Source organism: Camelus ferus, chromosome 31, assembly GCF_009834535.1.
Source record: "Camelus ferus isolate YT-003-E chromosome 31, BCGSAC_Cfer_1.0, whole genome shotgun sequence".
In the NCBI taxonomy this organism is placed as follows: domain Eukaryota; kingdom Metazoa; phylum Chordata; class Mammalia; order Artiodactyla; family Camelidae; genus Camelus; species Camelus ferus.
Genome location: NC_045726.1, coordinates 15,797,593 through 15,869,681, shown reverse-complemented (window position 1 = coordinate 15,869,681; position 72,089 = coordinate 15,797,593). Strand labels below are relative to the sequence as shown.

Genomic DNA, 72,089 nt, shown 5'->3' with positions numbered 1-72,089 from the left:
TCGCTACAAGACCCTCAGATCCTGGTGAGCATGTACATTTTTTAGACATAATGCTATTATTGAGCCTCAACAGACTACAGTGTCGTGTAAGCATAACTCACATGCAGCGGGAAAGGAAACACTTTCTGTGACTCACTTTATTGTGGTATCTGGAACCAAACCCACCAAATCTCCAGGGTACGCCTGTAATCCCACTCGTGAGGGCTCCGTCCTCAAGACCAAATCATCTCTGAAAGAGCTTACCTTCAAATACCTTCACGTGGGAGATTCGGTTTCAACATGTGGATGGGGGAAGGGAAGGGATACACACACTCAGACGACAGCTCTCACCAAGAAGAAAGGGGCACAGCAGGAGGAGACAGGTAACGTTCCTCACTCCCTCCGCACGCCTCGGGCCCACCCTAGTCTCTGTGACTGTCCTCTAGGTTCTTCATTTGTCTGAGCTTGACTTGCTTATATTCATAAACACATCAAATTATTTAGAAATACACAATGGATGAATTTCTTATTTAGAAAAAATCCTAAAATCAATTTGACTTTCCTTTTGCTTTTATGGGAGAAATTTAATTGTCTTTGTTGGATGTTCAAACATCAAACATAAAGCTTTCTGCACCACGGTTTTCTACCTTGAGAGCCAGAGTCCCTGAAGGCGATCCTAGTCCCCTAGGAACAGCTAATAATAACCAAACCCTCAGAAGCACAGCTCCATGCTCTACAGCCACATGCATACTTGAACTTCTCCTCTGTAATGGTTCAGAATTGCTGCTTTGAGGACAGTGAATGACTGTCATTGTGTGTTATGACATTTCCTCCCTTGATTTGCTCATTATGAATTTGGCTTTATTTTTGGTCTTTGCAGATGTCTTATTTCTCTCCATTTTCCCTCATCATTTGTCCTAAGCTTAAGCCATTCTATTTTTCTCTTGGTACATCTGTCACCTGTGATTCTTCTTTTTCTCATGTTCAAGTCTCAGCTCCCTAACTGGTGTCTTTCCTGCCTTGGTCATGAGCTTTGATACTCACAAGAAACTTTAGGCAGTTTCTCTTTCGTTGTCTGAAGGCAGTCAAATTCTTGTATTTTACCAAAATGCACAGTCATGGTTAAGAAAGTCTAGAAGGAAGTCTGTGAAACTCCGTGCCTGTTTCAACCTTTTAAGGATTATCCTGTCTGGTGTTTTTGGGAGGTTTCATCTTTTCCAGTTTGACAATATCCAGAGAAATGTCCCCATTCCCTAACATGCCTGCCAAGCCTGCAGGAGCTCAGGAAGTACCTGATGACTAGCCCACTGGTTCTTTAAAAGCACCCACAGTAAGAGAAAATTCACCTTGACGTCTGACGCAAAACCCTCTTTGCTTCAACACTCGACGACCTTCCGTGGTCTCCTTCACACTCACCTCGTACCTGGAGCTCTATCCCCACTGTCTCACTCTCCTTGGTTTTTGTTAAGTGTTTGTCTCATAACCTCATCATATAATTGACGTGCTTTTACTTTTGATTCTTACGCTGTTCTTTGTTCTGAAGATCTATCTTTGTATACTGTAATACCTCTGGTTCCCAGAAAATCAGCTTATATGCTAACATCGCATGGGGGGGGGGCAGTGCAGTCTTAAGGAAGAGACAGAGAAAGTAAAGCAGGGAAGGAGGGAGAGCAGACAGGAAGGGAAGTATTACTCATCAGACCGTCACTCGGCAGCGAGTTGAGGCATTTGCTCAGTCACACAGGATAACTGTAGAGATGCCAGTTACACGGCCACTTTTCAGGACAGTAGGGAGAATGGGGAAGAGAAGGAGAAGAGTTCACCTGCTGACTCCTGTTTTCTTTCTCCCATTGGTGTTGACTCACCCAAAATCCCAGGTTACATCATCCAGCTGCTTACGGCAGCCACAGGAGCCCACGGCCCCTGTAAGTATTGCATCAGTCCCGCTGGCATTCAGCAAAGTGGTCTTTCTTGCCCAGCTGGCACCACACTGCAGAGGCTCCCCATCGCTGGTGACTGATGATGGTGGCGGCAACAGCAACCTGGACCACCCCCTTGGGGGCTGAACAAGTGATTTGAAGCCAGTTTTCTCAGCAAGCAGGGCTAGTTCTCATTAACTGGGTTCTACATAATACCTTTTATAGAGAAAAATAACATAGTAGATCCTTGCACACTGCCTTCATCATTCTCCATGTGGAGCTCATTTGCTCTTCAGTATCAACTGTGTGCATTTTTCATCCCTCATCCACAGGGCTCTCTCCAGGGGAGGCCCCTCCTCCCTCTCGTGACTCTGATTCTGCCACTAACTCTCAAAGGCATCTCTTTTGAAGTCCACTGGCTTAACATACTTTCCTTTCTCCATTTAATTTGTTCTGACTCCCTTTGACAAAGCTCTGAAATACTTTCCCGCGTGTCTGTCTTTCAGCAGCCGATTCAGCTACTCTGTGACCTGTTAAGGCGCTGAGGGATCAGAATATTCACCTTGATTACCTGTCCAACGCTCCACAAATCAGCCTGCAATTGGTGCACACTGGGATCAATCACCATATTTCATTAATGAAAATACCAAGTATTTGCACGTATCTGTGGTTATTTTCTTTGGATATGTTCCTAAATGTGGAAGTGCTCTGCCACTGGAAAAGTTACCTGATACTGAACTTCCTCCCAAAGGCTTTAGTAAAGCACATGTTTATTCACACTCTAGACAATACGAAGCATTTAAAATAAAATAAAAGAATTTAATAAAACAAAATAAAATAGAAAGAAAATACATTATATATAATATATAATAAGGTAATCTATAATATGTATTAAACGCTATGCGGCACAGAAGTGTAAGAGCTTATTTATTCATTCATTTATTGGCTAGTCTTATTTTTTTTTCAGTTTTTTCTGTAATAAGCATAACTAAGACAGATCTATTTTGTACATGACTTTTAGATGCACTCACAGCAGGCAACCTACATGTCTAAAATTTCACGGCGTATTTACACTTCCCAGAAGCGCTGAATATTTGCTTCATAAACAAGTAAAACAGTACATTTCACATCATTGAATGGGATCCAGGGCATTATCGACTTTTTTTCTATTAGGAGAGAGGTTTTATGACCTGATTTTCTTTTTTTTTTGTGCTCAAAAAAGTTCATAAAGATTCTCTTTCATAAAAATTTACTCTTTGGGGGCCACGAAGCAACCCTCTGTGTAATTTCAGAGTTTTCTTCATATACTATGTTTACTGTATTTATCATCCAACAGATGTGCTAGTGCCTAAAAGCTGGCAGCGAATGTGTATCCTATGGTTTTAAATTCTTTAGTTTTTAATATAGGATTTTTAGTTTATGTTTACCTTCCAGCACTGAGGTACACACCAGATGTTTACCATAATTTCACTTCATTTTCCTTCCTTTTATCTCTATCAATATTTCAGCATTAAATTGCATCTAATTAATTTGGAAATATTTTAATCATATTAGACCTATTTGTTAAAAACTCTAAGTCATAAAAAAACAAAAGGTTTTTTCTAAGATATAGTAATGAATACACTGGTGTGTCTGTGTCAAATCCAAAGCCTTCTATACCAAATGGGTCATAATACAATCAGATAAGTTCTTGGACAATTACTGGAAGGCATTCCATCATGATTTTTTAAAATTACTAACAATTTCCCGTTTTACCCACAACTTTAATGTTTGTAAACTGTTCATCCTTTCTTCTTTTTCTTTTTGAGCTCATATTATCTCGGAACAGTCTTTGTTCCGTATTTTCTGAGTAAATGTAAAAGGTAAAAAGCTTTTACCCAAAGTGAAGCTTATTTTTCTTTTTATAATTTATTGAATAAAATAAAACAAAGAACATGCAGTAAATTATTCCAGCAGGAAACTGCTGAGCCTGATGACCCGCAGGCTCTTTCTCCTTCCTAATAAAAGGAATTATATTCATGTTTCCACACAATGGATTAAGTAAATATGAACCAAAAGAATGCTCAGACTAAGGTTTCAAAGTGGTAGAATAAGACGATTCTGCTCCTTCTCCCAAAAATACATCCCATATAAAAGGGAATAGGAAGCAGAAATAGAAACCTATCTTCGACAAAACTAGGAGACGTCCCCCAAGCTGAAGCACAGCCCTGAGGACTAGACCCTGCAGGCAGTGGAAGCCAAGCGAGAGAGGAGGACGAGCTCCCCTCCAGCGGCGCGCCTCGGCCAGGCCGGCGCACCCAGGTCTCCAGAGAGCGGGGACTCAGCATGAGGGGCAAACCCTTCAAGCTCTTATTTTGCACGGAAGGAACAGGGTAAACAGGCTGGAAGCACTGGTTTCCTCAGGACTGGTCTGATGCTGCAAAGCAGCAGGACAGAACAGGCTGAATGAGTACCCACAGACATGCCATATTTGCAGGAAGCAGGGTGAAGAGACCTTAAAATGTAAGCAGCCTGCTGCTGTCAACCTCTGCTGACTTGGGAGAGTGACAGCCTATGATGACTTATAAAGAAGTACAAGCCTGTGCCGTGGAACTCCCAAGAGGAAGGGAGAACGCCTGTGAAGGTGAAATAGTGCTTAGTGGAAACTGCCTAGTCCAGGAAGTGCTGATTTCCTTCACAAATAAATGAAATTCAACAGAGCAAGCATCGGGACAACTATAATTTTTAAGATGAAAATAGGAAAAACAAAGGACAATTGAATCACACTGACAAGAACTATAAAGTAGTAGATAAAAATCATGAGTTAAATAGAACCATGAAATCAAAGGAATGGGTGAAACCACGAATTTAAAGCAGAGATGCAAGAAAGAAACACCCAGCAAATAACTAAGATGGAAACATGAAGTGACCAGCTCAGGATAGCAGTAAAGGGAAAATTATCACAGATACAAAGGTCCCACTGAAAGCAGCAGGAAAAAAAAAGAGAGAGACTGCTGAAAACACAGTGAGAGACCTAATTTATCAGTAAAAAATGACAAACAGGGACAAAACAAAATTTAAAAAAATTGAAAGTTGAATATATTTGAGTATTTCAATTCCAGAAATGGAAGAAACAGCACAGCCCAAAAACATATGTGCTACGAAAGATCTAGAGACGGAATATATTGTCCTAGCTCAGAAGAGACATGAAAAGTACACATCCACACCAGTAAACTTGGAGCCGAAACTATAAAAATCTAAAATTAAATTATCCTGTACAGTTTTAACAAGCCCCCCAACGTTCCCTGTCTCCTGGTATTCAGTTCCCTGTGTACCCTCTCTCCTGTTACACCAGGGCTGGTCCACGTGAAAAATGGCACATGACACAGGTGACGGTATGTCACTTCTGGGATCAGGATACAAACCCTCCCCATTTCCATTTCCAGCATTCCTTCTCTCTCTCCCTCTCACCGTCCTCTCTTTCCCTCTCTCATCATTCTCTATGAGGAAAGCAAACTGATATATATTATAATCAGCCCTATGGAAGGAACCAAAACCACACACGTTAAGGAACCGCAACCTCCGGACACGGCCGGTGGGGAACTGAGGGCCGCTAACAGTCACGTGAGCAAAACTGCAGCGGCTTCGCCGGCCCCGGCGAGCCTGGGCGCGACCGCGTTCCCAGACGCAAGGCCGACTGCAGCCTCGGCAGAGACCGTGAGCCTGAGCCACGCGGTGGAGCCACAGGATACACGTTGCTGTTCCAGGCGGCGAGGTTTTGGAGTGATTTGTCATACAGCTGTCTGTAACTAGTGCAACTGCAAACGGAACACAGGAAAAGAAAAGGGCAATAAATGTAGCCAAATAAGTTACCCCAAATTAAGCACAGCGGGGAGAAAGACTGAAAAATACACCCCAAATCCTCCAACGAAGCATTAGCGACATGTGGAAAAACATCAAGTAATCTAACCTATGTATAATTCGGAGCCCCGGGGGAAAAAAATTGGGGCTGGGAAGTGACCCAGAAACTCAATAAATAATGGCTAAAATTTTTGAAAATTTCAGGAAAAAACATATCCTCAATTTCAAGAAGGTCAACAACTACCACATAGATTTTCAATCTGTAATTAATTCATTCATGGCCTAACTGATTAAAAAAAAAAAAAAGCAAGTATTAAGGAAAAAAAATTCCAAAAGCAAAAATAGAGGATGAAGACTTAAAATACAGGAAAACTATTATGAGGTGAACATCTCATCAGAAACAATGCAAGTCAGAAGGCAAAAGAATGACATTTCTAAAATACTAAAAGAAAGAAGTCAACTTGCAATTCAATATTCAGTGCAAACTGTTTTCAAAATTGAGTTGAAGTAAACATTTTCAAATAAATGAATGCTGAGAGAATTCCTTTGGGAAAGCTGCATTTTAAGAAATTATAAAGAAGCTCTTCAGGCTGATCATCTGGAAACAGATCTAGGGATGGTGAATAAGTAGAAAATTTTATAAATTGTTTCTGTTTTCATTAACTTTTCAAAAAAATTTGAATGATATTTTAATGCTTAAAGTAAAAACAAAAAGGGGGTAGGGTACAGCTTAATGGTAGAGTACATGCTTAGCATGCATGAGGTCCTAGGTTCAATCCCCAGTAGCTCCATTAAAAAAAATGAATAAATAAATAAATCCTATTACTCCTCCAAATAAAAAAATTTTTTAAATATTAAAAAAAAAGTAAAAACAATAAAATTGTATTTGGGGGTTTCTATCAAAGGTAGAAGTAAAATATACAGCCTAATGGCACACAGGACCGAATTATTTTGTTGTAAGTTTAATATCTTACCATAAAGGACATATAATTTTATTGAAAGACCAGCCATTGTGAGTTAGAGATATATATTGCACTCTTTGGAGCTACTACTATAAAAAAGTAAAGACAGAAGTATAGGTAAAATCCCGCAGTTTAGGTGAAACGTAATACTTAGATAATGTTCAAACAATTGGCAAGAATAGAAGTAACAATGAAATGGAGGAAGGAGTAAGCAATTAATGAGATGAGACAATACAATCATGAATAATTACACTAAACATAAATGGAGTCAACATTCAAAATACACCAAATTTTTTAAAAAGATGATATTGATAGACCGATAGATGAATAGATAATATGTAGATTAGATTCGATTTTTTAAAATCGTAACTATGTGTTGTTTACTAGAAATGTTCTTTGAATACAAAAACACAGTTTTTGTTAAGCGGATGGGAAGATATGTACCATGTAAACGCTAGCTGTAAGAGAGATACTGTGAAGAGCTGGAGGAACATGAAAATACGTCTTGTTCATGTAATAATGAGGAAAATGGCCTTGTTGGAATAGAGGATGCATGAGAAACCAGTGTGGTAGCTGAGATGAAGGATGGTTTGGAGGGCTAGGCTGAGAAGTGTGGCTGAGAGAATCAAACACCACACCCTGGTGGAGGCAGAAAGCAAGTCTGAGCCTAGACAGGGAGTGAGATCTCTCCAGGCACCATAAATCTCTCAAGAAAACCACGTCGTCTCCACTACTCAGCATGCTCATTCAAAGACAACTGTTCTCATATGGAGATTCCTCAAAAAACTAAAAACAGACTCACCATATGATCCAGCAGTCCCACTCCTGGGCATATAACCAGAGGGAACCTTAATTCAAAAAGACACATGCACCCCAATGTTCAGAGCAGCACGATTTACAACAGCCAAGATGTGGGAACAGCCTAAATGTCCATCCTCAGATGACTGGATAAAGAAGATGTGGTATATTTATACGATGGAATACTACTCAGCCATAAAAAAGATAAAATGCCATTTGCAGCAACATGGATGGACCTGGAGATTGTCTTTTTAAGTGAAGTAAGCCAGAAAGAGAAAGAAAAATACCATATCACTTATATGTGGAATCTAAAAAAAAAAAAAAAAAGACAAACGAACTTATTTACAAAACAGAAACAGACTCTCAAACATAGAAAACAAACTTACGGTTACCAGAGGGGTAAGGGGGTGAGAAGGGACAAATTAGGAGATCTAGATTTGCAGATATTAACTAATACATATAAAATAGATAAACAGCAAGTTTACACCATATAGCATAGGAAACTATATTCAGTATCTTATAACCTATGGTGAAGAAGAATGAGAACGAATGTATGTCCTGTGTAACTGAAGCACTGTGCTGTACACCAGAGACTGACACAACATTGTAAACTGACTGTACTTCAATAAAAATGTATTTAAAAAAAAAAAGAAATCAAAGACCAAAAAAAAAAAAATGACAACTGTTCTCTAAGGTGTGTCAGACCCTGGACCGGGCAGGAGGACAGGACAAAGCCTTGTCAGCAGGGGCCACACCACCTGGGGAGAGCCACAAGCCTCAGTCCAAGGGAGGGGGATGAGGGAATGTAGGCTAGTGTGGGAGCAGAGGGATGAGATGGAGTGGGCTGCTGGGCAGACAGGGAGGGCTTCCCAGAGGACGTGGCGCCTGTGCTGAGACAGGAAGGGTGAGCAGGAGTTGGCCAGGAGTACAAGGAGAGGGTTTCTGAGAAGGAAATCCTGTAATGTGCCAAGAACGGGGTTTGAGGCTGGCTTGAGGAACTACCAGCAATTTCCATAACAGACGACTCTATGATTCCATGACAGAAACTGACCCAGCCTTATTTTATAAAGTAAAATGATTCAAGAAGCATTGAATATTTTGTACAGGCTGAGAACAAAAGTTCACATTCACCACCCTGAAACAATGTGTTTTAATATTAAATAAGCATTGGAGAAATGATTTGAATTTTAGTGCCAAATCCCCCCCCAAAAAACCCCCAAATTCACACAATTTAAAAACATAAAAGATTTTAAAGCAAAACACTTTGCATGTGGAAAATGACCCCCACGGAGTAAGAGGAGAAGGGAAGGGAAGTAAACAGTACTCTAGGGAAGTTGTCAATGTTTCTTAAATACAAGCACCACACGGTGGGGTGTTTTTGGCTAAGTGACTTTTTTTTTAAATAGCTTTTATTCGTGTTTACCTTTGTTGTTGCTGGGGGTGTTTTGGCTAAGTGACTTCTATCCAAACGCAAACTGATAAAAGCTGGACAAGCTACCTAAAGTAAGAGTCCTCAAGCAGACTGGATTTAAAAAATAGTAGTAATAATAGATGCAAACAGCAAGGCTTGTTTTTAGGCAAAGACACCAGAAAAAAAAATAGCTAATTGCGATCCTTTATAATTACCGATCAGAAAACCACACCCATGTTACCTTGGGGCCCTCCCCCTGAAAGCCCCCGGCCTCCCCGGCTCTGCTGAGCCAGCCAGGCTCAAGCGCACAGCGGCCACAGCGAGCACCGCTCGGATTCATCACGCAGCTCGCATGCCTGCACGCGCCCCGGCGCGGACAAATCCAAAACGACCGAGTAATTACATCCCTAGAGTCAAGTGCCCGTCGTCTGGCAAGATCAACCCGTGACAGTGCATCCAACAGCCGCTGTCACCTGCTATAATTATTTTGGAATTATCTTTAAATCTCTAGGCACTAACACTGAGTGGCCGGCCAATGTAGTCTCCTTTGACAGAATGCAAGAGACAAGCTCGTGGTATTTTGATGACAAGAAATACCCTTGAATTAGAGCAGTGGCCGTGGGCAACCAGCAAATCCCCCTCATCCTTTAGCTTGAGGAAGAGATACTGGGCAAAGGAAAAGGCGGTCCCTGTGTCATGCTGCACCCATCACCAGCCCAGCCTTCAGCCCCTCTCAGTGGAATTAATCAGTTCATTCCATGCTCCGCAGTGACAAGACAGATGAGTTTCCAGAGCCACGTAACACGGGTGATGGCCACTCGCTAAAGCTCTCTCACCAGAGCTTTCTGCCCCGGGTCTGAGGCTGCGCTCGATGGTGCACACAACATACACCCAGCAAACCACTTTCCTCACCCAGGGATGTCGACTCGAGCGAGAGATGCTAACGGGCTCAGTCCCGTTGTTGGAGCACGGCTGTCTTAAGGATGCTGACGATGGCCATTACAAACTCTTCAGATCCTCTGGAATCACGCTCTGCCTCCAATCCTAGAGTCCTCCTGGTTCTAGTCCGAAACACGTTGCCCAGTCCTCCGAAGTACCAGTCCCTAAGTGCCTGTCGATCTTTATACACTATCAGAAGCCCCAATATGTCCTCTGTGGCACTTACACACTTCTGTTAGCCCTTACAAGTGCAAACAGTTCTTAAGAACACAAATGAATTGCAAAAAGAGAGGGTAGCATGGAGTAAACATCACTTTCAACATTAGATACAGCCATGGGGAGCTCAGGAGCAGGTAATAATTGTAACAAGCTGCATTTATATTCAGGTCAAGTCTGCAATGGATTGCACACTTGTTTTCATTGGCTGAGACTGTCAAACAGCAGTCAGAAAATGGGGACTTTTATATGTATTTATATATATTTCTTTACATAAAGAACCCATCCATGAGTGACCCCCTGGAAAAGTAGTACCAAGAATATCAAATCACTTGGTCACTTAAATGGTTACAGTCCACAATATGAGCAAGAAACATACTTTAATTCTGTTACCCCCAGACATTTGGGAGTTGCTTGTTGGAAAACAGCAATACCAGTGACCTTGTACGTAACATTCAGAGCCTTTTACGTCTGAGGGCACATGGCAGAGTCTCATGTCTTTACTTATTAAATCTAGAGGAAAACAGCTAACACAAGGTAAAGGTATCAGTTTATCCAATATAAATCTTCTGACAAGAACTATGGTTTCCTATGAAATGGGAATGTGCTATGGACGTACTCCTCTAGAATATCAAAACAACTGAAAGGCAAATCAATAGAAATTTCTTTTAATTTTGTTTATTATTTCTTGTAGGGGGGAAGAGGTAATTAATTTTTATTTATTTTTAATGGAGGTGCTGGGGAATGAACTCAGGACCTCGTGCTTGCTAGGCACGCAGTCTACCACTGAGCTATACCCTCCCCCAACAGCAATTTCTTTTAATTATGATGTTTCAAATTATCTGAAGATTTATAATCACAGCTTTATCAAATAACTTAAACCTTCACATGGTGGTTGCAGGCATGGGCTTTGGAGTTCAGCAGACTGAGTTCAGACTACATTATGTATCAGCCAAGTAAATGCGTAAAATGAGGTTAATAGGTTCATACGGTTGCCTTAGACTTGTTTTGAAGATTGGAGAACACAGATTAGCATCTGGAACACAGAAAGGACTAAATAAATATTGGCAATTCTTACCTGGAAAACATTTTCTTAATTAAAATGCATGGAACCTGTCTCTGGTCTAAAATGGGTGGATTAAAATAAAATTTTTAAAAACCTGAGGAATCTGCAAAAACAAGTTTCTCAAAGTTTGGTTTTACAAGGTAAAGAGGACCCAAGAACTGTTTTTTATTTTGCAGAGTAATCATTTGACACTTTCAAAAGAATGGCTATAACAAACATAGATTAAAAATCAATGAATTTATTTATAAGGAATTAATACGCTATAATTTGAAATACCAAAAAAGAATACACCAAAAATAAGTTAGTTAGATTATGAGAGTCTTACTTCCTCTAAAAATAGATTCCTTTTCTGACAATCTAGTCATCATAGGTGATCTTTTAAGTCATTGACGTCAGCACATCGTTACGTGGGCACAGACACAAGCGCCCTGCTTGAGACGGGAGCAGAAAAAAATGTGCCATTAAAACGTCAGAAGTGACTGTCAATCCAAATTCTAACCAGAATCAGTGTAAAACTTCTCTAAAGCTGTAATCTGTCAGCGAACGTAACCCTACCTCCACAAGTCCACTTACGCCTAAATTGTACGAAATTGCATCTGGTGTTGTTTTTAGTGTAGGGTTCACGGGCCACTGCACTTGTTCAGCTGCCAGCAGTCTCTTTCCAAAACAACTCTGCATTCTTTTTAGAAGCCAGCACCCCATGCATTTCTCACACCACAGGAGGCTGCACAGAAGAGCAGGTGAGAGAGCTCCGGGCTTCACCAGTGAGGGACCAGCTACTCTATTTAATAAAGTCTCATTGTTCAATGCATCTTTTGGCATCTTTTGAGTTTTTGGCTCCCTCTTCTGGACAGTCTGGTTCACAACAGTGATTTGCTTCCAAAAAGCTGAGTGCCTGGATGACTAAGCAAAAATGAAATCAAAAACATAATTTCTAACAGTTAAGGCTAATTCTGTGTCTAAGCGCTGTAGGAAAACTTGCTTGTTTTTCTAAGTAACAAACTCTGCAAAACAGGAAACTGTTTCACGGAGGTCTGGAAAGTTTGAGGTGTCCCCTCCCCCCACCCTCCGGTAATCAAAGGTCTCTCATACTTTAAAAACAAGGGCATCTGAAATTCCAGCATGCTAACTTCCAGACCAGAACTCTGAGCACCAACTATCTGCATGGGGCTCTGCGGATAAGCATTCCATTGTAGAGAACACGGCCAGCCAGCAAAGGGACTGCAAAATCAGTGCCAACACAGCCCAAAGTGCTGTTCCTTAGGGACATGAGGTCTGGTGATATACATCAGGCCATGGGGAACCCCAAGTTCATCAGAGCCCTTGGGCCTGTGCAGGGCTCATACATGCATCCTCCATCATTCTTACAGCCACACAGGAGCTTCCCAGCAGAGAGAGGCATCATGTGTGGAATGCTAGGGTAATGAGGCTTTGGGTAAACCGCTGAGGGTAGGGAACACCTGGTTCCCAGGTCAGGGGACCAGATGCTCCTTCAGGCTCTCCCACCACGTGGGTGCTAGACCTTGGGTGTATCCAAGCTCCCTCAAGCGTAAGGTAAGAGAACTGGGTCCTAAGTGGTCCCTTAGGTTGCTACTGGCTCCTGCTCTGTCTGCAGGGTGTTCACGCAGATGGCGGAGATAAAATGAGCCATGTGGAAAGCTGGGCTCTAACAAATGTGCGTCCGGTCTCCTGGCAGCTGGGCACATCTGTGAGAAAATCAGAGGCAACACAGGCCAACACAGGGCCTCTCACTGCCTGACGAAATGTGCTCAACACCAAACTCTTGGAAATGATTCTACCGGTTTGACCTCAGTATTATGGGGGAAACGGCCAGCCAGCCTGACAGGCTAAGAGCCCAGCGCTGTACTTTGACTCTTCAGATTTGGGCAGACGTTCTTAGACATCAGAAGCCCAATTTCAGGGGGCGGGCATTAGTGTCAACCCCACATCTTCATTAACAGCCTCATTTAAGCAGGATCATTGCTCTCGTCAGTGCTGTTCGCTAACAAGTTATTTTATTTTGAGCGTTATGCTGAATTTTGATAAAATGTAGCCTTTCACATTCAGGATCTTTAATCCTTGAGAAACAAAGTAGAATGGCAGTTTGCTATTGAATTGAGTAAGTTTCTTTCTACTGTTAGTTTTTTTTTAAACATCACAAAAACTCTCACTTAAAGCGATCCAAATATTTTTCTTCTAAGTTTCTTCTGTATTCACCTCATTCTGCTTAAGGGAAAGAGATTAAGCATTGGCGGTGCTTCTCAACCTGAGGGTATTTACCTCTTCACGGTGCCCTTTCAACTGACCTTGAGCTTGAAACCAAGATCTTCAAAAAAAACTACAAGAAAGTATTTTTACAAAAGCTTTCCATAATGCAGACTTCACACAGGTAACTCTCGCACAAGAAAGCTACATGAATTTCAGGTGGTGGAAATGAAACATCACATATCTATTACCAACTCATTCTACCTATGTTAATTATTTTAAATATCACTCCTGTAATTTTGACAGTTATTCATTTCAGTATGATAAGGGGTATCCGGTAAGTAATTGTTTCCGTGCAAAAGAGTTAGTGGTTGTGATGCTACGCCTTGTAGGACAGAAGGCCTAGGGTGGCATCTGTCTTACTGCTGTTCAGGAGCAGTGTATGTAAGGTGCGTCTCATACACATTTAGCCATGAGGAAATCCAACAGCATACACTCCAAGGAAAAGACTGAAGGCAATTTTTAATTAGGTCTGATTCCTGGCTGAAATCTGTTTTAAGCATGCCTGATCCATCAGTGCCACAGACGTGCGGCCACTGCATTTGGGTGAAGTGGTGGTGCTGTACGTAAGGGCTTAATCAATGCTGGATGATGATGATGATGATGATGATGATGATGATGATGATGATGATGATGATGATGATGATGATGATGATGATGATGATGATGATGATTGATGATGATTGATGATGATTGATGATGATGATGAAGAAAATAATGCTGACATCACTTTCCTTCCCTTTGCCCTGGAAGACTGACCTCAGAGAACACTGCTACGATTTATGTCAGAGAATGTTTTGCCTATGTTTCTCCTAGGAGTGTTATAATGTATCTTACATTATAGTCTCTAAGCCACTCTGAGTATATTTTTGCATATCAAGTGAGGGAGTGTTCCAACTTTATTTACATGGTTGACAATATATTTGAGATGGGTGCCTTTCAAATGGCTGCCAGGACAACCAAAAGCTTAAAGGTGGGCACTTACCTACCCCTGCGATGCCAGGACAGATTCACTCAGATTTACTGAGCTCAATTTAGGTCTAAATTGCTCTTCTTTTTTCTGGTTTCATAAGGTTAAAAAAAAACCTATTTTTCATACTCCTGATATATTTCAGTGAAGCTCTACTTACAAATGATTGTGCAAATCTTAATTCTATGATCCATATATTCAGGAAATTGAGGAACATATTGCAAATGGGGAAAGATATATTCAAAAACATCTAAATCTTACTAACAGCCAGAGTGTGACATATAGGGGCATGATTTTCAACCTTCATCCATCCTCCAGATCTTTGCTGTGGGCTCTGTAATCTGAGCAAATTCAAACAAGAAAATAGGGTCCATTCCCATTTCAGAATTTTTTGGCTTTTTAGTGCAGGAGGGACAGGCCACTGGGATTTCTCATTTCCCCAAGCCTGGGGTGTCAGTGACTCCTTCTCACAGGCACGAAACTGTCCACATGGGCTGGGAGCACTCCTCTAGGTGTGGCAGGTCAAGGTTATGAGAATCCCGATGGAGCTCACACTGGCTCCCGGAGGGCAGCGCCCACACAGGGAAAGGCAAGCGGGAACATCAGCGATTCCAGCCCCACCCGGCACGGCTGCAGAACACGCACGTGATTCCCGGAGAGGCGGGACCCTGCCTGCATCCAGCTCCACAGCAGTGGTGCCGAGGTTCACCCAGGCAGGAGAGGAAGCTGGAACAGCTCCTCAGTTTTCCCTTGAGGAAACAGAACAGAACAGGGAGAATTTCAAGCCTAGCAGCATTATCAAAAACTGTGGAGATCCCCTTCTCATTTCTACTCCAGTATGTAGAAGAGCTTGGAAACTGTCAGTCCCATCTTCACAACAAGGAATTAAATAAAACAAATTAAGTGGACAGCACCTCTTTGATTCAGACAACTGAGGTCACTGGAGAAACAGCTGTCCCGATCGACGTGAATACAGAGAAACACAGCTTACCATATGTATAAGCTGCCAGGGCCGGAAAATGGTAAGTCAAATATAATCAAACTGCTGGAGACTGAGGAAGGAGGAACTTGGTATTTGGAAACTCTTGGGAGCACTTTCTCATGAGAAATGCCACATTCATCAGTTTTACATCAAAGAACCCCACCAATTTCTCCTGATGAAGGTCAGAGAAAAATCCTTTCATGTTTCCAGCAGGGAGAAGAAAAGGAGCCACTGTTAAAATGTCCAGAGCATTCTGCTGTGTCTGGTCTCAAGGGAAAACGACTTTGGCTTAAATGAATGACTGGGGGGGGGGGGGGGGGGGGCGAGCAGGGATACCCAACTCCAAGCCTCTCTAGCCTGTCTGCCTCGCCTACAGGGAGCAAAAAGCTGAGCAGCACTCCTGAAGGATACAGCCCAGGGTCACAGGTCAAGAAATAGACCGACACCTGATCATAGGATTACAGAGGGCTCGCCCCACCCCGCCACATCTTACCAGCTCATCAGCAGAGCTCTTGTACAACAGAAGACTGATCACAGCTAAAAGAACTGTAAGATTTAGACTCTAAGGAGGAGTTTCTAGGTAATCCCGAAGACAACCCAGGAGACAAAAACAGGGATACTGGGAGAAATTGATTTAGGCGCCTACAGCTACAGCAAACCACGGACATGCAGTGAACATGCTAGGATGAAGCAAAGCAAGACAAACCCAAACCCGCCCACTGAGGTCCCATGTACCTTAGTTCCTGTTTCCCAATACATTACATTTGGCTTTCAACAAAAAAATCCCAATGAATAACGAGGGAAAAAAAAAAAAAAAACAGTATGAAGAGATAAAGCAAGCAAGAGAACCAGTCTTAGATACACCAGATTTTGAATTCATACACTGGGATTTTAAAATATGATTAACATGCTAATGGCACTCTGAAAAATGGACAACATGCAAGAACAAACGGACATCAGAAGCAGAGTAAGAAAAAACCTTTAAAAAAAAAAAAAAAGCTAGTAAAGAAAAACACTGCACTGGAAACGAAAATACCTTTGATCAGCTCCCAAATACCTTACACATAGTTCAGGATCAACCAGTGAACTTGAAGATGGAAACACAGCAAATTGAAATGCAAGGGAAAGAAAAGAAGAAATAAATGAAAAGGAACACAACACCCAAGAAATATGAGAACAAAGGAAGCAATGTACGTATAATTAGAATCCAAGAAGGAGAAGAAAAAGAAGTATTTGAAATAATCATGGCTTGAGAATTTTCAAAATTAGTGACAGACTCCCATCACAGATCCGGGAAGCCAGAGAATACCAAGCCACACAGAAATAAGAACACCTAGGTTTATCCTATTCAAACTTGTAGTCTACGGAGTATTATTTAAAAGCTAAATGAATTAATTCTAAGTGTACACTGTACTAGAGGCAAGCACTAAGGTTTTAAAAATTGTAATTTATATGCCAAGAAGAAAGAAAATGCATTCGTCTAAAATGCAGTTAAAATTATGCAAAGCAGAAAAAAAAAAAGTGCAACGAAACAGATTTCTTAAAACATGACAAATATGCATGCATTACCTTAATATACCAATTATAAAAAGCAATCTCAGGGAGAATTAAAAACCTACCCAGATACATGACACCTACGCATTGTCCCTGTGAATATAAAAACAGACACATTAGAAGTGAAGGGATGAAGAAAACACGCCGTGTTAACACACACCGAAAGACAACTACAGTAAGTGTGTGTGTTACTTTCAGACAAAGGGGACTCTGAGCACAGGAAGATCATAAGGGATACACAGGCGCATTACATAGTAGTAACGGGCGTGAGCCAAGAAGATTTAACAGTCCTTATCAGCGTGCATCTAACACCAGTCCTCAAAACAGGTGAGGCAAGAGCTGGTAAGGGTTATAGTTTGAGATTTCAACAAGCTTCCATTTGGACTTGATGGATTCATCAGCCTAAACAGAGACGGAGTTGAACTGAGCAGCACCATCAATCAACGGCATCTAATCAGGATTTAGGGAACACTTTAATCTACAACAGCAGAATACACACTTTCAGGCTCTAGATGGAAACCGGACTGAGACAGACAACACTATGGGTCAGAGAGCATAAACTTAAAAGAAGTCATACAAATCGTTTTCCCAAACCGTAAGAGAATAAAGCTAGACATCAGTATAAAAAAAAAAAAAGAATAGCAAGAAATCTCAGTATCTGCAGACTGAAAAGCATACTTCTAAATAACATGCAGGTCCAAAAACTCTCCCATCATTTTAAAACATTTTGAACGAAAAAATTAAAATAAAAATAAAAATAAAAATACAACCTTTTTCTGTTTACAATGAAAACAGTAAGTATCACTCTTCACAGCAGCTCTTCCCTTGAAACAGATTTGTTCTCCAAGCAACTGTTGAGATTTTTACACACAGGAATATGGTGTTCACACTAATCGCACTGCTGACCCTGAGTAAGTCTTACAGAGAACGGTGTTTGGCGTCTTGCCTGAAGAGGCAATTCAGTACCAACAGTCTTGTTTATACACACTGGCTAGAAGAGAAAATTGGAACACAGTATTTTGACCATTCCAATGTATCCTCTGAAGTGTCTGCATGATGAGAAAGTACGTAATTGCTGCTACACTCAGGTTGGGTTCCAGAACAATCAGGCTGAAGGCTGCCTTGCTGTGGAAGTTCCCCACATCCCTTAACTTCACAGGTAACACCCAATGAACAGTCTCGGTGAAAGGCTGTTCGTAGTGATTGATTTCAAGGATTTGACTCCTGCGTGGCCTCTGATGTCCAATGAGGGCTGAAATCTGGTTGAAGACTGTCCACACACAGTAAACAGAGGATTGAGTTTTTGTTCATGTTTGATCTCTTGTAGAAGAACTTCCTACATTTACTCCATTCCTGGTACTTTCCCTGCGTTCTCTGACGCTTCACTTCCAAAGCTTCCCCATGTCCATTACACGCATAGGGTTTGTCCTCTGATGTTTGCCAAGGCCTGACTTCTGGCCAAAGGTTTTCCTTTATTCAACATGTCAATAGGGTTTCTCCCCTCTGTGACTAACTTCTTTGATGCATTCTTAAGACCCGAGATGCTGTTAAACTTTTTCTCAAGGTTTACTGCATTTATAGGGTCTCTCTCCCTTGTGAATTCTCTGAAATCTTTAGGACTGGCTTCTTGCCAAAACCTTTCTCACATTCAACACATTTTCAGGTTCTCCCGTGTGAATTTTCTGATGCAGAGTTAGATGAATCTTTCTAAAAGAAAAGCCTCTCCACATTTATTACATTCATAGGATGTCTTTCTTTTGGACTTCTCTGATGCAGTTAGATGAGTCTTTCTATAGAAGGATTTTTCACATTCATTACACTCATAGGGTCTCTCTCCTGCGTGAGTTCTCTGATGCAGAGTGAGGTGTGACTTTCTATAGAAGGATTTTTCACATTCATTACACTCATAGGGTCTCTCCCCTGCGTGAGTTCTCTGATGCAGAGTGAGGTGTGACTTTCTATAGAAGGATTTTTCACATTTATTACACTCATAGGGTCTCTCCCCTGCGTGAGTTCTCTGATGCAGAGTGAGGTGCGATTTTCTATAGAAGGATTTCCCACATTCTTTACACTCATAGGGTCTCTCTCCTGTGTGAGTTCTCTGATGCAGAGTGAGGTGCGATTTTCTATAGAAGGATTTTTCACATTTATTACACTCATAGGGTCTCTCCCCTACGTGAGTTCTCTGATGCAGAGTGAGGTGCGATTTTCTACAGAAGGATTTCCCACATTCTTTACACTCATAGGGTCTCTCCCCTGCGTGAGTTCTCTGATGCAGAGTGAGGTGCAATTTTCTATAGGATTTTTCACATTTATTACACTCATAGGGTCTCTCCCCTGCGTGAGTTCTCTGATGCAGAGTGAGGTGCGATTTTCTATAGAAGGATTTTTCACATTTATTACACTCATAGGGTCTCTCCCCTACGTGAGTTCTCTGATGCAGAGTGAGGTGCGATTTTCTATAGAAGGATTTTTCACATTCATTACACTCATAGGGTCTCTCCCCTGCGTGAATTCTCTGATGCAGAGTGAGGTGCGATTTTCTATAGAAGGATTTTTCACATTTATTACACTCAAACGGCTTCTCCCCAGTGTGGGTTCTCTGATGTATTTTGAGGACTGAGTTCTGGTTAAAAGCTCTCCCACATTCAATACACTGATAGGGTTTCTCCCCTTTGTGCCTTCTCTTATGCCGAATAAGACAATGCTTTGTATAGAAGGATTTTCTACGTTCATTACACTTAGAAGTTTTTTGCTCTGTGTGGATTCTCTGATGCTGAGTGAGGTGTGACTTTCCAGAGAGAGATTTTCCACACACACTATATTCATAGCGTTTCTCACTTGTGTGTTTTCTCCGATGCAAAGTGAGGTCAGACATTCTACAGAAGGACTGTCCACACTGGTTACACTCACAGGGTTCCTCCTCTATGTGAATTCTCTGATGATTAGTGAGGTCACACTGTCTACAGAAGGACTTCCCATATCTGTTACACTCATAGGATTTCTGCCCCATGTGCCTTCTCTTATGCCAAATAAGACAATGCTCTGTATAGGACTTTCCACACTCATTACACACACAGGGTTTTTGCCTTGTGTGGATTTTCTGATGCTGAGTGAGGTGTGACTTTTTAGAGAGAAATTTTCCACACACATTACATTCACAGACTTTCTCACTTGTGTGTTTTCTCTGATGCAAGGTGAGGTCAGATTTTCTACAGAAGGACTGTCCACATTGGTTACACTCACAGGGTCTCTTCCCTGTGTGTCTTCTCTGATGTTCTCTGAGGTACGATATGTAAGTAAAAGTTTTCTCACATTCATTACACGCATAAGGTCTACCTCCAGTATGAGTTCTCCGATGTGCGATGACGTGTGTCTTGCTAGAGAAGGATTTCCCACATTCTTTACACCCACAGGGTTTTGCCCTGACTCCAGTTCTCTGATGCGCACTGAAGGCAGTCTGAGAGCGCAAGGTCTGCCTCCTTATGGTATCACGACTGAAGTTCCCAACTGTGTCAAGTCTCTGAGATATAGTGAGGGCTGTGTTAGGACTGAAGTTCTTATTTCCAGTTTCAAAGGCCTCTGTTTCTGTGCGAGTGCTCTGATGCTCTCTGCAGTGTGACTTGTGGCTGGAAATTTTCTCATCTCTGTGTGCACCCTGCAGTTGAGTAAGTAAGTCTTGCCGCAAATGTTTCCTTTGAGTTGCCAGGCTTTTCTCAAAGAGGTTATTAACACAGCAGCCTTATAAAGTAAAGAAAATAGACCATAGGAAGGGATAAATTGGTAGTTTGAGATTTGCAGATACCAACTACTATATATAAAACAGATAAACAAGTTTATACAGCACAGTTTATACATAGCACAGGGAACTGTATCCAGTATCTTGTAGTAACTTATGGGGAAAAAGAATATGAAAATGAATATATGTCTGTTCAGGTATGACTGAAGCATTATGTTGTACATCAGAAACTGACACAACACTGTAAACTGACTATACTTCAATAAATAGGTATCTACAAAAAAACCTTTTTAAATAAAATTAAAATGCCTTATGAACCTTAAACACATTTCTTACGGGATGCAGCCTTCATACCTATGTCCTACACTGTATTTGTCTATTTTGTTTCTAGCTACCAAGTCTCCTCACAGTGAACAAATCCCAAGTGTATATTCCCTGTACTCTTCAGAGAAAAGGACAGCATGATTATGACGACTGGCACATACACAGCTGTATATTCCTTATTTTAAAAATAAGGAAACAAAGAGTAAATAGATAAAAGCTCTCAAAAGTGCTTCATTCAGGAAATTGGAAAATGAGAGACTGGGTGACTCATTACAAGCAGTAGGTAGAATTGGAAAAAAAAACCAAAAAAACAGTAAGGGTTTCCAATGAATTCAGCCTGAGGAAGAACATCAGTGTCTACGTCCTCTTAATTCCAAATATAGATTATGCTGGTAAGATACTTCTTATTCTGCAAGCTTCCAGCTGGAGTTCTCTTTTACACTCTATACCTCAGCACTAAGATGACTTCATAATTGTACTTTCTCCTGATTAAAGACACAATTCTACAGCTCAAGCTCAAATTCTCGTCGAATTACTCATGCAAATACAAACATATGTGAAGTGTAAAGCCGATGAGAGGTTAACTACACTCTGACCCGGAGTGAACTCATTTCTGTATAGTGGTTCTGCTCACTTAGTTTATTACACCACAGTTGTTCAACAGCAACCCTCTCCTGAACATCGAATCATAAATTTCCCCTTTCACCATGATGACTCATTCTCCTAAAACTAGTCTTAACCATGACTATTCTCTACAAACGCATCCCATCTATTTCTCATCATATAGTTTCTACTAACTGAGATCCTGAAAGATTATGTTTCAACCAATTTCCACAAGCCTATTTAGAAACAGCCTTTTGATTCACTTCTCATGGAAGTTGCTTGCATAGGTCCGACTGCTCTTCCCAAACCTACTTTCATCTTCTATGCGAAGTCCCAACCCTGTGCTAAAAACCTAAGAAGTCACCGAACACGGCACTAAATACCACAGATAAAAAGAGGTAAGTGGCATCATGCAGGAAAATGAACTTTTTTTTTTTTTTTAATATAAACCAACTTCAGGCTTGTTAGATGTTCTAGCTGCCACTCTAAAACCCCACAGTATTTTCCAGTCTATTTTGGCCAGGCTATTTCTCCCTCAGTGGTGTATTAACAATAATATTTCTCACATCCAACAATTATCTTCTCTTCACATTTGTTCTCTATGTAACCCTACAGCCCATCTTTAGCACTATGACTAATTTAGGTAACTTTTGAGGGAGTACTATTTCTTAAACTTGACCAAAAAACTACCTTCTTAGATCTTCCCACCACTAATTTGCAATCTCACAGTAAGTACTGCCTGTATCATTACTCATAACAATGAATAAAAAGTACACATCTACCCTGATGTGCTCACAGTTTTAAATAACCTATAATCACATAAATCAGGAAGCATCTTAAAATTGATGGCAAGTCCAGTTTTTTAGCTATCCCTAAAATAATGGTCTTTCTACTGATATAAAACAAATTTATGAAACAAATTTATGCAGCTTTCCCCCCCTTATGTGAAACGGAACTCTAATTCTCTGACTATTTTTGCACCCCCTCTGTGATATAAAATAAATTAGTGGTGCTCAAAAAAGCAGCACACTTCAGAGCTAACCAGACCACTTTTGAAGGTTCAATGCCAATGTAAACAATGATTCAGAAGTCAAAGAAATGTGACTGCTGCGTCCATAAATATGAAATACCCCTCTCCTACCTGGCTCTAGGTCAATCTAACGTAATTATAAAGTATTAATTATATTACATCCCAAAATATGCAGAAATAAAATAGAGAATATTCTTTTTTGGTGGATTACAATACACCTGATATACACACACATGCTTTAAGTATATTATTACTTTGAGAATGTGTGTATGTTTTAATATTCTTGTTCTGAGTAACAAGATACTCTTTAGTTTTTTACGTTTCTGACCATTATTTATATGGCATTTTCCTACATGTTTCCTACTTCTGCTGTTTGATTCCGTATGCGTAACTTTGATTTTAGATGCACAGACCCTGATTGCCCTGCAGCAGATAACAGTTCATTGTATTACTACATTACGATTTAATTTTAAATTCACTTATAAATACTGAGGTTCTTTCCCAATTTGGGCTTTTTAACAAACGTATGAAGACAGCCTTATATTTGTCTCCCAGTGAAAATACGCAGGACTCTAAAGGATAAACGTGGGAGTTGAACTGCTGAGTCATGGGGAACATGACTGCTAAACTTTAAAGAAAATGTTAAGTGGTTTTCCCAAATAGTTACACCAATTAATATTGCTCTCTGCCTTGCAGTTGTTTCTCTGCAATACATTCTCATACTCTTGGTATCATATACTTCTCCATGTTAAAAACTGAGTAGGTATAAAGTCATATTAAATTGTGATTTGATCTAAATTTGTATTTCCCATATTACTAAGATTAAGCAATTTTTCTATGTATGTCAGTGATTCCCTTCCTTGGGAAATGTTTGTTCATGGCTTTTACCTTTTGAATGGGTTCCCTGACTTTTTATATACATTTTAAAAGTTCAATAATTAATATATACTTGATACTCAGGTTTTTTTCTCAGGTAGCTAAATCAGTGAATGGAGTATTTTAAATATCTACTCGGTATAGAGTTTATATTCCAGCAGAAAAAGACAGAAAACAAAACATGTGAAAATAGTATATTAGGTGATGAGTGGTTGGGAGAAAAATACAACAGAAGAAAAGAAGACACAGACCATTTAAGGATGGTAACAGAAAGCCATACTAAGAAGATACTCGTCTTACGATCATCTCCCACTGCCTGGATCTACATACAACTATTCTGTCCATTTTAAAAAACAGCACAGAGTGACTACCCATGGAACTATCATCTGCATCAAGAAATAGAATATGACTGGATTAGTGAAACTTCAGAACTTCCTTGAAAACAAGTTACTGTTTCACTGCAGGTCACGTCACCAGAAACTTAATAGTAATTACTTGCTTTCACATTTCTCCTGTTTTACAGCTTTCTTCTAGAGGCCTTAAGAATTTGCAAGTTTAGGGAAAAAAATATGCAATATGTGGAAAAGGAGTATCTTTAAAAAAAAAAGTAATGGGATGTCATCCTGATTTTTTTAATGTTTAAAAGTAGGAACGCAAATACATATTTTAAAGCTCACAAATCAATATTTATATTTGACATTCAAAAGCTAAAAACCAAGAGATTATAAAAGAAACTAGAGTTGGGTATTAAACTATGAGGAGGAAGAGAAAGCAAATATTTTAATTCCATAACTGGTTCCATATTAGGTGATTACTAGATCCTGTCTAAATAAATAATTACTAAGCTATTGCCGGAGATTACAATTTTTAAGTTACTACTTATGCCAAAGTACAACCTATCTAAATTATTAGAATAAAAACACACTTATTGAAAAAAGCAAAGAAAACAGGCCTATCACTGAGAAGTCCCTTTAACGGTCTACAAACACGGCCTTACAGAAGAAACCACTAGTCGATCAGTACCAATGAGCTAATGTGAACTATTAGGAGAAAACGCTACTAGTCTACCAGAAACATACCTAAAGTTAATTTGTAAAATAGAAATACACATTTGTAAATTAAGCAAAAATTTAAACATAATTCAGGATTCACTGATCTTACTCAAGGCTGAAATCAATTTTTTCAAAATTAAATGAAAGGTTATGCACATTACTGAACAAAATCTCCTAAGTATTTCTGTGAAACTTGAGAAGCTCATTATTAAGACATATTATAGAACTTCTGTAATCAATATGAAATGGTACTAGTGTGGAGGTAACTAAACAGGCTAGAGAAAGAACAGAGAAACCAGGAGCTGACACATGATTTACTGACTCTTGACTTCTATCCATTGTGGTACTGCATAAAGCTGGAGAAAATTACTCCTGTGAAACAGAGGTAAACTGCATGTTTAAATGGAAAAGTTTATACCATTTACATTTAACATTATCATCTATGTATTTGGATGTCTCCCTTCCAAATTACTAACTGCAAGACGAGAACATCAATGTGCTTATGCTCCCATCTCTTTTCTCACACACCCCCTTACCACATTACACTAGGGCTGCTCTTTCGAAACTTCAAGATGTAAGTGCTCAAAATGGAGACGATTTAAACCATTTCACGGTGTCTACCTCTAACTGAAAACTTTGGATGTAATTCCCCTGGAGACCTGTCTACAGAACTCAGTAACTCACCTGCATGGCTCTTCGTTAGAAATTCGTTCTCTAATAACAAGGGATCTTCTCTTCGCTCCAACTTGAAGATTATGTCCGGTTTTGTAAACCAGTACCCTGTAAATGGGAAATAATGCAGAACCTGGATCAGCTCCATTGCCTGTAACGCACATGAATGTGAAGGAAGGGTTACAGGAGTAGCATACTGATGGTGCACATCTGAGCTTTCCTTTGGAGAGGAAACTACAAAGACATTTTTTTCTCCAAGGAAATTCATCTCTCAAGCCCATAAATCATAAAAAAAAAAAAAAACACTGAGTCTACATATACAGAGATTTAAATAAGGCTCTGTATAGGAGCTTCCAATAATGGACGTGATGGTACAAGAGGAATGATGTAACATGTCAAACAACTGGAAATCATACAAAGTTGATAAAACAATGACCCTTAGACATTACACACTGGACAACACTGAAAGACAAGCATCTGTGAGAGAAGGGGAAAAAATAGAATTTCTAGATTACTATATAGGAAAAAGACACCAAATCACAGCCAACCAATCTCAGTCACTACAAAAAGCAGCACTGGTGTGTTCAGGGAAGCCAAAACAATTACAATTTCTAAAGTGTACGTTTTCAGAGGGAAGAGGTACACTGACAGCCTGGAAGATCTAACAGAAAGGTCACCTTGAGCAAGTTTGCACGTTCAGCTAAGAATACCCTCAACAATAGAGAGAAAGAAAACAGATGCAATAGGTTGGAAAATTCCCAAAGAGTCACAGAGACATGCTGCCTGGAAAGAGTGGGCAGATCTTCTGATCCATGAGGTACTAGACATTCTGTTCCCAAAAGGGTCTATTATCCTGCTAGAGCAACCAAATTAGTCCTAAATTAAAGATGCTCTAAACCTGAGATAACAATCAACAATTAATTTAATTACTTGAATTAAACTAAAGTACCAGCAAGGACTGAAAAGATGAAAATTTCTCCCAAATCATTTATTGCACTCACAAAACATGCCTCAAAGTATTTACACAAATATAACAAAATCTAGCAACCAACAATGTAAAAATCACAATAAGCAGTAGACTACCAAAACTGAACAAATATGGAAGAAAAACACGATTCAAAAATCAGGAGAGAAATCAATCAATGGAACAGAACAAGAAATGTTGCCTGAAATAAAATTAGTCTTCAGAGACATTAAAACTGAGACATGACTCACAGCAGAAAAAAAACGTGACAATAAATACATGTATGTTCATGTGTAACCGAAAAATTGTGTTCTACACTGGAATTTGACACATTGTAAAATGACTATATAACTCAATAAAAGAATGTTAAAAAAAAAAGTAGAAAAACTGAAACATGAAAACATTAGTATAAATCACACTAACCACACAATAAGCAAACCAATGTTGGAGTGACTACACAGTACCAAACAAAATTCAGAGAAACAAAGATTACCAGGAGTAAAACTAAACTCTGGTATATTCTAAAAGGGACTATTTATCAACAGGATATAAGAATCCTAAATGGTTTACCACTTGAAAACAGACCTTCAAAAGGCATAAAGTAAATCCTATTTAAAAATACAGACAAATGAATTATACTTGGAGAGCCACAGTCCTCTCTCAATATTTAAAACATTACATAGAAGCCTTGTGCAATACGATCAGCCCACTGGCTAACTCCATTGAGATAAAGCATTATTTTCAATCACATATGGAATACTCATAAGGATCTTATGCTAGACACTAAAAGAAGTTACAATACATTTCATAAGATTGAAAATGCATGAAATAGTGTTCAAAGTAACAACAAACAGAAAAGTAAACAAAAAATTGTAATAGTAAGGCATAAGGCTTTGTATTTTTTGAAAACTGCTTTAGCTGTATCACACAAAGGTTGATGCGCTTTTATTTTCATTTAGTCCAAAATATTTTCATAAATATTCTGTGATTTCTTGTTTGAGTTAATATAGTCAAGATGGCAAGACTCTGGAAGTTGAGCTACAGGTTCTATACAACCCCTACCAAAATCTCAGCGCAAATCTTCTACAGAAATGGATAAATAACCCTAAAATTCATATGGAAATGCAAGTGACCCAGAATACCTAAAACAAACTTCATAAAGAACAAACTTGGCAGGTTCACACTTTCAACTTCAATTACTCTTTGTTTACAAACAAACAAAAACTTCCTGTCTCTCATCTATATTACTCTTACACTCTACTCAGAGAATACTTTTGTCTTCACAGTAACTCTTCACTGCTGGTCACTGAGTGTGCAGAGGTTTTTCCCACTACCAAGCAACAGTGCAACACCAGAAAGGTGCCCTACAATCCAGTTCAGTTCAGACACTAACTACTTGGAGTTACCATCAGATCCCACAGGTGAGGGGTTCAGTCCGACAAGACTGCCTCTCCTCACATTTCAGATGCCAATTACAAGTCCAGCCTGCAACCTGTACTCCTGAACACCTAGTTACAAATGGATAGTCCCACATCCTTGTCTTCAGGTGCAGTTAATTTGCTAGAATGGCTCACAGAACTCAGGAAAAGTTTACTATTACTAGATTGTCACGTTTATCATACAGTTCAGAAACAGTAAGATGAATAAGCTGACAAGAGCCTAGTTTCCATGCCCTCTGCAGAAGTGTCGGCCTCCCGGCACCTGCATGTGTTCACCAACACTGAAGCTCTCTGAACCACATAGTTCATCCAGCCCCCTTCTCCCTCCCTGGAGGTCAGGGGATGAGCCTGGAAGTCCAAATCCTCTCATGCCTAGGTTGGTATCCCTGGCAACAAGCCTACATCCTTAGGGGGTTTCTAAAATCACCTCATTAACATGAACTCAAGCAAGGCTGCATGGAGCTTGATATGTATGCTAAAAGCCAACTTAATCCCTCTTCACTTAGGAAATAGCAAGGGTGTTAGGAACTTGGGTCAGGAACAGGCATGAAGAACAAATTTTATCTTTCCTCCCATAAACACATATCATACTATACTGCTAAGGTAGTAATGGGGTAAGAACAGACATTAATAAGTCTACATGTAGACTTAGAAAACAATGGACTAGAACTGAGAGTCCAGAAATAAACCCTTACAAATGTATGAACAACTGAATTTCAACAAGGGTGCCACAATTCAATGAGGAAAATACAGTCTTTTCAACAAACGGTGTTGGAACATCTGAACCTTCAATGCAGAAGAACGAACCCGCACCCTCTACCTCACACTATCTATAAAAATTAACTCAAAATGAGTAACACACCTAAATGTAAAGACTAAAATCACAATGTAGAAAAAAAACACAGGCGCAAATCTTTATGACTTCGGGTGAGGAAAACTTTTCTAAGAAATGACAAAAACAAGCAAAAGAAAAAAAGAGATCAACTGGATATTGTCAAAATTAAAAAAAAAAAAAATGTGCTTCAAAGAACTCCATGAAAGAAGTATGGAGAAAATACTTGTAAAACATGTAACTACTAAACACACCTGTATTCAGATTGTATAAGAAATCCTAAAAGTCTACAACGAAGAAAAGACAAAGAACACAAATTACAAAAGGAGAACAGATGTGAACAGACATTTCACCGAGGAACACACACAGTCAATAAGCAATCAGCACACGAAAGATGCTCAACATTAGGCAGGTGCAAATCACAACTATAATGAAATCCCACTTCACACTCAACAGGATGGCTTTAAAAAAAAAGCAGATAATACCAAGTATTAATGTACATGCGGTGAAACTAGAACCCTCATTCATTGCTGGTGGGGTGGTAAAATGGTGCCACAGGTTTGGAAAATTGTTTTGGCAATTCCTAAAATTGTTAAACAAGAGTTACCATATCACCCAGTAATTTCATTCTAATTATACACCCCGGAGAATTGAAAACTGCTCAAAGCACCATTACTTGTAACAGTCAAAACAGAAGCAACCCAAAGTCCATCAAGGGTAATCAAAATATGACATATCCATAAAACCAAGTATTACTTGGCCAAAAAGTGAGCTGGATTACTGATACAGATGCAGCATGGATGAGCCTTAAATGGACCATGCTAAGTGGAGAGGTCACTCAAACAGCAATGCATTCTGTGATTCCATTTACAGGAAACGTCCGGAACAGGCAAATCTCTAGACACAGAGCACATTAACAGCTGCTAGGGGGTGGGGAGCAGAAATGGAGGCACTATGTGATGAAATGATTCTAAAATTAAATCGTGGTGAAAGTTCATTATCTCTGGGAACATATTAAGAATAATGAATTACACAAATTAAGACTGTGAAGTTTTGTGCATCAATTATATCTCAACAAAGCTGTTATTACAAAAAAAAAAAATTCTGACAAAGAAAAGTCCAGGTCCAGATAGCTTCTAAAGTGAATTCTACTATGAACTTTTAAGGAAGAAATGACATTAATTTTATAGCACTAGGAAAGGGAAAGAAAGAAATAGCTGACACCGAGCAACTATTTAAGGCCTTTGACTAATATCACTTAGTGATAAATAAATGAAGTCTTTTCCATTAAATCATAGTCTGTTCAAAAACAGAAATTAAAACGCAGAGATATCAGGAAGATATAAAAGTATCTTTACTTACAAATCATACTATTTAATATGTAAAAATGTTCTAAGGAGTCTTCAAACATGTAGAAGAAACAAGTGAAGTCAGCAAGACACAAAGATATAGTATCAATGAATAGAAACTATAATTCTATGTAATTCCAAAAAATTATTGGAAATTCATGTTTTAAAAATATCATTAAAGACAGCATCAAAAGATTTAAGGACACATTTCACAAAACAAGTTGAAGACAAGTACACTGGAAACTACAAAATACTGCAAAGAAGCATTAAAAGCTAAGAAAAGAGAAGAGTTTTCACAAATCAGAAAGATTCAATCTTAGCAGATGTAAATTTCCCCCCAAATGATCTACAGATTCAACACAATCTTTATAAAACCCACTAGAGTTTCAAGAACAACTAAATTCTTTTACAATCCATAGGGATAGGAAAAGAACCTGTAACAGCCAACAGAAAAAGTTAAGTGAAGTTATTCTTCTTTCCCACTATGCAGTCAGATTAATCAAGATAGTGCACCACTAGTGTTAAGACAGGTATTTTGATAAATAAACCAGAATGATATTCAGGTCAGCCTACGCACATACAGTCAATTTATTTCAACCGGTGCCAAGGCAACTGAACAGGGAGAGATAATCAGTTCAACAATTACAACTTCAGCCCACAAAAAAAAATCACAATCCGTATCTCACACTACGTACAGAGATTCCATGGACTTACATGTAAAGTGTAACTTAAATGCAAAGTGCATACCAAGAAAACTTCTAGAAGAAAAATATAGGAGAAAATCTGAAAGACCTCTGCTTAGGCAAAGAATTCTTAAAAAGGGGGAAACAGAAGAATGCGAAAATAAAGCATATATTAAGTTGGACTTCATCAACATAAGACCTTTCACTATATTGTTTAGGAAATAAAAAGGCCCAAGTATCCGACCTCCTACAGATCAAGAGAAAAATTTTCCAAGACGTGTATGTTATAGAAGCTTTCAATTTAAACTGTATAAAGAATTTTTTCAACTAATTCAATTAAAAAAGAATTATTTCTATTGCATTTTAACACAAAAAAGTCAACAAAACAAATGGGTAGGGATCTGAGCATACTTTTTATAAAGATATACTAATGGCTGAACAGCTTTAAAAAGTTGTTCTGCATCATTATCAAAGGGAAACGCTAATTAAACACCAAGCAGATACAACAGACTCCAAATAAAAAGATCAAAACTCATTGGGTTTACAATACAAAATAATGGTGAAAGTGTGGAGCAATTAGAACCACTGTGTGTTGCTAACGCCCCAAAAAATGACAAATTCATTTTAAAACCACTTGGCAGTTGTTCTCTTTCTTCCTTCATTACACAGGCCTACCTCAGAGATGCTGCAGGTGTGGTTCCTAGATCGCCAGAACAATGTGAACATCAGAATAGTGAGTCACACACAATTTTTTGGTTTCACAGTACGTATAGAAGTTCTGTTCACATTACAAAGCAGACGATTATGTGTGCAACAGCATTACATCTTAAAAAAGAAAATGCACACACCTTAGCTTAAAAACACTATATTGCTGAAAACAAAACAAAACAAAGCACTGACCATTAACTGAGGCCTCTGTGAGTGGTAATCTTCTTGATGGTGCACGGCCCTCATTACTGATGGCTGCTGACTATCAGTGACGGTTTCTGAGGGATAGGGTGGTTGTCGCAATTTCTTAAAATAAGACAATAATGAAGTCTGGGACATGCACTGACTTCCTTTTATGACTGACAGCTCCATGACAAGGAAAGGTACTTGCCAGCATCTTCCTCACAGTTACATATCTTTCACAACTAGAGTCAACCCTCTCAAAGCCTGCAACTACTTTATCACCTAAGTTTATGTAATATTTTGAATACTTTATTTCAATGATCTTTATTGTCTTTACCAGAAGTAGATTCCAGCTCAAGAAAACTTTCTTTGGTCCTTCAAGAAACATGTCCATATTCACTAAATTTTTTTCATGGGAGTGCAGCAATTTAGGCTCCACTTCCAGTTCTCCTGATTTTCCCACTACATCAGCAGACACTTCCTTCACTGACGTTTTGAGCCCCCCAAACATACCCCTAAGTGTTAGAATCAACTGCTTCACACTCCTGTGGAAGTAGATACTGTGACCCCTTCCCATGACTCACAAGTGCTCTTACGGCGTCTGGAACAGTCAGTCCTTTCCAGGAAAGATCAACCGACCTTGTGGAGACCCATCAGAGCAAATCACTATCTACGGCAGCCTTACAAAACGGATTTCTCAAAGAATATGACTTGACAGTCAAAACGCCTCCTTGAAGAACGGGCTGCAGTATGGATGCTGTTAGCACGCATGAAAACGACACCAATCTCACTGCCCATCTCCATCTGAGCTCCTGAGTGATGAAGTACACTGTCAACGAGCATATTCTGAAAGCAATCCTTCTGAGCAGGAGGTCTGACAGTGGGCTAAAGATACTCAGTACCATGAGGTCAACAGACGTGCCATCATCCGGGCTCTGCTGTTCCATTCACAGAGCACAAGCAAAGCAGATTCAGCATAATTTTTAAGGGCCCTAGGATTTCCAGAATATTAAATGAGCACTGGCTTCAATTTAAAAGTCACCAAGCTGCACTAGTCCCTAACAAGTCAGTCAGTCTATCCTTTGTAGCTTTGAAGCCAGGCATTGATGTCTACTCTCTACCTAAGAAAGTCCCAGATGGCATCTTCTTCCAACAGAAGACTGTTTCATCTGCATGAACTCTTACGTAGTGCAGTCACCGTCATTAACTCTAGCTAAACCTTCCGCATAACCTGCTGCAGCTTTTACATCAGCACTCGCTGCTCCCCCGGCACATCCCCCTTAGACAGACGGAATTGTTAATAGGTCTAATTTCAAATCTGTTTTATCTCGGGGAATAAGGAGGCCTCAGGAGGGGAAGAAAGATGGCGGAGTGACCAGTGGTCAATGGAGTAGTTCAGATCACACACAACATTTATCAATTAAGGTTAAAGTCTCATATGAGTGCAGTTCATAATGCTCAAAAACAATTGCAACAACACCAAAGACACAGAGCAGCACGACAAATGTAATAATGAAAGTGCTTGAAACACTGTGAGAATTACCACTTGTGGCACAGAGAGACCAATGAGCCAACGCTGCTGGAAAACGGGCGCCAAGAAAGGGTCAATGCAGGGGACTGCCACAAACCTTCCATTTTGCAAGGAAAAATAATAGCTGCGAAGTCAATAAAGCAAAGCACAGTAAACCAAGATATTCCTGTAGTTACAAGTAATTGTCATGAGACCAGGAAACCACCACTTGGGCCTTAAACATGGGAATAAAAACACAGTCACACACAGACTTGGGTGGTAAACATCCGAAGGAGATTTATTTATGATACCACTAAACGCCAAAGAACCTAAATGTCCTTACTGGCAATTGATAATACACAACATACAACAGAACATTGCTCATCAATACAAATAACAAACACAGAAGGACCCTGCTGTTTATCTATTTTATATACTGGTTAGTATCCACAAACACTATACAAAAAAATGGATAAACTACAGGGCCTACTGTATACCACAGGGAACTATATCCAGCACTTTGTAACAGCCTATAAGGAAAAAGAATATGAAAACATATATACGTGTGTGTGTATATATATGGCTCAATCACTATGTTGTACACCAGAAATTAACACATTAAACTGACTATGCTTCAATTAAAAAAGATACACGTAACAGCAGTATGAATCTCAAAAGATTTATGCTATGTGAAAGAAGCCACAAAAAAAATAGTATATAAATAAAGTGTGATTCCATTTATATCGAAGTTTCAAAAAAGGCGAAAGTATTGAAAACAAACGAGGACCAGTAATTACCAGAAAACAGGTGGGAAGAGGCCTGACTGAGAAAGACTACAAGGGAAATTTTTACGTGAGCGAAATAATCTGTATCATGATTTTGGTGATACAGCTATACAGTTTTCAAAATTGACTGGATCATACTAAGAAACCTGCTGAATTTTATTTTCTGTTAATTATACCTCAATATAGGTGATTTTTTAGAAAGAAGAAGAAACAGAAAAACAATCGCACTCCAGGGAGAGCGCGCGGCAGAGGGGCTCACCCACTGAGACGAGGTGGCGGTAGTTCTCCAGCATCACGTCTCGGTACAGGGTCCTCTGAGCAGGAGCTCACGTGCCGCCACTCCTCCTGGGTTAACGCCACAGTCACGTCCTCGAATGACACCGACATCTGTGAAAGCACATTTCCCATCACTCTGAACAATTCAAATTAGGTGACATGGGAAATACCTTTGGAACTAACTCCTGTCATGTTTATGGTTCAGAATTTCAGACAAAAGCCTGACACTACACTCTTTATTTGCAAGGCCCCAGGGAAGCAGGCATGTTCATACTTTCGGCTATGCCTTCAAAATTCATCCAGAAGTTGATCACTTCAAAGTACAATTGCTAACAGCATTCTTTCTTGAAAGGAGTACTGAAGGAGTCTGCTAACTCATCTGTCTCCACCACTGCCTCACAAGGGTCCACTCTCAGAGTTATTATTTTAAATTATGTCAGGTCATTTCATTTCCCAGCACATGAATCTCTAAACAACCTAGTAAACAGAGATAAATATTATTTTGAAAAATGAAGAGACTGAATACAGTGGAGATGGCAGTTCTTCACAAAGAGATCCTCAGATTCAATGCAATCACAATCAAAAGCTTAGCAGGCTTTTTTAGATTCACAAGCTGACTCTAGTAGTTACAAACAAACAACCTACAATATGAAAACAATTCGGAAAAAAGAGCAAAGTTTAAGAACTGATGTTACTTGATTTCAAGACATACCACACAACCACTATATGATACTGTGAAACAGTATGTGATATTAACAAAAATGAAAGACAGGTGAAAAGAAAGTCCAAAAATGATACATACACATATACATACACATATTCACTGAACTGAGATGTTGGAACAATTCAAAGGACAAAGTATATTCTGACAAAAATCATGCCAAACTAATACAACTCCATTAGAAAAAATAAATAAATAACAATAATCTTCATTCATATCTTGCATCCTGTTAATCAATTCAAAATGATCACAGACCTCAATCAGTTGGCTTGAAGCTTAGATTTTAAGAGTCATATAAATACACCTGTCACAGAAAGAAATTGACAGCTGGTGTACTCAAGGGGCAATCAGCAAGATGGTTTGAGTGTCTGCTCCTTCAACTCTCAGTATTTAGAATCTACTACCACTACAAATTTACAAGCCCATCCCCAGTCGGGAAATTCTAAATTTCTGACAGGCCTAACCAGCAACACATCTGGTTGCTGTCGGATCAGGATTCCCTGAATTAAAGTACAAATTTTAAATATACAGAAATAGGAATTACTGACATAACAGATATAGTAAGAAAATACTATCAGCAAGCTTATGAAAATACAGGTAAAAACAGATAAAAATGTACAATTTTCTGTGAAATAAAGAGATGAAATGAAGCAAAAACAGAAGAAAACGAGGAACAAAAGGGGGAAGGAAGAAGACGGGAGAAGGGAAAAGAGCAGAAGTGTCCCTGTAAGACTGGTACAACCCTGACACCACAAATCCTCAGGGACACAAGACAATAAAATTACAGGCTAAGCTAGTTGGTGATTACAGCAATTAAAAATCAAATACGATGTTAGCAAGAAGATGTCACTTATAAATCTACAAACAAAACCAAAAAAACTCACACCCATTAGCAAGCAGGGTCTACACAGGAACTCAAGAGTTAGCTAACATTTTAAAATCCATTAGACTACCTCTAATATTTGTATATTAAAGAAAACAAGCTATGCCTTTAGGCCAAAAGATACGAAAAGGTACTCAATTTAATTCAGCGTTCAGTCATGACTCAAGTAAAGTCTTACCAAGCTGATTATAAAGGGGAAATAACTTCCCTTGGCAATGGAAGTGAAACACAAGATCAGAGCAATCTGAAATCAAGAGTTAAGTCCATCACAGTACAAAGTGGGGAATGAATAAAGGACTCACCTCACATACTCTCATTTTCTGCAGCTCTTGGGAGACTGCGGAGGACTGTGAAGATTCAGCTGAGGGGACAGAAAGAGGACAGGGTCAGGACACCAGGCCTGCCTTACACTCCCTGCGTCCACCTCCCACCACCTCCGCACCCAGCTGAGGAGCAGCCTCCCTTTGGCCCCTGAAAAGGGAAGGGAAGGACCCTGGGGAAGCACCACCTGTCCTTTTTCTAGTTTCAAATGATCGTGGGACTTAAACCTATCACTTCTTATTGCGGTAAAATAATTTTGTCTATTGATTTGAACAATACAAATAAAAAAAATGATTAAAATACCAAAGGATGACAGTATTTCAGCAAAAATTAACAGCAGGAAAAAAAAGCCAAATGCATGCTTTATGTGTTTCTCCAGCAAAACTGTTTACCCCTTGAGTTAGAGAACCCACCAAAAGCTCAGTAAAAAGTATAGGATGCTTAAAGGCAATTTTCTAAAAAACGTTTTCTTTTAAGTGGGCTGCAGCTTCTTAGAAGGGAGCCTTGAGAGTTTCTTCTGATGGCTTAACTGTACGGACGCGCTGTTCCACTCCTGACTCTCTCACCATCGGGTGAGCCTGGAGAAGTCACCTGCCCTCTCAAACTCAGTACCACCCTGCCCACCCGAGATTCAGATCTGCTGTTTTATGTGTTTAATGCAGATGGTGACACCGATATCATGAGATAGTTGTGAGGCTTATGTAAACCTCCAAACAAAGAGATCCAAGTGTCCTCTAAACACAATAGCAGTCACTAAAGGAGTCACAACATGGCTTCCCTGACGCCAAGAGGCTTACAGAGCTCACTGTGATGAACTTGTTTTCTTGGAGTTCTAATAATGTTTTTCTCCTTGCTACTGCTATTTTTAACTTGCTTGAATTTACCTGCTTGGCAACTCCCACCCTATGATGAACGCCCTACCCTAAATAACTTGTATCCAAAACCCAGAAGCTGTTTTTCAGAAAGAAGGTCGTGGAACAGTAACATTGAAGCAATATCCAGAGCCCCCATGATACTAGAGGACTCAGGCCCGATAACGCCAAGGCTGGGGGCAGGAACCTCCTCAAAGGACCACCAGAAGTTTCCCAAATGCAAGATAAACTTTTGTAAAAGACCACTGTTAGCTGTCACCGACAAGCTCCTTCCCGTTTGCCTGTACAACCAAGCCCTAACCCTAGGTGAATTCACAGTCTACGGCACTAGCCTCCCGTTAACTCGCCTTTGCTGGGCAACGCAATAAAGCTGCTCTTTACTTTGCTCCCCAAATTCTGCCTCCGAGTTTGAATTCGTTTTTTGGCGTGCAGAGGCCAATTTTTCGGCAACATTACCAGTTCCTGGTGCTTAGTCCCCGGCACTTTTCTAAGTCATTTTACAACTGGTCCCACACCTAACTCTCACCTCAACGCCATAAAGCAGACATTTTTTAGCCTCATTTGCACGGGGCGACGTGACCCCCCCCCCCAGGTCACTGCTCCCGGCCCCAGCTACAGGTGACACAGGTGGAAATCGCCCAGTCTCTCTGGCTCCCACGCAGGGCCGGCCCCGCAGACCCCCCACCCCCCACCTGCCGGGCTGCTCGCGGCCCGCCCCGGCCCAGCGCTCCCCACCCCCACCCCACGCCCCCATCCCACCCCCCACGCGCACAGCCCTACCCGTCAGGCCGCCGCGGGGCCGGGTCCACGGCCCCCACACGCCCCGAGCGCCCGCCCCCCCGGACGAGACCGGACGCGAAGGGCCTCACCGACACCCCCGGGGTCCGGGTCCCGCCAGGGCCCGGGCACATCAGGGGGCTTCCCGCTGCCGCTCCCGCCACAAGAACTCAACAAATTTCAGGGCCTCAAGTACACTCACACCGGCAGCTTCAAGCCCGCGACCCAGACAACCGGAACTTCCCTGTCAGAGGCGGGCGGTGGCGGAAGTGAAGAGGCGGGGGCTAGGCTGCACATGCGCACTGGGGGCCCTGAAGCCCAAGAGGGCGGTGCATCGGGAAAGACTACAGTTCCCATTATGCCGCGCGCTTTGGTGTGACTTTGAAACCTGAAAGTACTTTAGGGCTGCAGGCTAGAAATACTGGAGAATAGAAACCATGTTCATGTGGTTCTTGGTGCTCCGAGGCCAGGATCGGATGTGTCCCCACACTTTGGGTCTTCAGGCATCTTCACGTCTGGCCTATGTGGAGGGATACCAGAGCAAAGCTGGGCAAACTCCGCGCTGAAAGATGATTGTTCAGTACTTGCCCACCCGTAAGAAAAAAGAGCCTGAGTTGGTGGCGGAGACAGTGGTTTTATGGATAGGGGGATCTCGCGTGTCTGAAGCGACACAATGACAGGTGGGCACGATGTGGCAGAAGTTTTCCCTGGGGTTTGTAGGGTGGGACGTTACCAGTTACAGGGGAAATTGACCTCAGATTGGCTCATTGGTTACCAAGCAAACCCACAGGGCCTCCGGCTTCTCCCAGCCCCACTGGTTAAGTTATCAGTGTGGAGACGTTCTGCCCTAAAACTAGAACAATCATTAGTCGGGGCCTGGGGCAAGTATGTAGAAAGGTCACCGTTGTGAGTAGGGTGTAGGTGAAGCTGGCACCGGTCAAGCAGGGATTGTTCAGAGAGAAAGAGAACAACAATCTAGAGTGGCCTGACCAGATACACATCATCCTTTATCTTGGCTGCATGATATTGCATTGGAGGATTAGATCATTTATTGATGAAAACCCTTTTTGATGGATGTTTAGTTTGTTTAAATTTTTCGTCATTGTAAATGTATAGTAATTATTTGTGTCTATTTTTCTTTGCATATTTCCATTTTTTTCTGCAATACAAATTCTAACATGTAGAATTGCTGAATTAAAATAGATGTGTAAATGATGGTAGATGTTAACAAGCCATCAAAAAGGCTAAGCTAGTTTAATCTCCCACTAGGCTTTGTTAAAAAAAAAAAGCTATTCTGACACTACAATGTTAAGAAGCAAATAGTGGACAGTTTCATGTCAAAGAATGAAATTAGAACATCCTCTAACACCATATAGAAAAACAAACTCAAAATGGATTGCAGACCTAAAGGTAAGACAGGATACTATAAAACTCCTAGAGGAAAACTCTTTGACATAAACTGCAGCAATATTTTTTGGATCCATCTCTTAGAGTAATAGAAATAAAAACAAAAGTAAACAAATGGGACCTAATTAAACTTACAAGCTTTTGCACACCAAAGGAACTATAAACAAAACAAAAAGGCAACCTACTGAATGGGAGAAAATATTTGCAAATGATGTGACCAACAACGGATTAATTTCCAAAATATACAAGCAGCTCACACAGCTCAGTATCAAAGAAACAAACAACTGAATCAAAAAATGGCCAGAATATCTAAATAGACATTTCTCCAAAGAAAACATCCAGATGGCTAACAGGCACATGAACAGAAGCTCAACATAATTAATTATGTGAGCAATGCAAATCAAAACTACAATGAGGCGTCACCTCACATCGGTCAGAATGACCATCATCACTATGCTGTACACCACAAATACAACATTGTAAATCAAATATACTTCAATAAGAGACTCTCAGACAAAGAAAATCTAAGGATATCCATTACTGCTAGACCTACTTTACATAAAATGCTGAAGGGAGTCCTTCAAGGTAAAAGGAAAAGACACTAGGAATGTTAAAACACAGAAATACAAAACACATTGGTAACGTTAGTATGTAGTGAAATCTGAATACCCCAATGCAATAATATAATCATCTGTTAATTATTCACATTTTATACAAAGATCAAAGGATAGAAGCACTAAAATGATTAAACTTACAATAACTGTTAATGGATAAACAATATAAAAATATGTAAACAGTGACATCGAATCATAAAGTGTTGTGGAGGGGGAGTAAAAAGGTAGAATTTTTTATGTAAATGGTTAGGCTGTTCTCAGCTTCAAATAGACTGTTGTATCTATTAAATGTTATATTTTATCAGCTTCACGGTAAATACAAAGCAAAGAAGATACACAAGAAAAAAGGGGAAGGGTAACAAATGCAGTGCTACAGGAAGTCATCAAATCACAAGGGAATACATCAAGAGAGAAAGAGAGGGCCAAGACTACAGAACAGCCAGAAACAAAATAATAGGATGACATTAGTAATTCCTTACGTATCAACAAATACTCCAAATGTAAACAGATTAAATTTTCCAGTTAAAGAACATAGAGTGATTGAATAAATTCTTGAAAAGACCAACTAGATTTCACCGAAAGAGGTTTTTTTAAGCTGTCATGACAAATCAAAATGAGAGGATGGAAGAATATATTCCCTAAAAATGAAAACCAGAAATGAGCAGGGGTAGCTATACTTAGAGCAGACAATAAGTAGACATTAAGCACAAAAAATGTAACATGAGACAAAGTCATTATATAATATTACATAATTAGTCATTAATTTAGATAAGAATTCAGTTCAGCAATCAGGCGCTCACCATCATTGGCTGCTGTGTCTCAGCTGCCGTGTCTTCCTGAGTGTCATGTTCGTTACAGCGAAGATTGCAGTGGAGCATTCCAGATGAAATTGTGTCCGCCACCGTCGTGGGTCAAGGCACTGTCATCTCTCAAAACCTCATGTCCCCTGCCATCGGTGCTGTCATCTCTTTTCATGGCCTGTGCTACTGTAGGCTGGGGACATTAGAGCAATCTGAGCACCACAGTGTGGTCATTCTTTCCTTCACCAAAATTACTCTGCCATATTCATATATAGAATTAGTATTCTTTGAAACAACTTTATACATGTTTTATCACAATATATTACCTTAATAATAGTGGTGAACACATCCCGTCACTGAATTTATAACAACTTTATACATATAAACAAAATCATTCAAGTAAACATGTTCTCCATACCTACCCCTTATGTAATATTTTCCACGCACCACTTTGTGGTGATTTGTTCATCAAAGTAACACTATCCTTATTCACAGTTAGCATTCTGTCAAACATGTATGTAAATTTTTCTCTACAGTGAATTGCATGCACCACAGTTTAATAAACACATTCTTTCATTGAAAGAACATGACAGAAATGCAATAAAATTCTAACTCTTAGGAACGTCTTTTATACGCATTCCTTTACAGGGTATATGATATGTTTGGTAAACACATAGTTTCATTGAAATAACACTATCCTTTATTCACACGTACAACTAGTTTTCTTGAAATATTTTTTATATATGTGACTTTTCAGAGTATTTAATGCACGTAGTGTAATCATTTTCTCTCACTAAAATCAAATTCACATATACAACAAGCATCCTAAGATATATGTTTTATTCACGTGTTTTTAGTGTATACTATGGTGATCACATTTTTTCACTCTATTAATACTGTCATTTCAAATACTCAACTAGCTTTATGAGAAAACAAAACTTTATACATGTTAATTTATAAAGTGTTCCCATGCTCCACAGAATGTTGGACTGTCTTCCACTTATCAGCATAACTGTGATTTTTACAAGTACAACTGCCTTATTTGTAATCATCTTTTATACATGTGCCTTCGCAAGTTTGTTTTCCCATGTGCCACAGTGTGATGAACTAGTCATTCTACTGAGAGAAGATGGTCTTTATTTACATACACCACTGGCTTTCTATTTCACATCTTTTATATGTGCCTTTACATAGTGTATTCCATCTGGGTTTGTAATTTTCTGTTGGGAAGTTTTTGATTGATGATTCAATCTGCTTACTCTTTCTTGGTCTGTTCAGACTTGCTATTTTTCCCTCGTTCAGTTTGATAGATTGTATATGCTTCTAAGAAATTAGCCACTTCTTTTAGGTGATCTAATTTGCTGTTGTATAAATGTTCATAGTTGTCTCTTATGATCCTATGTATTTCTGTAGTGTTAGTTATTTTTCTTCTTTCATTGAGTCCTTACTTTTTTCTCAGTCTAGCTAAGTTTTTCAGCTTTTTTAGCTTTTTTTTTAGTTATAGTCATTTTACAATGTTGTGTCAAATTCCAGTGTAGAGCACAATTTTTCAGTTATACATGAACATATATATATTGACTGTGAAATTTTTTTTTTTTGCTGTGAGCTACCACAGGATCTTGTATATATTTCCCTGTGCTATACAGTATAATCTTGTTTATCTATTCTACATTTTGAACTCCCAGTCTGTCCCTTCCCACCCCCTGCCCCCTTGGCAACCACAAGTTTGTATTCTATGTCTATGAGTCTGTTTCTATTTTGTATTTATTTTTATTTTAGATTCTGCATATGAGCAATCTCATATGGTATTTTTTCTTTCTCTTTCTGGCTTATTTCACTTAGAATGACATTCTCCACGAACATCCATGTTGCTACAACTGGTGTTATGTTGTCGGTTTTTATGGCTGAATAGTATTCCATTGTATAAATATACCACATCTTCTTTATCCAGTCACCTGTCAATGGACATTTAGGCTGTTTCCATGTCTGGGCTGTTGTAAAGTTTTTCAGCTTTTCAAGTCTCTGTAAAACCAGCTTCGTTTCATTGATCTTTCCTACTGTTTTTCTGAATTCTATTTCACTTGTTTCTGCTCTGATCTCCATTATGTCCTTCCTTCTACTACTTTGGCTTAATTTGCTTTTCTTTTCCTTAACGTGTAAAGTTTGGTTGTTTATTTACAATCTTTCTAACTTCTTAATATACACATTTATTAGTTAATCTCAGGCATTTATACTACAATCCACCCTAAGATGCCAAGGCATCAGATTTAATAGAACATTAATAGCCAGGGCACCAAATATAGTAAAAGGGCAGAGACCAATAAACTATGCATCTGATTTGGGTTATAATAACAGATCCTATAATAATGATACAAACAATGGTCTGACATTGAGTCAGTAGCCATTGTCCAAACTTGAAAGGTCCAGCCATGAAAACAGGTCAGCGATCTTGGAGACACAGAGAATCTGTTCAAAGATTTGGGTAATATTATGGAATAGTTTAACATCTATCTGATGTAAGTAGGTCTGAACTTACCTGCTTGTTACTGATAAACACGCAGCAAGAAGCACCAGGGAGGACAGGCTCCTCTTTCCTCGGCCAGAAGATAATCTAGGGCCGGGGGGGTTGTCCAAAACCACTGGAGCAAGAGACTCATGGGACTGCTGCACAAGGGGTGGGGTTTTATAGGGCCTTTGTGTATGTCGGGTTAAGACAGCCAGCAATTGTTTTTTCTGGCCCAAGTTACCCGATTTTGGGTGGCCAGGGCCACTGCACTGGCACCCAGTCCAAGCCAATCCTAGAACTGAAATGCCCAGGACTATAGAAATGAAAACGGCTATTAGTCAGTGGCGGCCCAGCAGAGTAGGAATCTCAGGGATTTTGTGTCCCAAGGTCTGTAACTCCAGAGGCTGGACCAAGAAGACAGTGGTGCACTTAGTGTGTAGCCCAGGGGAAGTGGACCAGAGGGCTGCAGAAGGGAGGCATGTACTAGGGGAGAGCCCTACGCTGTGGGCATGCAGCAACATCCAAAGGCTGGCCATTTTTACTGTGGCGTACTCACGGGGGCCTTTGGTGAGAAACGGAGGACTTTGTGCCCATTCACGGCTGTCTGTGCCATGAGTCCTGGTGGTGTGACTAAAGGCCATGTGGACCAAGATTTGTGTCTGGGCACAGAATCACCAAGATGGCTTGAAGGCTACCTCAAAATGACCCTTTGAGGAGCTTCTGGAGACTGGGTGGGGTGCCTGATTGAAGGGAAGCCCAGGGCAGAGACATCACTGTTAAGTGGAGTTGGCTGAGTAACCTAAAGGAAAAGCTAGTCATCAAAAACGCTGGGCTAGAAGCGAAGACACTTGTGGTGGGCTCCCAACTGGCCTGCAAGGTGGAGGAACAACAAATGAACCTGAAGATGGAAACATAGCAAACTGAAATGCAAAAGAAAAAAAAAAAAAAAAAGAACATCCAAGAGATGTGAGAATAATTACCCAAGAAGGAATGTATGTATAATTAGAATTAAAAATAAGGACAAAACAGAAGAAATCTTTGAAATAATAATGGCTCAGAGTTTTTCCAAATTAGTGACAGACTCCCACTATAGATACAGGAAGCCAGACCATACCAAGCCACATAGAAATAAAAATATCTAGGTGTATCCTATTAGCCTTACCTGGAGAGGATAAATCCTAAGAATTATGTTGGAATTCCATTCACAGACCATGCAAAAAAAAAAAAAAAAAAAAAAAGCAGACAAATATTTAAATTGTTTTTAAAAAAAAATCAGTAACCCAGAATTCTCTGTTCAGTGAAATTATCCTTCCAAAATGACAGAGAAACAACAGGTTTATACTGTGTAGCACAGGGAACTATATTCAGTATCTTGTAGTAACTTATGGTGAAAAAGAATATGAAAATGAATATGTCTCTTCCTGTATGACCGGTGCTGTACACCAGAAATTGACACATTGTCAACTGACTATACTCCAATAAAAATGTATTTTAAAAAAAGAGAAATAAAAGCTTTATTAGCCAAATCAAACTTGAGGGAATTTGTCACTTGTAAACATGTACTGTAGGAAATGTTTAAAAAAAAAAATTCTTCAAAGAGAAGGAAAATGACTAATGGAAGAAATTTGGGTCCATACATTAGAGAAGAAATAAATGAAGGTAAAATTAAGCCTTTTTGTTTTCTTACTCTTAGTGTAATAATGGTTCAGAATAATCATCACAACACTGAATTGACCGACTATGTCTTATGCACCAGTGAAGTAAATGACAGTAACGTTCTAGGGAACAGGAAAGAGGATTTGCCAATATCACAGGGACCCAGCACCCCATGAGAAGCAGCATATAGTGTGTTATTTGACTGAAATAGTCATAAATGTATACTGCAAACTCTTAAGCAACCATTAAAGCTTTAAAAATTTTAATTGACATTGCCAAGGGGAAAGAAAACGGAATCATATAAAATGCACTTAAAATAACACAAAGCAGAAAAAGAGAAGGATGAAACAGTACAATGAAAAGATACCGTTTTAAACATGGCAGCTGTATGAGAATTATCTAAATATCCCAAGTAAAAGACAATCTCAGAGTAGATTTTTTTAAAAAGACCCCAAAACATGTTACCTATACAAAATCCCTTTGAATGTAAAAATAAGGATCTACTAAAAGGATGTATAAAGTACGTCATGCTAACAAACCAAAAAAAACCAGAGTAACTTTATTACTTTCAGACAAAGCTGGCTTTAAGAAAAGGAAAGCGATCAGGAGCAAAGAGCGGCATTACACAATGACAAAGGGGCGGACTCGAGACCGTGTAACAGTCCTTCCGGGTATGTGTCTAAAAACAGATCATCAAAACAGGTGAGGAAAGAACTGGTAACAATTATAGTTTGAGATGTGAACTGAACTTCCACTTGGACTTGATGGATTCATCAGTCAAAACAAGGACAGAGGTGAACTGAGCAGCACCACTGACCAACGACATCTAATCAGCATTTATGGACGATTCTGCCACAGCACAATACACATTTTCAAGCTCAGATGGAAATTTAATGGAGCAAGGCAACACTTGCACGTCGGAAAGCACGACTTAACAAATTTTAGAGTGGAAATCATACAAAGCATTTTCTCAGACAACAAAAGAATGAAGCTAGATTATTAATTAAAGATAGCAAGAAATCGCAAAATATCTGCAGACTGAACAACACACTTCTAAGTAACATGTATGTCAAAGTCTCGGATAATTTTGAAATATTTTTGCCCTACAGGAAAATGAAAACACAACTTCCTTTTCTGTTTACAAATAGTACCACTGTTCACAGCAGCTCTCCAACTGAATCAGATTTGTTCTCCAATCAACTGTGTATGTGACCTTTACACACAGAATACAGTGTTTATCCTAAATTCGCTGCTGACCCTGACATGACAAGTCTTACAGAAAACACTGCTTTCTTGCCTAAAGAGGCAATTCAGGCACAATGGTCTTTCTTATATAAACTGAGATGATAGTAAGAGCTGATAGGAACATAGGGTATTTTAACTGTCCAAACGTATCCTCTCAAGTGTTGCGTAATGATAGTTTTTGAGTAGAAAGTACTTAATTCCTACTACACTTACGCTGGATTCCAGTACAACTAAATTGAAGGCTGCCTTGCAGTAGAAAAGTTTCCAACACCCTTATCATCACAAGATTTGTGTGTGTGTAAATTTTTCTAGCACCCAGCGAGGTCTGGCTGAAAGATCATTCATAAGCGACTGATTTAAAGGATGTATGTCCTGGGTGAGTCCTTTCATGTCCAATGAGGGCTGAAATCTGGTTGCAAGACTAGCCACACACAATGAACACGAAGGACGTCTGTGAGTTTTGCTCATTGATGTTTGATTTCTCGCAGAGAAGTTTTCCATTATAGTCATTGGGTTTTCCCTGAGTTCTCTGATGCTTCACTTCCAGTCAGTTTCCCCAGACCCATTACATTCACAGGGGTTTCCGGTCTAATGTGCAAAAAGGTTCAGTTTGTAGGTGAAAACTTTCCCACGTTCATCACGTACGTAGGGTTTCTCTTCAGGGTGAATACCCTGAACCCCTTTGAGGTCTGGCTTCTTCTGGCTAAAGGCTCACTGTCTCACATTCAATACATTCATAGGGTTCCTTCTGTGAGTTCTCTGATGCAGAGTGAGATGGGAGTTTCTGTAGAAGGATTTCCCACATTCATCACACTCATAGGGTCTCTCCCGTGTGAGTTCTCTGATGCACAATGAGGTCAGGCTTCCTACAGAAGGATCTTCCGCATCTATTACACTCGTAGGGTTTCTGTCCTGTGTGAATTCTCTGATGTTTATTTAGGGTTGAATTATGGCTAAAAGCTTTCCCACATTCAATACATTCAAAGGGTTTCTCCCCCGTGTGGATTCTCTGATGCACAATGAGGTATGACTTACTACAGACAGATTTTCCACATTCATCACATTCATAGACGCTCTCTCCTGTGTGAAAGTCTCTGATGCACAGTGAGCTCATGCTTTGTATAGAAGGACATTCCACATTTGTTACACTCATAGGGCTTCTCTCCAGTGTGAAACCTCTGATGTCTTTGTAGGGATGACATCCAGCGAAAAGCTTTCCCACATTCAATACATTCACAGGGTTTCTCCCCTGTGTGAATCCTCTCATGTCTTTTCAGGAGTGACTTCCAGCTAAAAGCTTTCCCGCATTCAAAGCACTGATAGAGTTTCTCCCCTCCGTTTCCTCTCTGATGAACAGTGAGGTCACAATTTGTATAGAAGGATTTCCCTACATTCTTTGTAGAGATTACCCTTACAGGCATTGTTCCCAGTCTGAACTCTTTGATGCACAAGGTATGACTTCCTAGAGAGAGATTTTCCACAATCATTACACTCATAGGGTTTCTCCCCAGTGTGTAGTCTCTGATAGCTTCTAAGGACTGAATTCTGGCTAAACGTTTTCCCACATTCAATACACTGACTGGGTTTCTCCCCTGTGTGACTTCTCTGATGCAGAGTGAGGTGCGACTTCACATCAAAGGACTTTCCACATTTATTACACTCATAGAGTCTCTTCCCAGTGTGAGTTCTCTGATGCAGAGTGAGGTGAGACTTTATACAGGAGGATCTTCCACATTTATTACCCTCATGAGGGTTCTCTCCTGCGTGAATTCTCTGATGCTCAGCAAGGCAAGACTTTGTATAAAAGGATCTTTTGCATTTGTTACACTCATAGGGTTTCTGTCCTGTGTGAATTCTCTGATGTTTATGTAGGGTTGAATTATGGCTAAAAGCTTTCCCGCATTCAATGCACTCACAGAGTTTCTCCCCTCCATTTCTTCTCTGATGAACAGTGAGGTCACAAGTTTGTGTAGAAGGATTTCCTACACTTTTTGTAGAGATTACCCTTACAGGGACTGTTCCCAGTCTGAACTCTCTGATGCGCAACGAGGTGTGCCTTCCTAGAGAAAGATTTTCCACACTCAGTACACTCATAGGGCCTCTCCCCTGTGTGAATTCTCTGATGTCTTTTAGGGACTGAATTCTGCCTAAAAGTTTTCCCACATTCAATACACTGACTGGGTCTCTCCCCTGTGTGATTTCTCTGATGCAGAGTGAAGTATGACTTCCTAGAGAAAGATTTTCCACACTCAGTACACTCATAGGGCCTCTCCCCTGTGTGAGTTCTCTGATGTCTTTTAGGGACTGAATTCTGCCTAAAAGTTTTCCCACATTCAATACACTGACTGGGTCTCTCCCCTGTGTGATTTCTCTGATGCAGAGTGAAGTATGACTTCCTAGAGAAAGATTTTCCACATTCATTACACTCATAGGGCCTCTCCCCTGTGTGAAGTCTCTGATGCTCCCTGAAGTATGACATTCGGTTAAAAGCTTTACCACATTCATTACACGCATAAGGTCTCTCCCCAGTATGAATTCGCTGATGTACAATGAGGTGTGCTTTGCTAAGGAAGGATTTCCCACATTCTTTACACCCATAGGGTTTCGCCCTGACTCCAGTTCTCTGATGCGCACTGAAGGCAGTCTGAGAGCGCAAGGTCTGCCTCCTTATGGTATCACGACTGAAGTTCCCAACTGTGTCAAGTCTCTGAGATATAGTGAGGGCTGCGTTAGGACTGAAGTTCTTATTTCCAGTTTCAAAGGCCTCTGTTTCTGTGCGAGTGCTCTGATGCTCCCTGCAGTGTGACTTGTGGCTGAAAGTTTCCTCACCTCTGTCTGTAGCCCGCAGTTGAGTAAAAAAGTCTTGCCGCAAATTTTTCCCTTGAATCGCCAGGCTTCTCTCTAAGAGGTTATCAAGTTGGCAGTCTTGTAAAAATAAAGAAAACAAAAATGTCTTACAAGCCTTTAACACATTTCTTACAGGACGCAGCCTTCACACACACGTCCTATATTGTATTTGACTATTTGGTTCCTAGCCACCAATCTCCTCACAATAAACAATTCCAAGTTTATTTCCTACAGTCCTTGAGAAAATATGACAGCAAAATTACAGTACCTATTACATACGTAGTTGGCATTTTAAAAATAAGGAAACAAACTAGTTAAAGATAATAGATGCTCTCAACAGTGGTTCATCCAGGAAACGGGAAAATGACAGACTGGGATGACTGACTACGAGCAGTAAGTAAAACTGCAAAAGAATCAGTCGATACGGATTTTTCAAAGAATTTGGATTGAGAAAGAATATCTGCATCTAGGTCCTTTTAGCTCCCAACATAAATTACAGCACTAGGATACTTATCAGTTCATGAGCTTCCAGCTGGAGTCCCAGTTTTCTACACATCAACCCTAAAATACACTCGTAAGTGGATTGATTTCCTTCTGACTAAAGAAACAATTCTACAGGTCAAGCTCAAATACTCCCAGAAAGTGCTCACAGAAATGCAAACGTACAAGAACTGCGAAGCTGGTGAGGGAAAGCCACGTTCTGACCTGGAATAAACTCACTTCGACATGCTGGCTCGGGTACCCGCGTTCACTCTACCCGGGTTGTTCAGCAATAAACCTCTCTTGATCCTCAAAGCATTAAGTCTTCCCTTTCAGTCTGATTGCTCATTTTCCTGAAACAGTCTTAATCACGACTAAGCTCTACGTAAGCTTCCTGTCTACTTCTCAGCATACACAGTTTCCATTAACTGAGATCCTTAAATATCATGTTTCATCTTATTTCCAAAATCCTATCAAGAAACAGCCTTTCTAATTCGTTTCTAAGAAAAGTTTCTCACACACAAGACGTTTGCCTGCCCTTATCTAGGCAAGTTTCACCTTCTATACAAAATTCCTGCCCTATGCTAAAAACCTGAGATGGCATTCAACACCTCGCTCTAAATACCACAGATAAGAGTTCAGTGGAAAACAACAAATTCTGGAAAACAACATTTTCTACCAACTTCAGGCACGTAAAGTATTCCAGCTACCATTCAGCAACTCCACAGTATTTTCCGGTCTAGCCTAGCCAGCTATTCGTCTCCCATCAGTGGTTCCTCAACAATAATACTGTTCACTTCGAACACTTACCTTCTACTCACGTTCTATCTCTGTGTAACCCTACACCCCAACTTCAGCACTGCTGGCGCATACAGGTATCTTCTGAGGCAATGCTGTTACCCACCTTGGCCAAGACAATCCCTTCCTAGGGCTTCCCACCACTAATTAACACACTCGCAGTAATTACTGCCTACACCATTCGTCTGACAACGAATACACGAAGAGCACACACGCACGCACATTGAGGCACACACGTTTTTAAGCAAATTACCAACACTTAAATCAGGATGCGTCTTAAAACTGAACCACATGCACTGTTTTTTAGCAAGATCTAAATTTTAAAAAAATTTGTCTTTCAACTGATAGCATTTAAGACTCAATAAAACATATTTCATACGTCTTTATGCTCCTTAATCTAAAACAGAATGCTCCTTCTCCCATCTTTTTAATATCCCTCTTTGACATAAACTAACTTCGTGGTCCTTTAAAAAGCAGTAAGCTCCAGAGCTAAAACCAGACCATTTTTGGACACACTGGCACAGAATCAATGCAAACACACGATGATTCAGAATCGAAAGAAATTTGACTGGTGCGTCAATAAATATGAACTCTCTCTCGCCTACCTGGCTCTAGAGTCATTCCGTGGGACTATACAACAATAACTATACACATTACATCCAAGAATATGCAGGAATAAAAGGGGACTCTTGTTTTGGTAGATTATAACACACCAAATAATTTACACACACATATATGTTAGTTTTAACTATTTATCAGTTTGTGTTTTCATGTTCTGACATTTCTCATTCCAAAGAACAAGATACTTTGTTTTTTTGTCTATTATTTATATGACATTCTACCTGCAGACTCTCACTGCTCGATTTTGTATGCGTAATTTTGATTTTAGATTCACAGACCATGGTTGCCCTGCAGTGTTTTATAACAGCCCAGTTTATTACTACATCACACTTTAAGTTCACTCGTAAATAAACATCCAGGTTCTTTCCATATTTGGGCTTTTTCAAATGCATGAAGAGAGTCTTATTTTTGTCTCCTAGTGATGTGCAGGAGTCTCCAGAGGATAAACCTGGGAGCAGAACTGACGGAGTCATGACTGGTGAACTTTAAAGAAAATACCCAATGGTCTTCCCAGTTAATACTGCTGCCTCATGCATTATGTCCTCACCCTCTTGGTATCGAAAGATTTTTCCACACTTGAAAACTGAGTGCACATAAAATCATACTACATTACAATCCGATCCGGATTTGTACTTCCCAGATTACTAATAAGATTAAAACATTCCATTTTCCACATCTGTCATTTATTCCCTTCACTGGGAAACGCCTGTTCATGGCTTTTGCCTTCTTTTTTTTAATGAGATGCTTGCCTTTTTATTCATAATTTTAGTATTTCAAATACTAGTGTCAGAGATAATTGAACAGGTCAGAGAAACAATACAGATATAAGGAACAAACACATGATTTACTGACTCTGACTTCTGTCCAAGGCAGCACTGCATAAGATGGGAGAAAATTACCCATGTGAAAGACAAGTAAACCGTACGCTTAAATGGAAAACCGTGTACCATTTATATTTAACGTCATCATCTACGTATCTGCATGTCTCCCTTCCAAATTGCTAGCTGTAAGATGAGAACACCAATGTGCTTATACTCCATCCATTTTCATGCACTGTTTGGTTACCACATTACACTAGGGCTACTCGTTCTAACCTTCAAGATATAAATCCCCCAAAAGGAGAGTGTTTAAAATATTTCACAGTGTCTACCTCTAACTGACCACTCTGTATTTAATTTCACTAAAGACCTATCTACAATACTCACTAACTCACCTGCAAGGCTCTTCTTTAGAATCTCTTCCTCTAGTAACAGTGGATCTTCTCCTCGTTCCAACTTGAAGATTACGTATGGTTTTGTAAAACAACGCCCTGTAAATGGGAAATGATGTAGGATTTGGGTCAGCTGCACTGGCTTTAACGCATATGAATGTGAGGGAAGGCAAAGTTATAGGAGTTGCACATTGATGGTGCACAGCTGATGTTTCCTATGGCGAGTAAACCACATAATTTTTTTTTCCGAATCTCAAAAGACACTGGTCTCCTTAAACGCCGAATCACAGGGATACAATTCACGGAGTCTACATACACCGAGATCTAACTAAGGCTCTGGATAGGAACTTCCACTCACGGCCATGATGGTGTAGGAGGAATGATGTAGTATGTGAACAACGGGAAATCATACAGACTCAATGGAATAGTGACCCTCAGACATCTGCCATTTACTCCCTTCACTGGGAAACGCCTGTTCATGGCTTTGGCCGTCAGTGCTGGAAGACAAGCATCTCTGAGAGAAGGGAAGGACATTCAATTTCTAGGTTACAAGGTGCATACAGAAAAAGCATTTGATAAAATTCAACACCCATGTATGATAAAAACTCTTACCAAAGTGGATATAGAGGGAGCATATCTCAACATAATACAGGGTTATTTATGACAAACCCACAGCCAGCATAATATTCAGTGGGGAAAAGCCGAAAGCCTTCCCCTCTAGCGTCGGGAAGAGGACAAGGAAGCCCACTCTCACCATTTCTACTAAACACAGTATTAGAAATCCTAGCACAGCAACCAGGCAAGAAGAAGAAATAAAGGGGTTCCCAACTGGAAGAGAAGAGGTAAAACTGTCATTATATGTGGATCACAGGATACTAAACAGAGAAAACCCTCAAAGCTCCACACAAAAACTACTCAAGTTGACAAAAGAATTCAGCAAGATAGCAGGACACAAGATTAATGCACAGAAATCAGCTGCATTCCTTTACACGAACAATGAAATATCAGACACCTGTATTCATATTATATAAAAAATCCTAAAAGTCAACAATAAAAAAACAAAGAACCCGAATTATAAATGGAGAATGGATGTGAACAGACATTTCTCCAAGGAATATATACAAACAGCCAATAAGCAATTAGCACACAAAAAGATGCTCAGTATTACAGAGATGCAAATCATAACCATAATGAAATCCCACGTCACACTCACTGTGATGGCTATATATATACTAAAGAAACAAAAGACAATTCTCAAGTATTGACACAGATGTGAAGCTGGAACCTTCATTCATTCTCATGGGGTGGTAAAACAGTGCAACAGCTTTGGAAAATTGTTTTAGCAGCTCCTAAAATTGTTAAACAGACTTTATTACCCAGTAATTCCTAACTCTGTACCCAGGAGAACTGAAAAGTGTGTCCAAACATGTTTACACAACTGCTCACAGCAACACTGTTCATAAGCCAAAATAGAAACAACCCAAAGTCCATCAACTGACAAGTGGGTAAACAAAATGTGTACATATGTATAGAGACAATTACTTGGCCAGAAACTGAACCGGATTACTGGTACACACCTGGACATTGAAGAACTTTAAACAGATCATGCTCAGTGGGTAAGCCACGCAAAAAGGCTATATATACATTCTGTGATTCCACTGACATGAAGCCTCCAGAACAGGCAAGTCTCTAGAGACACAGAGCACATCAGTAGTTGCTAGGGGGTGGGGAGCAGAAATGGGAAGTGACTATTTAATGGAATGATTCTAAAATTAAAAATTAGACACTTCTGTGTCTCTGTGAATATATTAAAAAGCAATGAATTACACAAGTTAAGAAGATGAATTTTTGGTACATCAATTATAACTCAACAAAGGTGTTATTAAAAAAAAAATTTCTGACAAAGAAAACTCCTGCAGAGAGCTTCTGTAGTGATTTCTACTACAAATTTTCAAAGGACATCAATTTTATACTGCTGCTAGGAATGCGAAGGAAAGAAATAGACAACAACGAGCAGCTACTTAAGGCCTTGGACTAACATCATACTTAGTGCTAAATAAATGAATTCTTTTGCATTAAATCCTAGCCTGTTCAAAAATAGAAATCAAAATGCAGAGAGAGAAGTATGATACAAAAAATCTATATTTATAAATCATACTGTTTAATACATAAAATATTCTAAGGAATCTTCAAAACATTTAGTAGAAGAAAGTAGTCACCAAAATAGAAAGATACATTATCAATGAATATAAACTATAATTCTGTATCATTCCAAAAAACAATTGGAAATTTAAGTTTTAAAAAAATCATTAAATACGGCATCAAAAGATTTAAGGACACATCTCACAAAACAGGCTGAAGACAAGCACACTGAAAACTACAAACACTGCAAAGGAGCATTAAAAGCTTAAGGAAAAGGAGATTTTTCACAGATCAGAAAATTCAGTACTATTAGATGTAAATTTTCCCCCAAATGATCTTCAGATTCAACAGAATTCTTATATGAATACCACTAGGGTTTTAAAAACAATTAAATTCCTATACAGTTCATAGGAAAAGAGCCTATAACAGCCAAGAGAAAGAATTAGGAAGTTATTTTTCCTTCCTATTACACAGCCAGATTAATCAGAACAGTGCACCATCAGTATGAAGACATATTTTAATCAGTAAACTAGGATGGTATTCAGAAATAAGCCTATGCATATATAGACAATTTATCTCAACAGGTGCCAAGGCAACTGAACAGGCAAAGGATAAACAATGCAGCAATTAGATCTTTAGCTGCAAAAAATCAATCACAATCCGTATTTCACACCATGTACAGAGATTAATGGGAAAAAGTCAGATGTAAATGTGAAACCTAAACCAAAAAATTTCTGCAAGAAAAATGTAAGAGAAAATCTGAAAGACCTTCGCTTAGGCAAGGAATTCTTAACTAGGGGAAATGCTGAAAAATGAAAGTAAAGCAAATGAAAACTGGGACTTCATCAACATGAAAACCTTTTACCCTATTGATTAGCAAATAAAAAGGCCAACCTTCCGATCTCCTGCAGATCAAGAGGAAGAATTTCTAAGACATGTATCTTAGTCTATAAAAATCTTTGATCTAGATTGTATAAAGAATTCTTCCAGTTGATTAAATTGAAGAGGAATTCTTTAACTGAATTATAAGACAAAGAAGTCAACAAATGAGAAGGGATCCGAACATACTCTTTTCATAAAAGAATCCAAATGGCCCAACAGCATAGCACATCTGGTCTGCACCATCATCAAAGGCAGATGCTGACTGAAACCCAAGTAGCAGAAGAGGCTTCCAACAACAAAAAGATCAAAGCCCATCCATCGGGTTTACAACACAAAATGACGACGGCCTTGCAGAGCAATTAGAACTACTGTATGTTGCAAATGTCCATGAAAATGACACAGTCACTTTAAAAACATTCGGCAGTTTGGTTTTTTCCCCATATACTGGCATATCTCAGAGATGCTGCAGGTGTGGCTCCAGATCGCTGCAGTAACCTGAACATCACAATAAACTGTTTGGTTTCCCAGTACATACAAAAGTTCTGTTCACATTACAGGGTAGATGATTACATGTATAACAATATTACGTCTTAAAAAACAGTGCACCCACCTTAATCAACAAACACTTTATAGCTAAAAAACACTAACCATCATTTGAGCCTGCCACGAGTGGTAATCACCTTGCTGGTGGAGGGTCCTGCCTCACTGCTGACGGCTGCCACTACTAAGGGTGATGGCTACTGAAGGACTGGGGTGGTTGTGCCCACTTCTTAAAATTAGGTAACAACGAACAATCAAGTTTGTCACATCAATTGACTCTTCCTTTCATGAATGATTTCTACGTAACACGGAAAGCTAATTGACAACATCTTACCTACATTTAAAATTTTCAAAGCTAATCCTCTCAAATCCTGTCACTGCTTTATTAACTAAGTTTATGTAATAAACTAAACCCTTTGTTGTTCTTTCAACAATCTTCACGATGCCTTCATCAGAACCAGATTCCACCTCTAGAGACAACTTTGATCCTTCAAGAAGCACGTCCTTGTCCATTCAGTTTTTATCGCCAGACTGCAGCAGTTCAGTCACATCTTCAGGCTCTACTTCTAATTCTCTTGCTTTTCCCACTACATCTGCAGACACTTCCTTCACTGACGTTTTGAACCCCTCAAACTTGCCCCTAAGTGTTAAAATCATCCCCCCACACTCCTGTTAAAGTTGATATTATGACCCCTTCCCATGAATCACAAGTGCTCTTACGGCGTCTGGAACAGTCAGCCCTTCCCAGGAAAGATCAATCAACCTTGCAGAGACCCATCAGAGCAATCACTATCTATGGCAGCCACAAAATGTATTTCTCAAAGAATATGACTTGACAGTCAAAACGCCTCCTTGAAGAACGGGCTGCAGTATGGATGCTGTTAGCACGCATGAAAACGACACCAATCTCACTGCACATCTCCATCTGAGCTCCTGAGTGATGAAGTACACTGTCAACGAGCATATTCTGAAAGCAATCCTTCTGAGCAGGAGGTCTGACAGTGGGCTAAAGATACTCAGTACCATGAGGTCAACAGACGTGCCATCATCCGGGCTCTGCTGTTCCATTCACAGAGCACAAGCAAAGCAGATTCAGCATAATCTTAAGGGCCCTAGGATTTCAATGGTAAACGAGCACTGGCTTCAAGATAAAGTCACCAGCTGCATTCGCCCCAAACAAGAGAGTCAGTCTGTCCCTTGAAGCTTTGAAGCCACTAATTGACTTCGCCTTAGATGGCATCTTCTTCCAATAGAAGACTGTCTCATCTACTGTCTCAGCTAAACCTTCTGCGTAACCTGCTGCAGCTTTTACATCCACACTCCCTGCTCCCCCGGCACGTCCCTCTTAGACAGATGGCCTTGTCCCTTAAAGCACATGAACCAACCTATGCTGGCTTCAAACTCTTCTTCTGCAGCTTCCTTACCTGTTCGCCTATCACAGAGCTGAAGAGACTTAGGGCCTTGCTCTGAATTAGGCTTTGGCTTCAGGGAATGTTTGACCTCGATCCAGGACTCTAATGCTTTCTCCAATTAGCTAGTGAGGCTGTTTCACCTTTATCATTCACGAGTTCACTGCTCCTGGCACTTTTATTTTTCTTCAGGAATTTTTCCTTTGCGCTCACAACGTGGCTGACAGTTCGCTGCAGGAAGCCTAGCTGTCGGGCTAGCTCACCTTTCAGCAGACTTTTCACTAAGAGTTTCTAGATTTTACTTTCAAGTAAGACACATGCGACTCTTCCTTTCACTTGAACCCTCACAGGCCACTGCAGTTATTAATTGGGCTAATTCCAATATCTCTGTGCCTCAGGGAACAGGGAGGCCTGAGGAGAGGGAGGGAGATGGCGGAACGGCCACCCGTCAGTGGAGCAGTCAGAACACACATGACACTTAACAATGAAGCTTGTCATCCCATATGGGTGCAGTTCATCACGCCCCAAAACATCTACACCGCGACCAAACATGCAGATCACCCCAACAAACAGTCATGAAAGAGGCTAAAACATTGTGAGAATTGCCAAATGACACAGAGACATGCAGGGAGCCAATGCCGGTGGAAAACCGGCACCAGCAGACATGGGCCATGGAGGGGGTTGCCACAAATGTTCCGCATGGAAAAAACCGTAAAGCTAGAAACTTCAATAAACCAAAGCACCATAAAACGAGGTATCCCATAGTTACAAATCCTTGCCGTGAGACCCAGGAAACCACTTACAGGTTCTTTAAACAAGGGAATGAAAATACGGTCACACACAGGCTTGGACTTGAATATTCATAGCAGCTTTATTTATGACGGCACCAAACAGAAAAGGACATAATGTCTCACCAACAATTGATAATATACGGCATAGAACGGGACACTAGCCATCAATAAAAAGAATACAGATCCATGAGTCTCAAAACAATTATGCCAAGGGAAAGAAGCCATGCCATAAACAGTACATAAAGTGGGATTCCATTTGTATCAAGTTTCAAAAAAGGCGAAAGTATTGAAACAGAAGGAGGACCAGTGATTATCAGAAAATGGGTCAGAAGAGAGGACTGATTAAGAAAGGCCATAAGGAAAATTTTTATATGACAGAAATAATCTGTATCATGATTTTGGTGATACAGCTGTATACACTTTTCAAAATTCACTGAATTATACCAAGAAATTTGCTGAATTTTATTTTCTGTTAATTATACCTCAATATAGGTGATTTTTTAAAAGAAGAAGAAACAGAAAAACAATCGCACTCCAGGGAGAGCGCGCGGCAGAGGAGCTCACCCACTGAGACGAGGTGGCGGTAGTTCTCCAGCATCACGTCTCGGTACAGGGTCCTCTGAGCAGGGCTCATGTGCCGCCACTCCTCCTGGGTGAACGCCACAGTCACGTCCTCGAATGACACTGACATCTGTGAAAGCACATTTCTCATCAATCTGAACAATTCAAATTAGGTGACATGGGAAATACCTTTGGAACTAATTCCTGTCATGTTTATGGTTCAGAATTTCAGACAAAAACTGGAAAGTTTTACACATTATCCAAAATCCAAAATGCCTGACAGTATACACTTTTTATCTGCAAGGCCCTAAGGAAACAGGCGTATTCATACTTTTGGCAATGACTTCAAAATCCATCCAGAATTTGATCACTTCAAAGAACAACTGCTAACAGCATCATTTCTTGAAAGGAGTACTGAAGGAGCCTGCTAACTCATCTGTCTCCACTACTGCCTCACAAGGGTCCACTCTCAGAGTTATTAAATTACGAGTCAGGTCATGTCCTTTCTCAGCTCAAATATCTCTAAACACCTTAGTAAACAGATAAATATTGAATTCACAGACAAGGAGATTCAATATGGTGGAGATTTCGGTTCTCCACAAAGGGATCCTCAGACTTAATACAATCACAATCAAAAGCTTGTATTTGTAGGCTCACAAGCTGACTCTAATATTTACAAAGAAAACCAAACAACCTAAAACATGAAAACAATTTTGAAAAAGAACAGAGTTGTAAGAGCAACGCTATTGATTTCAAGACATACCGTACAGCCACTAATGAAGACAGTGCATGATATTAACAAAAATGAAAGACCCAAGTCGAAAGATGTGAAGTCCGAAAGTGATAAACACACACATCCGTGTGTGCACACACATTTATTTAACTGAAGACAGTTCAGTGGAGAAAGTATATTCTGACAAAAAAAATACTCCATTAGAAATAACAATAATAACCTTTATTCATACCTTGCACCACATTAATTAAATCAAAATGATAACAGACTTCAATGAGTTGGCTTGCTGCTTAGATTTGAGAGTCAGATAATATGCTACCTACCTGAAAAAGAAATCGACAGCTGGTGTACTCAAGTTGCAACCAGCAAAACGGTTTGAGGGTCTGCTCCCTCAACTCTTGGTATTTAGAATCTACTTCTGCTACAAATTTACAAGCCCATCCCCAGACCCTGAAAAATCCAGATTTCTGACAGGGCCAATCACCAACACATTGGTTGTTTCCTGATTAGCATTCCCTGAATGAAAGTAAAAAAATTCAACAAACAAAAAGAAGAAATCCAGATACAACAACAGGTATAAGAAGAGAATACTATCACAGCTATATTTTCTCTAAAAATGTTGTAATAAAAAAAAAAACAGATTAGATCTATGGTTGTTTAAATAAAGTGACTCAATTACCTACATCTACACACAAGAAGCAGAAGTACTCATCAAGTCCAGTTTTAGAGATGAGTTTCATGAAATCTGTAACAAGTGATTTTCTCATAGGAATTAGAAAGATGGACAGATAGGTGAAAGGAAGAAAGAAAGGGGGAACGGGAGGCAAAGGGAGAAGGAAAGAGAAAAGAAAAGTGCCCCAATAAGACTAGTATAACCATGACACCAGAACTGCTCAGGGATGTAAGAAAATAACATTATGGGCTAATCTAGTTGCTGATGACAGGAATAAAAATTCAAATATAATAGCAAAACGATGTCAGTTACAAATCTAAAAACAAAAACGAAAAAACTCACACCTACGAGCAAGCAGGGACTCAAGAGCTAGTTAACATTCTAAAATCCATTTAAGCGACCTCTAATATTTGTACAGTTAAAAAAAAAGTATACTTCTACACCAATAAACATAAAAAAGGACTCGTAATTCAGCGTTCAGTCATGACTCAAGTAAAGTCTTACCAAGCTGATTATAAAGGGGAAATAACTTCCCTTGGCAATGGAAGTGTAACACAAGATCAGAGCAATCTGAAATCAAGAGTTAAGTCCATCACAGTACAAAGTGGGGAATGAATAAAGGACTCACCTCACATACTCTCATTTTCTGTAGCTCTTGGGAGACTGCGGAGGACTGTGAAGATTCAGCTGAGGGGACAGAAAGAGGACAGGGTCAGGACACCAGGCCTGCCTTACACTCCCTGCGTCCACCTCCCACCACCTCCGCACCCAGCTGAGGAGCAGCCTCCCTTTGGCCTCTGAAAAGGGAAGGGAAGGACCCTGAGGAAGCACCACCCTGTCCTTTTTCCTGTTTCAAATGATCGTGGGACTTAAACCTATCATTTCTTATTGCAGTAAAATAATTTTGTCTATTGATTTGAACAATACAAATAAAAAACTAACAACATGATTAAAATACCAAAGGATGACAGTATTTCAGCAAAAATTAACAGAAAAAAAGCCAAATGCATGCTTTATGTGTTTCTCTAGCAAAACTTTTACCCCTTGAGTTAAAGACTCCACTAAAAGCTCAATAAAAAGTAAAAAGTACAGAGCGCTTAAAGGCAGGTTTCTAAAAAACGTATTCTTTTAAGTGGGCTGCAGCTTCTGAGAAGGGAGCCTCGATAAGTTTCTTCTGATGACTTAACTGTATGGACGCGCTGTTCCACTCCTGACTCTCACCATCAGGTGAGCCTGGAGAAGTCACCTGCCCTCTCAAACTCAGGACCACCCTGCCCACCTGAGACTCAGATCTGTTTTATGTGTGTTTAATGCAGATGGTGACACCGATAGCAAGAGCAGTTATGAAGCTTATGTGAACACAATGAAGGGATCCAAGTGTCTTCTAAACCCAACAGCGGTATCGCTTCTGCGGGACTTAGTCCCCGGCACTTCGCTAAGTCCTTTACAACTGATCGCATTCCTAACTCTCACCTCAACGCCATAAAGCAGACATTCTTTCGCGGGGGAGGGGGGTATTATTATTTTTTTGAGAGTGCGAAGTTTATTTTTTTAATATTTTTTAATTGCCTTTTGGTGGGGGGGGGGTTAGGTTTACTTATTGTTTATCGTCAGAGGAGTTACTGGGGGTTGAACCCAGGACCTCGTGCATGCTAAGCACGTACTCTACCAAGTTGAGCTTCACCCTCCCCCCCTTTACATTTTTTAATTGAGTTACAGTCATTTTACAATGTGTGAAACTCCAGTGTGGAGCACAGTTTTAAAGCAGACATTTTTTAGCCTCATTTGCACGGGGGCGACCCGACCCCCCCCCCAGGTCACTGCTCCCGGCCCCAGCTACAGGTGACACAGGTGGAATTCGCCTAGTCTCTGGCTCCCACGCAGCGCCGGCCCCGCAGACCTCCCCCCACCCCCCACCTGCCGGGCTGCTCGCGGCCCGCGCCGGCCCCGCGCTCCGCGCCCCCACCCCACCCCCCGCGCGCACCGGCCTCCCCGCGTCAGGCCGCCGCGGGCCTGGGCTCACGGCCCCCACACGCCCCCAACCCGCCCCGAGCGCCCGCCCCCGGACGAGGCCGGACGCGGAGGGCCTCACCGACTCCCCCGGGCTCCGGGCCCCCGCCAGGCTCCCGCCGCGCCGGAGGGCTTCCCGCGGCCGCTCCCGCCACAAGAACAGCGACGCCAGCGCAGCTCTGGGCCACGCGAAGTCCCCGCTCCTCGCGCAGCTCCCGCGCCTGCGCCGACCGGGCTCCCGGAAGTCGCGCTCCCAGGCCCGCGGCGCCGGAGCGCAGAGGCGGGGCCCGGCCGCACATGCGCACAGCGAGCCCTGGGCGCCCAGGAGGGCGGTGCGGCTGGGAAAGAGTCCACCTCCCAACGTTTCTGGCGCGCCTTTCGGTGACTGAAACGTGCAAGTACTTAAGTGCTGCAGGGTGGAAATACGCATGGAAAGAAAATGCGTGTACTTTGGACCCCAGATGGGGTCTTCCACCCTCTCCATACCTGGCCTAGGTGGGCGTTCCCGGGCAAAGCTGGGGAAACTCCTGGCGGAAATTGGATTGTCCAGTTTGCTAAATACTGAGGGTCTTGAGAACATGTCCTAATGGAATAAAATTTTCCTTCTTTCCATACATTAATCTGCTTGTCATACGTGGGCTTCCTCTGTGATGGACAAATAGTATATTTTTTCAAAAGTATGTTCATAAGTTTGGTCATAATTGAACAGAGTGTCTTTTGATTTATTGCAATTTTGAAACCAAGCAGGACCCTGCTGTGCCCTCCTGGGTACAGAAGCCTTTCTGAGTCCCCAGCAACCTTGTAGGAAAAAAAGTCTTCAACCTTCTGGCCTTTCTTGAGTTTCAAACAGCAGTTTTATACAATTATTAATCAAGGAAGTGAAGGAATGTAGAAATGAAGCCAGAGCAGTCAAGAAACAATAGTGCAGCTGTGAAGCGTGGGACCTGGTTCCCCCTCAAGGGATATTCAAACAGCATCTTTGAGTTCTTTGGAGGAACTAAGGCCACCCTACCCGACCCAGGTGGAGTATGGTTAACTTCAGGCTGGGCGCAAGATTCCTGAACACCACTCTGTCACCTCACCACCAACCAAAGTCACACACCCTGCAGCCCCACCCCTACCCCCAATTTTGCCTAGAAAAACTCTTCCCTGAAAACCACTGGGGAGTTGGAGCCTTTAGAGTACAAGCCACCGGTTCTCCAAGTTCAGCATTTGCAGTGATCCCTTATCTGCTCCCAACCCTGATGCTTTGTCTTACTTGGCCTCACTGTGCATCTGGCACATGAACTTGTGTTCGCCATGACTTTCTATGTAAAAATCCTTGAACTCCAAACGCTAACACTAATCATATGATTATACAATGAACTGATAACTGCCAACTACAAATTGTCACTTGCCACCCGCCCGTACAAGGACAGAATCACGTTGGCACTTGCCACCTACCTCTGCTTGGATTAAATCACGAGCCGCTGCAGCCACTGACCTCCAACACACCCTGAAAGGAGTTCAGGGTGGAAATCAGGAATGAGGCACTCTGTGCTCTGGGAAAACTGGCAGAACCAGCCTTCAGATAGTTAAATGTTTTCAGAATAAGATTTTATGAGCCCGAATTCTTGTCTCCTCATATCTGGAAAAGCACTAAAGTCATTAACAGCAACGTCTGCTCCTCTTGACTAGTTGCAAACCTCTACCTGAATGTGTGCCTGATCATATGGAGACAGGAAGGGGGCAGGGCACAGCCATTCAAGGAAGGCCACAGCAATTAACATCAAAATGGTGAAAGATTCAACCCCCAGGAGGCCTTGAGGCTCAGGTTGATGAGAGATTTAACTTCTAGCAGAACTTGAGCTTCATTACACGCCCATTGTAATATATTAACATGGTGAATAACGCGCTCACAGGCACCATGGCAGTCCCGAGGCTGGCCACGAAAGGTCAAAGAATGGGAAATGGCCAACTTCCTGGGAATCCCAGCCCCTTCCCCTTAGACTGGTCCTTCCACTTATCAGCATATGAAACCACCACGCCCATAAAAATCAACAACACGGCGCCTCAAGGCTGCCCCAAGGCTGCCCCTCTCTCTCCCTCTTCGGAGACCGCCCGCACCCTGCCTATGGAGTGTGTACCTGCTTTTACTCTGAGCACCCAACCCCCACACCTCGTGGCCTTTCTCTTGCCTTTCAATGTATCTCTCTGAATAAACCTACCTTTACTCAACTGTGGCTGGCTCTTGAATTCTTTCCTGCGTGAAGCCGAGGACCCACGCTTGGCGGGGCACGTCCCAGGGGCTCAAATGAAGCCTGGGACACGGCCCTCCTCGTGCCCCACATCTGTTTTCCTGCGTCAATGTATAACGCTGAGTTTCCCCTGCCTCTTCAAAATAGTGTCTCAGAGCTATCAGAGGTGATACCTCCTGGGCTATTGTCCTCATTTTGCCCCAAATAAAACTTAACCCACAACTCTTGTTGACGAGAGATCAGCCCCCTTTCATGACGAGCCAAATAACCCAGAGACAAGGGCTTGGAGCTTAGAAGGAAAGAGGCGATTTTACTGCTTTGTCGGGCTAGTGCCTTCAAAACTGAGCCCACCTTGGGGATGGGGTGGGCCATAGCTCGAACAATAAAGCATCCATAGCTCGAACAATAAAGCATCCATAACAAGCAACAGAATCATTTTCTCATCAGAAGACACAGAACATGATGCCTCCAGGCGACCAACTCTGTAGAGGCCAGCAGTTAGATTTCTTTATCCCGTAAGCACTCAAGGTGTGGTCCTCTGGTAATTCAGACTGTTTTCTAAGGTTACAGTCCTGTGACCTCCTTGGAGAAGGACCCAGAGACCAAGCATGATCATTACTTTTAATGACTGGAATAAACTAGAAACAGTAAGATCACTAGCTTTAGATTTAGCAATGGTTCTGGAGCTCTGAGTAGCAACCAGTCAGTCAGGTCAGTTGACCATTTTAAGGGCGAGCATAAGAATAAGCAATCTGTCAGCCTAAGTGCGGCCATTTATTGATTCTCCTTCACTCTCACATCGTGCGATTTTTATTTAGGTCAACATAACCCAACCATGTTTGTTTTATGCAAACTAGATGGCCCTCCTCATGACTGAAGTCTAGCAAAATATTCAATCTGCTTTGCAACGTTTTTTCATGCACCTTCAATTCTGAGCTGAACAAGGCTGTCGAGAACACATTGTTCCTTCAGTACTTAATGGAGTATTTCCTGTGTTTTTTCTTGTATATAAATGTATTTCAACATTGTGTTTTTAATTATGCAAAAAACACACCGTCCTAATTAGGGTCCCTCTCTCTGCTAACACTCAAACACTACACTTTTGATTAAACTGACCTTGTGTTTTTGTATAATTTAAAGCACAATGTTGAAATATATTTATATACGATAAAGAAAACAGTAAAAATTTCATTATTCATCATTCAGTGCAGGCCACTACATGAATACATTTTTAAAAAAGGAAGCTATTCTTTTTTTCTGCATATTTACAACTTGTTTTGACCCTTAATTAAGGTATAATCATGTAGTCAGGTCAAACTATTTAGAACTACATCCTGCTGTTTCTTGCCTACATAGTATTTTAGCGGAGGGGAATTACTTTCATTTAATAAAAACCCTTGTCATGGATGTTTAGTTTGTTCCAATTTTCATTATTGTAAATGTGTAGTAAATATTTGCATCTATTCTTCTTCGCATATTTGCATTTTTCTCTGTGATACAAATACTACAGTCTAGAATTGCTACATTAAAATAGATGTTGGTAGATGTTAACAACAAGCCTCCGGAAAGGCTGTGCTAGTTTATGCTCCCACTAGGATTTGTTAAAGAAAAAGCTATTCTGACACTTACTACAATGGTTAAGAAAGACTTTATTCAAGATGGTTGCAATAGGGCAGAGAGGCCAAACTCAACTCCGAATACAGCAGAGAAAGCTGGGGACTTACAGCTAATGAGCCGAGTGAGCGAATACGTGGATGGAAAATGATTAGCGGGAGACGTCAAATGCAGCAGGATTCTTACTAAGCTGACCTAACAGGATTCTTGCTGAAGACAGTCCAAGGAATTAGACGTCAAAGGTGAGAGATGAAGATCAAGGATGGGAATTCTCTCTAAACTGACTTGGCAGCATTTTTGCTAAAACTGGACTATGTACATCGGTCAAGGATGAAATGGATATGGAATGCCAAGGTGAGAGCCTCGTCAGAATGAGGGCTAGAGGAGCCTGACTAACTTTTGATCAAGAAAGGAGTCTTGGTCACGTGGCATGAGAGTTCCGTTTCCCCCATCCCTAGTCCAACATTGGATTTCATCATTCTTTGATACATAAATACTACAGAGGCTAACTAACTGAACTGACCATTCATAGCCACATATTTCCATTGGGAATTTTCTTGCTATATGTGTGAGAGTTATGAGTTACAATTTTTTATAATAGGTTTTGAAACCAGAGTCCTCTTTATTATTCTGAAAACCCACTTCCATTACATATAAAATTCCATTTTGTACTTGGATCTATTTATAGACTTTTTCTTGTTGTTCCCATGGCCTATCTATCAATGTTCCCTTTAGACACAGTGTTAATAATTTTAGCTTTCTTGTGGATTTATCTACTGTGTGGTACTAATCATTTCTCTTGACTCTCAATTTTCAAAATTTTGCTAGCTATTCTCACAAGCTATTCATCAAGATAAATATTAGTACAAGTTTCCAGGGCCACATTTCTGAAAAAAGCATGTTAAGGTTCAGATTAGAATTATACTTATGAATTAAAATGAGAAATAATTTTCTTACAATAGTAAAATAATGACATTATCCAACCTACCAAAAATATACTTCTGGCCAGTAAATATTCTCTTTTTTAAAATCTCTTAGGCAGATTAAGCATTTTCTATATATAGATATACATATAGGTAAATGTTTATTAAGTTCTTTAAATTTGGTTCTTATTATAGTAAATAAAACACTTCCCAATATGATATAACAAGTATCTATTTGCACATGGGAGTCTTGATGATTTTGCTATATTAAGAATGTGTTTTGCTTTATTTTCTGATTTATTTTTTAAACTAAATCGATGTTAATGATCTTGGAAAGACGTACAGTAGACACACAAGAAGAAAAGGAAAGAAAAACAAACTCATTACTACAGGAAACCATAAATTCACAAAGACAGACATCAAGAAAGAAAGGAACAAGAAAACTACAAAACAGTCAAGAAGAAGAAAAAAAAAACAGTAAGATGGTAGTAGTAAGTTTTTAAATATCAGTAAATACCCTGAATCTGAACAGATTAAAATTTCTAATTAAAGACAGAGAGTGATTGAATGAATTTATTAAAAAGCCAACTATATTCTACCTAAAGAGATTTTGTTTAGCTATCATGACACATGAAAAGGAGGGGATGGAAAAATATATTCCATAAAAATGAAAATCAAACATAAGCACAGGTAGTGAAGGAGTCACAGGCACGATGGCTTCCCTGATGCTAAGAGACAGAATTCGCTGTGATTGATAAACTTGTTTTCTTGGAGTACTTTGTAACTGACTAGCCTGTTTTTCCCTTCTGCTATTTTTAACTTGCGTGAATGATTACTTGCTTAGCAACCCCAACCCTATGATTTACGCCCTACCCTAAATAACTTGTATCCAAAACCCAGAAGCTGTTTTTCAGAAAGAAGGTCGTGAAACAGTAACATTGAAGCAACATCCAGATCCTCCAAGAGAGCCCATGACACCAGAGGACTCAGACCTGGCAATGCCAAGGCTGTGGGCAACGACCTACTTAACAGACCTCCAGAAGTTCTCATGACACAGGATAAACTTTTGTAAAAGACCGTATTATTGGTTATCACTGATACGCTCTGTCCCATTTGCCTACATAATCACCAAGCCCCAACCCCAAGATGGATTCACAGTTTCCAAGACTCTAGCCTGCTGTGACTCCCCTCTGCCGGGCAAAGCAGTCAGTGGCTCTACTCTTGGCTCCCAAAACTCTGCCTCCGAGTTTGAATTTGCTTTTCCGGGTGCAGAGGCTGACTTTCCAGCAACAGTACCTACACTGATAACAGACGACCAAACAGAATTCAAGCACAAAATTTAACATGAGACAAAGAAATCATTATATAATATTGAAGGGTCAATTCAGCAGGAGGATTTAACAACAGTAAATTTTATGCAACTGACATTGGAGCTCCTAAATATATTAAGTAAATATTGACAAGAAAAGCCCAAGACCTGGGTGGCTTTACATGTGAATTCCACCAAGAATTTGAAGAAGAACTAGTGCCAATCTTTCCAAATCCTTCCAAAATATTGAAGAAAAGAAAACACTTCCAAACTCTTTTTTTTTTCTTTTTCTTTTTTTTTTTTTTTTTTTTTTTTTTTGCTGTCAGAATTACACTGCTTCCAAAGCTTGATAAGGATGTGGACTAGGAACAAAAACCACAGACCAATATTCCTGATGAATATAGAGGCCAATCCTCGATGAAATACTAGCGATTCAGAATTTGTCACATGATAAAAGCATCACACACAGAAAAAGAACGCAGATCAAGTAAAGATGAATACAAGAAAGCAGCTAGAAAGATGGAAGTGCTTACTTACCTCCGTGGAGCAGGAAAAGGGAAGGAGAGAAAAAGATCGAGGCTGTAGACTCTTTTTTGTTGTGTTATTTAATTACACTGAATTTTTAAAATGTGTTCCATGCTTTTCAATTTTACATTTAAAATTTAAAAATTATTTTAAAGTTTAAATTTTAAAAATTGTTAACATTTAACATTTAAAAATTATTTTTAAAATGTTTCAGCGCCTTTTTCTAATGAAAAAAAAAAGTGGTACATGATTACCAGCAGGTGGCACTATTTTCCCTCAGCGTGAGACTGTCTGAATCCTGCCTCCTCTGCTTTTCCCTCACTCGTTTAAGTACTTTAAATTGTGTAGATTTTCATCGCAAGAAATGAGAAGCCCAAACGGATTGATCTTTACCGCGAAAATTGTTTCTATAGATTTTAGGCAATCACAAAGTATTTCCATAGTGACGCCGCTAAACGGAAGTGATCACGTTTCCTGATTCGGTCCATTTATCCTTACGTTTTTTTTTTTGTAAAGCAGAGATGACGTCACTAAACTCTCTTCTTTTTCATACACGTTTGCCTTCAAAGGAAGCCGGTAACTTTTCACCGAGCCAGCTTATTTGTTTAGCTACTTAACCTGAGAGTTTTACAAGTTCATTAAAAAGCATCACATTTTGAAAGTACAAATACTGTTGGGTCCCCATAATACAATTTGTTTATTGATCTATTTTAATGGAGGCAATGGGGATCGAACCCAGGACTTCATCAATGCTCAGCATGCGCTCTACCACTGAGCTATATACCCTGCCCTCCGGATAATATAATTTGGAATATAAACAGATACAGATTACAGAGAGTCCGTGTAGAGATTGATTTTACCTAACCCCACCTCCACTAGCTCAACATGACTTTTTCCAGAAAAGCAGATCGTGAAGCAACAGAAACGGTTAATTTGTTGACCACCAGTTCCTGAGTGCTGCTCACCTATGATTGCCTTATCCACGCCCTGTCCTGTCTGGCACCTAAAATGTGCACACTCTCTCCCCCTTCCTTCTCCTGGCATTCATTCTCCCCAAACCTGGCATTCATCTCCGCCTCTCACCTGTCAGCCTGTCTCTCCACCGCCCACCTGACAGCAGTCTCTGGCTGCCTGCTTTCCTCCCACTCACATCACTCTCTGCCTCACCCACTCTTCCCCTCCATCCAACAGTGTTTTCCCAACATCTTGCATTTCTGCAAATGTGTTTTCTCGCCATCGTTAGTCACGTGCCTTGGCCTTTCTCTCGGGGTCAGGGTTAGGGCTGGGGTCGGGGTCTTCCGTATTTCTTCCCTTTTACTCTCCTTCTGAGCCTGCTTCGCCCTCTCTCTTTTTATCACACATTCAGTAACATCTCAACGCCCTCATAAAGAGATGTGTGGTGTGCTGTGAAAATAATTAAGGGCTTTACAGACAAGTCACCACGGTGTCTGTAACAGGCATCTGGGGAGTATGGAAACCAAAGAAAACTGAAGCTGGCTTTTTTTTTTTTTTTTTTTTTTTCTGGTACTGAGTAACTTGATATTGGTCAATGGCAGAAGTATTTTTGCCTTAACTTTAAAATGAGACTTGTAAATGGTGAGACCCGGGCTGAAAATGAATGAGCTGGGATTAGAATGACAAAAGAACGGAAAGATATGGGACAGGTGACCTCATAAGTGAGTGATCTGAAATGGCTCTTTATTCGCAGTTTTTCAGGAGTGTTTCCTTATCTGTAAAAAGGACATGATACTATACATGCCTGAGGTCACACCCTCTGTACAAATCTTGATTTCCTGTCCATTTGGGGGTGGGGGTTGGGGGGAGGTAATTAGGTTTGCTGTTTATTATTTGTTTGTTTGTTTTAGTGGAGGTACTGGGGATTGAACCCAGGACCTCGTGCCTATAAGCACGCGCTCTGCCCCTGAGCTGTACCTTCTCCCTCTTCCTGTCCCTTTTAAAAATCTGTCATTTTAACACACAGCGTTTGCACTTCCCTTAAATTGGCACACAGGCAAGAGCTTCTGCAAAGAAAGGGACTTAATACAAAACTTCATCCAGTGATTCAGGGATCACTGTAGGAAGCTATCAGGGCATTCTTTGTATCCTTAGAGGAAATTGGGGGAATTTGGCTCCATGGCACGGTGATAAGAAATAGAACTTTGTACTTTCCTAGATAACGAGCCTGTCATTGACTTGGATCTGCACGTAAATCTTACCCGCTTCCCAAAGTGGGTCTGGTCCATAGAATCATTCAATTTCTTTCCCAGTCTTTGGGTGGGATTTGTAAGTCACTCCCTTCACATATATACGTTTATTCATTCAAAAAAACACTTGGTCCTGGGTTCAATCCCCAGTACCGTCCACTAAATAAATAAACCTAATTACCTCCTCCCCCCAAACAGACCCCTAAAGTTTAAAAAAGCATCTGTACGGTTACTTTGCTCTCTTCTGATTTCTTGAGACATGAAAAAAGGAGACAGTATGGATTTGCTTTCCATGGGAGTAGGGACAACAGAAGGGGGTTTTAGAAAGTGGCGTTGAGTGAGAGCCTTAAAAACCAGAAATGGGGATAGGAGAACCATCTGGAGTTTCCACCATTAACATCGAATACAGCACAGCTTGTCACACCAGCCAGCTCTGCTCCATTAGTATTACCTTCTTTTTGTGTCTTTTGCTCAGCAAAATTAAATATTAAAAAAAAGAACTTGGTAATGCCAGGATTATATAGTATGTGGGTTAAAATGAAGTTGACATGTATTCTTTCTTTCAGAGTGAGTTGACTAAGCACCTACTGTGTGCAAGGTGTTCTGTGTGCTAGGGAGGCGGCGGTGAAGTAGGCAGGCAGAGTGACCCAGCAGGAGCTTCGATTCTGGTGAGAGGACACGATCGATTAAGCCACTAATACATTAGCAAACAAGACAATTTCAGATAGTGGTGAGACAGTACAGGTATCTGTCAGCTGCACAGCTACTTTAGGAGTTTAGGAGATGGAGTAGACGTTTGGGCTGAGATCTGGAGGATGGAGTGATAAGCGTAATGAGATTGGAGGGAACCGCACCCCAGGCACAGGGAACTGGTGGCATAAATGGCCTGATTGCACAACCAAGCCTGGAACCCAGACAGGCTCCCCGAAGGCGAGAGTGATAAGAGAGACTGGCAGGGAAGTAGGGAGAAGCCAGGCTGTATGAGATTTGGCACTTTGGATGTCTGTGCACGTGCAGACGAAGACAAGTAAATCATAAATGTTCCTCAGTTCACATCAACGTAACACACATCCGAATTTCAGAGTTATTAAAACCTCTTTTTAAATGGTCTCAAAACAAAAAGGAACCTTCCTACACTGTTGGTGAGAATGCAAATTGGTGCAGCCACTATGGAGAACAGTATGAAGATTCCTTAAAAAACTAAAAATAGACTTGCCTTAGGATCCAGTGATCCTATTTCTGGGCTGTATATCCTGATAAAGCTCTAACCCCAAAAGGTACATGGACCCCGATGTTCACTGCAGCACTATTTACAACAGCCAAGACATGGAAGCAACCTAAATGTCCATCGACAGATGACTGGATAAAGAAGCTGTGGTATATTTCTCAGCTATAAAAAAGAACGAAATAATGCCATTTGCAGCAACATGGATGGACCCAGAGATTATCATATTAAGTGAAGCAAGTAGAGAGAGACAAATATCACATGATATCTCTTATATGTGGAATCTAAAGGAAAAAAAAGACACAAATGAGCTTATTTATAAACCAGAAATAGACTCACAGACATAGAAAACAAACTATGGTTACCAAAGGGGGTGGGGTGGGGGGGGGATGGATAAATTAGGAGTTTGGGATTAACATGTACACACTACTATGTACAAAATAGATAAACAAGGGCTTACTATCTGGCACAGGGAACTATATTAAATGTCTTGTAATAACCTATAATGGAAAAGAATCTGAAAAAGAATATACGTATGTGTATGTATAATTGAATCACTTTGCTGTGTCCCTGAAACTAACACAACATCGTAAATCAACTATACTTCAATTTAAAAAATGTCCTCAA

At 40.3% G+C, this 72,089-nt stretch overlaps 1 protein-coding gene and 1 long non-coding RNA gene across 2 annotated transcripts; one reads left to right on the top strand and one right to left on the bottom strand.

The window, feature by feature from the left end:
* Positions 1 to 17,355: 17,355 nt before the first annotated feature.
* LOC102520591 (zinc finger protein 2 homolog) lies at positions 17,356 to 62,879 on the bottom strand. Its single transcript, XM_032470963.1, is given in 7 exon segments — positions 17,356 to 20,642; positions 25,210 to 25,305; positions 33,910 to 33,973; positions 33,975 to 34,037; positions 35,833 to 35,891; positions 61,508 to 61,834; positions 62,869 to 62,879. Coding segments are annotated over 6 exon segments (2,547 nt in total). The 5' UTR covers positions 61,725 to 61,834; positions 62,869 to 62,879; the 3' UTR covers positions 17,356 to 18,594.
* LOC116660785 lies at positions 22,878 to 26,369 on the top strand. The gene is made up of 3 exons (XR_004316417.1): positions 22,878 to 22,889; positions 23,037 to 23,042; positions 26,154 to 26,369. It is a non-coding gene; the product is annotated as an uncharacterized LOC116660785 (long non-coding RNA).
* Positions 62,880 to 72,089: the final 9,210 nt, after the last annotated feature.